The sequence below is a fragment of the Dermacentor andersoni genome, chromosome 2, assembly GCF_023375885.2.
Source record: "Dermacentor andersoni chromosome 2, qqDerAnde1_hic_scaffold, whole genome shotgun sequence".
NCBI classification, from domain to species: domain Eukaryota; kingdom Metazoa; phylum Arthropoda; class Arachnida; order Ixodida; family Ixodidae; genus Dermacentor; species Dermacentor andersoni.
Genome location: NC_092815.1, coordinates 147,716,854 through 147,788,942, shown reverse-complemented (window position 1 = coordinate 147,788,942; position 72,089 = coordinate 147,716,854). Strand labels below are relative to the sequence as shown.

General features: G+C 45.7%; 1 protein-coding gene across 1 annotated transcript; it reads left to right on the top strand.

The window, feature by feature from the left end:
• Positions 1-34,252: 34,252 nt before the first annotated feature.
• On the top strand, positions 34,253-53,246 carry LOC129387450 (uncharacterized). The gene is made up of 4 exons (XM_055076370.1): positions 34,253-34,309; positions 41,440-41,492; positions 46,557-46,643; positions 52,755-53,246. Exons 1-4 carry the CDS (start codon positions 34,270-34,272, stop codon positions 53,094-53,096), a joined length of 522 nt encoding a protein of 173 aa, XP_054932345.1. The 5' UTR covers positions 34,253-34,269; the 3' UTR covers positions 53,097-53,246.
• The last annotated feature ends 18,843 nt before the right edge of the window (positions 53,247-72,089 follow it).

Genomic DNA, 72,089 nt, shown 5'->3' with positions numbered 1-72,089 from the left:
TTTTCATTAGGTTCGAAGGTGGCAGGCACATTACAAAGGCCGGACGGCATCATGTTACACTCATATAGACCGTCTAGGGTTACAAACGTAGTTTGGGACTGTTAGTGTCGATCATAGGGACCTGCCAATACCTTGATCGAAGGTCGAAAGAAGAAAAGTACTCTGCTCCTTTCAAGCATTCGAGAGCGTCGTCGATTCTGGGCAGCGCATAAACGTCTTCTCGCGTGATCTTGTTAAGGCGCCTATTACCAATGCAAAATCCTGCGTTACCGTCGTTTTTCTTCACCAGCACAACTGGAGATTCCCAAGGGCTGTGTGAGGGCCGAATAACGTCACGATGAAGCATGTCGTTGACTTGCTCGCCAATGACACGGTGTTCAGGGCGAAAAATTCGGTATGGATGCGGACGCAGAGGGGCATGTGTGACGGTGTCGATGTGGTGAACGATGGCGGATGTGCGGCCCAACGAAGATTGCTTATGACCGAACGACATCCGAAAGCGATAGACGATACTGGGCAGGCGGGAGTTTGGGATCAATTCACGGAAGGAAGACCTCTAAGGAGCATGAATCGGCGGTGGTAACAGGAGTACGGCTCTTGACAAGAACACTTAACGTGTTGTCAGGAAGCTGCGTAGAGTAGACGGAATCAGTATCGTGAAGCCGACCTATACATTAACCACGAAATAAGGTGGCTGTGGAAGAAAATTGATTCGTGACACAAATGGCGCTGCAGGAGTTTTCGACTGCGAGAACTGCAAAAGGGAGGAGGAAGTTTTTGCGAGAGGTGAAGGCATGAGAGGGCGCGAACAGAGCTGTGGGAGAGGGAGCATAGCCGCGAGAACTGGCGCAAAAACAGAAGACAAAGGAGGAATGTGAGTGTACGCGACGACGACCGCTCGAGAAGAAGGTGGCTTGTCAAATGAGGTGTCACACATCGGCAAAAAATCAAGCTCGGCACGCGCACAGTTAACAATGGCATGGTTAGTAGCAAGAAGGTCCCAACCCAAAATAACATCGTACGAACTTGGTGAAAAAACGACAAATTGGACTACGTGCAAAATCTCTTGATAGACAAGGCAAGGGAGTGCATGTCACTGAAGGTTGAATGTGGTGTGCAGTTGCGGTGCGCAATGAGACGTCGGAAAGTGGAACAGTTATCGGTTTTAACTTGCTGCGCTCCACTAAAAATAGCCACAGTGGCTCCAGTATCGACGAGTGCTTGCACAGAAACATCTTCGATACTCACAGTGATTTCGTTCGCAGGTAAACATGGAAGCCTGGAAGTTGTCGACACGAGTGCAGTTCTTGCCTCCAGAACTGCGATGGCTAGTTTTCCGCTTGAACGGGTGGGGGGCAACGAAGCATAGAAGAAGTTGAACGGCGTCGTGGCGGAGATCGGGAGGAGATCGGGTGCGGTGGCTCAGGACGTAAGTAGCGTTGGTTTTCTGCGCCCACGCCAGTACGGAAGTAACGAAAACGACAGAAACGTGCGACATGGCCATCTGGACAACATAAGTAGCAGATAGGCCTCTTTTCCGGGGTGCGCCAAGGATTAGTGGACGGTGGTGTGGGACGGCGGAAAGGAGGCGGGTTCGGGCGGGCAGGCGCATGCGCTGCGCAGAAGGTATTTGCTGGTCGACCAGGATCCGTGCCGAGTGGCATTGGTGCTGACTGCATGCGTGCGACTTCAGCATAGGTCACAAGAGCGGAAACAGGCGCATACTGGTAGGAGGTTGGCATCGCCTCATAAATTTGCTCCTCTATGGCTTGGCGTAGCATCGGAGCAAGCGTTTGCGCGGAGTCCGGGAGGCAGGGAACAAGCGACAATTGTCAGGCCACTTTTTCTCGGACAAACTGCTGTATTTGCTGAATTAACGTTGTGGTGTCAGTAGAAATGGCGCTTATAGTTAATGCTCAGATGTTAGCCATATCGGAGCTCGGGAGGCGGGTAGAAATGCAGTGTTTCCGCGACTCGTCGTAGCTCTGGCAGTACTGAACGACGTCCGTGACAGTTTGGGGATTTTCGGCAATGAGCATTCGAAAGACGTCGTCCTCGATCCCCTGCGTGATGTGTCTCATTTTATCAGCTTCGGACATATCAGGGTTGATGCGACGGCAGAGGTCGACGATATCTTCAATGTAGTACGGGAAATTCTCGCCGGATCACTTGGCGCGACCGTGTGAGCACAGTTCTGCGTGGAGCTTGCGAACAGTGGGTCGCCCGAAGACTTCCGCGAAGCTTGTTTTAAAGAATAAGCAGTTGGCAACATCAGCTTCGTGGTTGTGGAATCACAGCTGAGCCACACCCTCCAGGTAAAAGTTGACTTTGCTGAGTTTGTCGCCGTGATCCCACTTATTGTGGGCGCTTACCCGCTCATACGATGTCAGCCAGTCCTAGAAGTCCTGCTCACTGGTGCCACTGAAAATGACAGGATCTCGCTGTCGCCGTACTCCGGAGCAGGCGACCACCGGTGGTGCGGTAGCACCTTGCTGTGGCACGTCGGTAGGCATTGCCGAGGCTTGGGGTAGAGTCCAGATACGGAGTTCCAGGGTGGAAAAAGCACGCTCCGTCAATTGATAGTACGCGTTTAGATGCGCTCGGTATTTTATATTAATGCATAGAGACAGGCAACGGCCGCGCGGAGCGAGCGCGAGCACGAACAAAAAAAAAAAAAAAACCGTCTTCTTCTTCGTCTATTTATATATATATATATATATATATATATATATATATATATATATATATATATATAGTCACGTTTTAGTGACAGTGAGGAACACAGTAGCGAAACTGAATATCGAAAGTACCTTTTATTTATACGGCACATGAGAAAACTTGATTGAACAGAAACAAGAGTATTTCACTACAAAATGCTCAGAACTTCCCAGCGGCCCTGCACAGGCGGAAACTTTAATTTGAGGCAATTTTTACATTTGTACACTCAAAATATTTGTCTAAATGCAAACACTACTTAAGGCGCATGCACAGGGTAAGACATCTAGGCAGGAATGCCACGAGGACAAAGGACATGTATGACACACATCAATAGAAGTGTGGTTGGGACAGATGTATACTAAGAACAGTACAACGCATATGTAACTGCATTTATGCATTCTGTTTATCTTCTACCACAATGCCACATTCTCATTCTAGTGGAAGAGAAAGAAGTATCCATGCTTGACCCCTACTACTAGAAACAGGGATTACCCCAACGCTACAGGGCTACACGTGCTACGAGAATCCGGAGGAAGGGAGAAGAACGGGAATCCTAGTCAACAAAACCCTCACCGCCATAAGCCATGACAGGATAGCCGACACAGACGTAGAGCACGTAATAGTCGAGATCATACCAAAAAAGAAAAGGAGGGGAGGAAGCATATTCATCGTAAATATATACAGCCGCCCGAGACAAAGCAGGGCGAAATTCGACGCGCTGTTCAAAGGAGCAGACAAGCTGGCTAAAGGAAATGCACTAGTCATACTGGGAGATTTCAACGCCAGAGAGGAGAGCTGGGGATACACGAGAACGGATCAAAAGGGAAGAGCGGTAACCGAGGCAGCTGACAATATCGAGTGTGAACTCATCACGGAAGCCGATACCCCTACGAGAATCGGGAACAGCGTGAACAAGGACACCTGCCCCGATCTGACGTTCGTCAAAAGAACAAGGCAAGCGGAGTGGGACAACCTAATGGAAAACCTAGGTAGCGACCACTATATCCTAAAGACGCAAATCACAATAGCAGACAAAATTAGACGACAGATAGGGAAAGCAAACATAACGGACTGGAAAGCGTTCAGAGAAGCATGTGGCGATACAATAAAAAGCATCGAATCTATAACAGACTGGGGGAACATGCTCAAAGAAACACAACGCAAATTCACCAAAGAAATTGAGCGTACGCCGCAGACGCCGGACGTGTACTCTAGACTTCTCACACTATGGGAAGCCAGAAGGGGGCTCACAAAAAGGTGGAAAAGACAGAAATACAACAGAAAGCTCAAGCTAAAGATCGCGGAAATCACAAAAAAGGCAGAAGAGTACGCGGCGCAGCTATCGAAGCAAAATTGGCAACAATTTAGTGACTCTCTAAACGGAACCTTGAGCACTGCAAAAACATGGCGCATACTCAAGGCACTCCTAGATCCGGCAAAATCAAAGACCGAAAACAACAAAGTCATATACCGACTGGTGCACCAGTACGAGGGAACAGACTCGGAACTATTGGACAAAGTACGCAAAAAGTGCTACGGCGACGGTGATCCAGCAGCCTACACAGAGCGCTACAAAGGAGAAGAAAATGGAAGGCTGGATAGACCCATCACCCGGGAAGAGGTGTACGCGGCGATAAGAAGCGCAACAAAGAACACAGCCGCAGGTGCGGACAAGATCAAAAACGCGCTCATCCGCAACCTCGGAGACGAGCTAGTCGCAAAGCTAACCGAATACCTCAATGGACACTGGCAAGCGGGAACAGTACCAGAAGAATGGAAACACGCGGAAGTCATCATGATCCCGAAACCAGGCAAGAAACTTGAAGTGGAAAACCTCAGACCAATCTCCCTTACATCATGCCTAGGCAAGATCTATGAGAGAGTGGTTATGAGGAGGCTACAAAATCATATGGAAGAAAACGAGCTGTACCCCCACAGCATGTTTGGTTTCAGAGCCAGGCTCTCGACCCAAGATGTACTCCTGCAAATCAGAGAAGATGTACTGAGCAATATCCCGCTCAACGGAGAGCACATCATCATGGCACTGGACGTCAAAGGCGCCTTTGACAACGTAAGCCACGAAGCCATCCTGACAGGACTAGACAACCTAAATTGCGGCATGAAAATACACAGCTACGTCAAGGCATTTTTGTCCAACAGAACAGCAACAATCGGCCTGGGCGAGCTGAGATCCGAAAAGTTCAACACCCCAAACAAAGGCACACCGCAGGGATCGGTCATCTCACCCATTCTGTTCAATGTTGCCATGATTGGACTGGCCCAACAGCTAGACCAAATCGACGGCGTACGCCACGCCATGTACGCCGACGATATCACTGTATGGGTCACCAAAGGCTCACTCAGGGAAAAGGAAGAAATATTATAAGAAGCTGCGACATGCGTAGAGGAATATGTCAAGGCAAGAGGTCTAGCCTGCTCAACGGAGAAGTCCTAGCTCCTAAGAGTATGGCGAGGCAAGAGGAATCGCACCGTCCCAGAGGAAGTAAACATGAGGTTGAACATCCACCTCGAAGGACAGCCAATCCCGGAGAAGACGCTCATCAGGATATTAGGAATGTGGATACAATCGAACCAACGATGTACCCACTCCCTAACACTACTTAAAACTGCAGCCAACCAAGTGGCCCGCATGATAACGCGAGTCTCGCGGAAAAGACACGGCATGAAGGAAGCAGACACACTCAAACTGGTCAGAAGCCTGGTGGTCAGTAGAGTGACGTACAGCCTCCCGTACTACCCACTGTACGAAGCACGAAATGCAACAAGCGGACGCAATCCTGAGGAAAGCCCTCAAGACGGCGCTCCACCTACCGCAGTCAACATCGACCGACAAACTCCTGGCCCTGGGGCTACACAACAGTCTCGAGGAGCTCCAAGAAGCGCAGATAATCGCGCAAATGCAAAGACTAAAGCTATCGGCAACGGGTAGAAGACTCCTGAGCAGATACGGTGGTGAAGCTACCATAAAGGAGACACAAAGCACGGAGATGATACCGGACGAATACAGAAATACCATAAAAGTAGCACCGATACCCAGCAATATGGACCCGAACCTACACATGGCACGAAGACAAGCAAGAGCAGAGTATGTACAAAGAACATTGGCAACTAGACACGACACAGTGTACGTAGACGCCGCTACCTACACTCAGGACAGAAACCACAAGAAAAGCAAAGTCGCAACGGTGATCAACTCGGACCTAAAAGAAATCACCAGCGCATCAATTCGGAACTGTACGGTAGTTGAGGCCGAAGAGGCAGCCGTGGCTCTAGCAGCAGCGGAGGGCTACCGATCCAACAGGTCCTTAACCATACTCACAGACTCCCAAGCAGCATGCCGCAACTACCTAAACGGCAGAATCAGCCAAAGCGCGCTCCGCATCCTCCGCTCAAGTGGCAACACCGTCAACAACCAGGCCAAACACACGATAGTTTGGGTGCCGGGACATACCGACATTACGGGAAATCAGGAGGCGGATAGGATAGCTCGAGGGCACGCAACAAACCGAGCATCCAACAATCCCGATCCCGCTGAGGAACCCGAGCCGGTAGCCCAAAGCTATTCAGAGATACTAAAGATACGTTTCATCTAAACTACTAAACTACTACAGAGGCATCAGACGAAAATACCTGCCCCCTCACAAACAACTAAATAGAGAAGACGCCGTAGCATGGCGGCAGCTACAAACGGGAACATTCCCGTGGCTAAACATGCTAAGCAAGATCTACCCCACGCAGTACGAGAGCAAGTGCCCATGGTGTGGAGACAAACCAACCCTATACCATACCACATGGGCTTGCCAGAAAATAGATGGGCTAGCCATAATAAAAAACTCGAGTGCGGAACAGTGGGAGAGGATGCTATCCAGCGACATCCTGAAAGTCCAACAAGGACTAGTAAGGCGTGCACGCAGGGCAGCTACCCTCAGCGGAGCCCTGGACTAGGGGAACCGACCCTGGAGAGAAGATGGAAGACTCCATCTGAAGCCGCAAAAATCACTGCAAAATAGAGCAAATAAACGTTTTTCATCATCATCATCTAGGTCGCTGGCTGTTATGCAGTCTTTTTACGTTTTTGCCATTTCCGGGAAAACTATTTATTCAAGGATGAACAAGGAGAACGATCTCACGGTCACCTGAACAAGGTTAGATGTCTACTTCGTCGCACCTTTCATGACGCCATGCCTTTGGAAGCTCGGTCCAGCTCGAATCTTGGAAAACCTCAGCACCGTTATTCATGAACTCTGGCAACGAGCGCAGGGGAAAGATACGTGGATTGTCGAGTTGGTCAACAGCATATAGTTATACTTAGCAGGATACCATTATTGCTTCTTACGCGCTGCTTTTGGCGACACACCAGGGTGTCTACCAAGTTGACATTTCCAAATTCCCTGAGTTTTCCAGGTTTTCCCTGAGTGCCTTTGCCCATTTCCCTGAGTGATGCAGAACTATGTTTTATGTCAAGACGGGCTGAAACCATATCGCCTGATGCTGTCACTCTCTATTAAGCACATGAAAAAAAAAAAAAAGCGACTTAATCCAATTTGAATACTAAGGAGTAGTGTTTATGTTATTCAAAAAGGGAATAGAAGGCAGGGGTTAGTAAAATGCACAGCAAATAAAGTGTCTTCGAAAAAAAATTGCAAATGAAGTCGGACATTCACAAATACGAATAAAAAGGAGATGCACATAAAAGCAAATATTCGAATATGAGATATTTCTATCAACTGATAGCAAGCTCAGTGGTATGAGGCCCGAACTCTGTAACCATTGAGATTCTCTCTCAACCGCTCGTAAGTCAACCTCAACTGTCCTGACATACTCTCAGCCCGCGCACGATGCCTGAGTGTTGTGTTTCACAGCTTTAAAGAGTTTATTCTGGTTTGGATGAGGGACACCTGCATCTCGGTATCAGCCAAAATTTTGTTTTTTGAGCTCAAGCTTCTTCAAAACGGCGGCAGAAAGCTTCATTTCCCGTTTATTCCTCAATGCGTACATCATTTCTGTTCTTGTCCTCCTTCTGCCACTCGTTCGCCCCAAGGACCATTTGAAGCATCTTGGTCAGTTGCAGAGACCACGACCGATGTTTAGAACTCCCTAGGGGTCGGGAAAACGTTCGAAAAATAGGCCAGTTGGAAAAAAAATAAATGCGTGTCATTTACTGCCCTTAGGGGCTCAAACAGCGACAGGCACGTTCGAAAACGCTGTGAAGGCCTGTCGGTACACATATTAGGCATATCGGCGCTCGTACTGTGACAGGAAATACCGGGTGCACGTGTGTATAATTAAGGAATGCATACTGTGTTCCGTGGCAATAGCCCCTTCGCACGCTTGTTATGCTTCACTGCAATACTTTTGCGCATGCTTCACCATGTAACATTGCTGTACAAAGGACAAGCTGACTTTCGGGAACTGGCATTATGCAACGCACCGTGTTTTCTAAGTTCCTAAGCCAATCGCGAGGGCCACAAATGCGGAGTCCGTGCCATTGCTGACAGCAGCTAATTCTTTCAATAAAAAACTCGGCACCCAACGGCAAGAAGCTTCATAGCGAACGTCGAAAGAGCTAGGCGTAGCGTTGCCGCAGTGGTGGCAACTGCTGCCAGCGGATCTGCGTGCGAGAGTGCCGGTTCGAGGTGGCGAAGTAATGAAAACGGCAGCGGTGGTGCCTTTGATTATCGCCGTTTCGGACCTGCGGTCACGGCAAAATGTCCGGAAAATCGGACGGCGAAGAGTTCTTGCATCCAAAATTTCACACGATATGATACGTTGACTCTATGGGTTACGTGGCGGTGGCGCGAAGCCGTCCAAATTATCGGGAATCCGGAAAGTCGGTCGTTGACTGCACACTGGCAACTCCTCCAGCCGACGACAGCGCGTCAAAGACGATTCAATACGACTCCTTTCTGTTGCTCGAGCCAGCATTACCGCGACTTTCGACCCTTTCAATATATTGCCGCTAATTTTCCCTGATAGAGGCCCAAATTCCCTGAGTTTTCCCTGACTTTTTCCAGGCTACTCAACATCCCTGAGAATTCCCGGTTTTCCCGGTTTTCCAGGTTGGTAGACACCCTGCACACAACGTGGACACCCTAAACCGGCAATTTCTGACAATATTTTCAAAGTGTGGCCGCTGAGCACATCAACACAATCAACATCAGCGCTCGAAAGAATATCGTGACGGTAGATAGAAAAACAATTAAGCAATACTGAATAAGTTAAAGACCATTTGGACTTCAGGCGTAATCCCCGTCCGTTTCTTTATTACTTACGGGCAAGAGTCAATGACTGGAGCCATTTCTGATGTAAATTTTGAATTGAAGTGTGCCGACCTCAAAAGCTTGTGGAGTTCATTGGTGCACTTTATTGAAATTCCCTACCTGGGGAACTCCCGGTGCATTAATTTAGTATTTGCTTCACCGAATTCACCAGTGTCTGTCAAAGTGGGGCACGTGATACACCGTGTCCTAGCATCCTTTCTCAGGCCTCCGCAGTGCCTAAGGTGACCAAAGACAGGCTGCGTAAACACTCTGCGTATAAATGAAGTGACCTCTTGGCATCGTGGCGGAGAACGTGACACCACTGACGATGATTAATTTTCTACCGTATGTCCCCACTTTCTTAGCTTTCACAAAGGGACGCCGAAGGCTTGCACGCAAATGTAGCAGAAAGGCTGCCGATGCTGCACAACCCGTTCGGCGTGGTAAACAATGCTTGCGAAACGAAGCGCCACCCAGCCGCGTTAAGGCTATACAGCGGGGCGAAGGCACTATGACTACCGCTTACTGCGTCGCACCGAGTAGAGTGTTCACACCTACTGCAAACTCAAAGTCGGTGAGAGCACAAGACGAATACACGCCGCCGGAAGCGCCTTTACCGCCCTTTATTCCCACGGACACAACACCTTGCCAGGATGGTTCTCTGCGTCATAAAGCGAATGGCAGGGAAAATAAAGCCGGCAACACTATGGGCAAGGAAGAATATAATAAAATAGATAAAAAACGCAGAGAACATTCTGAAGAGCGTGCTAGAATCAATTCTCGGGATTCTTTGGGGTCCCTCGACAACTTTGCTAAACGTGCCCTGCGGTTCCTTGGCGTAACGGAGTAGCTTATCGCAGCTCTTTACATACTGTAATGCCTTTCTGTGGCACTTGTGCTGCTCAAGCAGAAGGCCACACGCTAGCCTCCTCTTCGTGCCTTTTTGTGAAATTTAAATGCATTTAATGACCTCCGTCAGGAGGCTCTGGCCGGATCACATCTCCGAATGACATTTTCGGATTCTCTTAATAATCATCAGAATGCAGAATTAGCCTACATCGTTGGGCGTCTCTCTTCTATATCATTGAAGGAGATAACATTTAAAATGCGAAGCAATGCTCAATTTGGTTTTATCAGTAATTGCGCACAGAATGCAATTTCATGCTGTGACACGGGACCTACGTCTTTCGCCTCCACTGAGTATTTTTGACGCTGACGTTTTTCTTGGGACAATGCGAAATGTAGTGAACATGTTTCGCGACATTCACCATCGTCTGAACTGTCAAAACGAGCTGTAGTTGTACAAGTAAAATTTCCCTTCGAATAATATCTATATACACCAATAAAACGTACATCGGTCGCGTTACCCTTGAAATAATTTTTTATTCGTCATCGTTGCTTGATGAGCTCTAACAAGTGATTGTATTGAAACGCTTCTCTTTCAGAAAGCTTTGATTTTTCTCTTTTATTGCGATAACAACGATATGAACACTCTTGGCGCATTTCTGCCGTCGCTGTGCTGTTCCGTATAAAGGGCGATAACATATTCGCCGCGCACCGTATGCATTATGTGCAAGTAAAAGCGTGCGAGGGCTAGCCGCCGATGGTGACTCAATCTTTCTCGTGTAAGGTAGGAAAGCAAAGAGGAAGTGCACCGTCTTCTCTCGCGAGCAAGGCACCGGCGGGAGGGTCAGCGCTTGACTCCAGGGGCTCGTGCGTTCGGCTCGACCGCACGGGTCCTGTCTTGATAGCAATCTGCCATGGAGACGTAGTCTAGGTGCGCGAACTGCGGACAGCCAACGTTACTAGGTAGCGTTGTTTGCGCTGAGTTCTCGCCGCTTAGTTCGCCATGGAGCGAGACGCACGACGAAGTTCAATTCGCTCGCAGCTGCGGCTGCGCGTCCTCAATCTACTCTGTCTTCAGCGAGTGTGCGTGGTCATCGAGCGATGTATGTTCATGTTTCCTTGTGCGCACATGACACCATGCTTGTTGATTCAGTTAGTAAGCGAATCTTTACAAATTGATACTGCTGACAACACTACTAACCTTACTTCCTATAGCTGTCTACTGATTTTCCATCACCATCTTTGCTTCGCCTTTTGGACGAAACTGTGACTTTTTAAAGTTGATTGACTTACTAGCTTCTCAAGCGACATTAAAGAAACGTCAGGGTACATTTAGACCCTCAAATCGGTCAGCATGACATTCAATTTCGCTATCGACTTGAAGTTTACTTAAAGTTTACTTAAAGTTTACTTAAAGAGCCAGACTTCTTTCGTCAAAGATCACTGTTTAATGTCCTCGTCATGGTGATAGCTTCATCTAGCAAAGCTAACTTAAAAGATAAAGAAATGCAAATTCCTTCATTGAAGCGATGCACCCGGTTCCATGTAGTGGGATATTCAATCTAAAAAAGTAGCATGTAAATGCTGGCGTTTCGGTGCGCGAGCAGAGGTGCGTGATCGCTATTGGCGAAGCTGTTACGCTTCGACAGATTATAGCGCGCTATACGAAGCTGAAAAGCTCTTCAACCTCTCACTTTTTAATCATAACCGTTTCTTTTTATGGAAAGAGTACAGAACTTCTTCACTGAATTATGGTTTGTAGGTTCTTTACGCTTTGTTGCTTCTCCACTCTTATGTAAGTTAATCAAACGAGTTTCGCAGTTCTTAACTTTCGTAAGAAAATAAACAGCACACCAGTGCTTCTATTGATGATAAGCTCACAAATTTTGCTAAAATGACTTTCATGAAAGCAAATTGTAGTCTAAGCAAGGTGAAGTTAATCTGATAAAATCACTTTTACACTTCGAGGCACTGTTGTGTTCGCGCAGTCGGCACAGTCATAGCAAGGGGAGCCTGAGGTAAAAGCTTTACATTCAACGGAAAAGAATTGGTTGCCAGCTTGTGGCACTACCCATCGCCACCCCCGGCACAACAAAAGATGAGCTAATGGGATAGGGCGCTGTGAAAAGTCACCTTTCACGACAGTCATTTGGCGTCATAATGTTTTCTATCTAATGCATGTGAATGGAACCGTGGCTGCTTTTTAAGTGGCAGTGCTCCCGTATCTCAACGCTTGCCTTTCGTATTGTATTTGTGGCTCAAAGCTGCTGCACTTTATTTAGATATGTTTTATCATTTGGTTGGATTGGATGCAGCAGTGACAAATGTTGTCCTTATTGTCATACTTTTCCCTGTTGCATGAACCATCAAGTGCTCAACCCTATACTACATAAATGAAGCGTTATTTCTGTGTTGTTCAAGAAAGTTTACACTTTGCATGCCATATGCAGCTGCCCTGTAAATGCAGCTGCCCTTATTCAGCTCTCCTCTTAGTCCATATACAAAAAATAAAGACCGAAATTGTTCAATGCACGTTTGCCTGAAATTAAAAAGAATTCTGGGGTAGCTCGGCCTCTCAAATAAATATATTTCGCTCATTTACGTGAGAGGACCGCACTCTAAAATTAAATTATGACCTTTTACGTGACAGAAACACGATCTGCTTATGAGGGGCGCCGTAGTGAGGGACTCCGCAAATTTGGACCACCTGCGATTCATTAACGTGCACGTAAATCTAAGTACGCGGGTGTTTTCGCATTTCGCCCTCATCGAGATGCGGCCACCGTGGCCAGGATTCGACCTTGCGACCTCGTGCTTAGCAGTCTGACAAGGACCACAATCTGATTATTTGGCGCATTGTAGTGCGGGACACCAAATACTGACCACCTGGGCTTCTCACGAGGAGCTATATTTAAGTGCACGGGCGATTTTGCATTCCGATGGGCTTGAAGCGCAAGAAACGCTGGAATCCACCATCGTTAGGTACGTTAAATGCCCCATCGACATGCTGATGGGGCATTCTAAAACCATCGGAACGCCTTTGCTAGAACAGCAGCTTGGGCACCTTGGTTTTTCATTCCGGTAACACCACACCACAAGCGCTGACACCACAAGAGCTTCTGGTGTCGTCTTCTCGTCTCGTGTCCCTTCTGCGTTTTGAGCTGTTAACACCAGCATGGAGTGCCTTCGCCGTGGCCGTGACCGAACCGGCGAGCTTGTGCTTAGCAGCGTAACGCCAGACAATCCCGGCTACCGTCCCAGGTTTGCTGGTCATATCACTTCTGTGAAGTTGTCATTAGGGACAAGACACGCCGACGGACGTGGCCTGTCTGAGGAGATTGGACGCGTATCGCGAGTAGTGTTGTACATTGACGGATGTGCGCGAGCAAGCACCAGCAGTTGCAGTGGACTTCCTAAAAACGAAACTTGCTTAAACGGAAACGCCAGATAAACGTGAAGAGGGTACAACATTGGCTAGCCAACCACAGTAACAACGATAACAAAGCTCGTGTAAACGGGACGCTTCTTTCTGTGCGCTCTGGATAAGCGGAAGTGGAACTGAAAGGGCGCCTTCCTCATCAGCATCATACTTAACATAGAACAGGATTAGGTTGAAATAACTTCAGATGCTGATGCCAAATAGCCAGACAAATCCAATCTATCAGCCACTTGTGCTATCGTGGCTTTAGCAGCTGCTCTGCAGCGTTCAGGTAGCCTACTTTTCACGTTTTTCTTCTTTTTTCTGCGAATCCTTATGGCAACAGTCAAGCGCCAAGAGCCCATGAACAAATGGTGATTCTCTAAGGAGAATACAGTAAGGTCTTTTTTTTTCCTCACCGCAGTGAAACAAATCAATGGACGCTTTTGAAATTAAGCATTTTTTTTTCGTTACGTCTGTGTCCGTCTTAAAAAAGAAACGTATGCTAAACGGAATTTTTTTCCCGTCTATCTGAGTTCCATTTAAGCTTAGTCTACTGTACTCTAGAATGTACGTTCAGTTATGTGTAAATACAGGACGCACCTCACACGATTGACGGCTTTTTACCGGCTCCCGTGCTCACTGCCATGTTTATTTGTGGGTGCTTGGATTTTTTGAACGTGTTGATCATTCATTCCACGAGTCTAATAAACATGCACGATCTGGATCTTCTTTCCTTTGCTATTTCACGGAAAAAATCCCAAAGTGATCCCTCTTCGTCTAGTTCTGCCGGAGCACTTCGGACTCATCATCAGTTACGTCTTCAGTTCCACAAGGTGCCGTCCAATGCACCATTCCTAATATGCATAAATGATGTAACCAAGGTTGCAGCTTCATTTGTCCACATTTGCGTATTGCAGACGATTGCATTTTATTTAAGCAAATAACGTGACGTTAAGAGTTCGTTCGCATAAACGATAAACTTGCTGGAATTCACAAATGGCGTCTTTCGTTGTTCATGTCGTTGCACGGGAATATCAGTTTCCCTAGGTATCAACATTTAAAATAATTTCTATATTTTTACAGACTTCATGACGTGGTGGTAAAATAGTCATAAATATTTGTGCCAGCGACAAATAGGTTAATATTATTTAAACAAATGGATGACAAATGTTTATGTGTTTCCCGAAAGTTGGGTATCTTAAACATGAAATCAACAACCGTTCTATAGTGACTCAAAGCTCATTGAACATATTACTCTAGCTGAAACTCTAACTTTACACTATGCGTAGCGAACGCATTTGGTGGGAGGAATGATATACTGGAATTATGATTTCGGGCAGTAAATACAACTTAAAATAAACAAAGCCAATCAGTGTTGCTGTGGGAGGGGAGCAAGGGCACAAACCGGGGATCACAAAGCTTAGATACTTGTGCCACAGAGTAGAGAGAAATAATGAACCTGGCAGCTCGCTTCGGGGCCGGTTCAAAGCTATTAATCGAATTGAACCTGATGGTCGTCATGAACAGCACCGGCATATTCTAGTTTGGAACGGATTAAGGCTTTATATGCAAATCGTTTCACTAAGGGTGATTTTAATGACAAGTTACGGCGTAGATAACATAGTAAGCTATTCCTGGTACAGTTAACTGAATAATATTGTTACACACGAGGTGTTTAATGCAGAACCAGATGAATCTGGGTGACTGGCGCGGTTGTTGGAGAGCGGTCTCGCGGCCGCTTGGCTAACGTCGTTCTTCTCTTTCTGTGATCTGGTTGTCTGCGCGGCAGGCGTGGTTCATGACAGCTTGTGACATTTCCCCGCTGGCAGACGAAGCCCGCCGGGCGAGTCAGTCATCTCGTGGGTTGTAACGCCTCAGACGCGCGACGTGTGTCACTTCAGCCTTGGCGGAGCGTCGTCCACTGCTCGATAGACGCGCAATGCGGTAGTTTACTTCGCTGAGGCGCTCCAGAATAACGTAAGGGCCGACGTAGTGGGCAAGAAACTTGTGGCACAAGCCACGCTTCCGCAACGGCGTCCAGAGCCACACAAGGTCACCAGGATCGAAGTAAACGTGGCGTTGACGCCCGTCATAGCGTATCTTGGACCGGTCCTGCGATGCTAGGGTGCGTAGCCTAGCGAGGCGTCACGCTTCTTCTGCTCGACATAGAATCTCATCAATTGATTCGTTGTCATGAGCGAAGTAGGGAAATATGGTGTCGAGGGTGTAGCGCGGCGGACGAGCATACAGAAGGAAAAATGGTGAGTAACCAGTGGTCTCGTGTCCCGCGGTATTGAAGGCATAGGTAATGAAAGGCAAGATACTGTCCCAATTCTTGTGTGCTGAATCGACGTACACGGACAGCATGTTGGCAAGCGTTCTGTTTGTAACATTTGGTGGAGCTGTGCGGGGTAACTCTGACGACCTACAACGGAGCCACCAGCACATGAGCTACGCCGAAGCCGTCGCCTCTCCGGACTTTCGCCATCGCGCTCAATCATGGCCACAAAGCAAAATACCCTCACCAGCAGTGCCTCAGCGAGCCCAGTCCCTACCCAGCACCTCGACCAAATGTTACATACGAGGTGTTTAATGCAGAACCAGAGGAATCTGGTTGAGAGGCGCGGTTGTTGAAGAGCGGTCTCGCGGCCGCTTGGCTAACGTCGTTCTTCTCTTTCTTTGATCTGGTTGTCTGCGCGGCAGGCGTGGTTCATGACAGCTTGTGACAATATGACGGATCGGTGATAGATAGGAAGATATATGCATTCATATCTATTTAAATGTCTCATTGTGTTAAGATGTAGTTGTTAAAAAGTAAGAGGGCAACACATAGTTAGGAGGGCGCTTAAACGGCACGTGTTAGTACTTACTGATGTTGAGGGAAACGAACTATTCGCTGCACCTAGCCTGGATTTCGACGAGGTCATGCTGAACAGCGGAATATACTAACACATTCGCTGCTGGTCGGCATAAAACCCAATCATCCGCAAAAAGCCGTACGTTAGTTAAGCAGAACAGGGTGTGTGTTTAAAATATTATAGGCACCAAAATAATTTAGTAACGCTGCGAAAGCGTAATGCGGAAGCTGGGCGTTCGGTTCCAACTTCGGCCCAGTTGTCTCTTTAACCCGTTTCCTTATAATTTGTACCTTTCGATTCAACATGACCATTTTCTCGGTTTCGTTTCATTTGCTTAATTTTATTGTGGTGGTGTGGTTGTAACTAACAAAGCACTCGGATATTCTTGTTCGCCTAGCTTAATGCACAAAGAGGGCCTCGAAATTAGGTCATGTTGAGGCCAGAAGTAAGCATACCAGCGTTGATTGACCAGTTGCCTGCTTCTAAGCTGACGTACTACTTGACGCCTGCGGTTAAGGGGATGTTACGCACCCTCCCATATGTCCACGAGGCGCTGTCTAAAATTGCCAAGAAAATGTTGTATAGGTCACAAAGATACAGGAAACTAGCGGACAGCATAATGGCCGCCGTGGTTGTTCAAATGGTAGCGCACAGCGCGGGTGATGCGGAAGAAGTAAATAAGGCTCCCGAGTATGCGAAGCCATTTTCTTTCGCCTCCTTTCGTTTTCCTTTTTATTACTTCTACACTTCAATTAAAGGTGAAAACTCTCCTACGCTTTCTGTAGCTTGATTTCAATTTCCTCTTTCTGTTGTATTTAGAAAAATAGTAATAAACTGCTTAAAGCTTGACCCGAAGGGTGAAGCATTGACGGTCATAGAAATACACGTCGTTGCGCTTCGAGTCTTTCGTTTGGGGCCTCTACTTTGGGATTCACCCACCTTGATGCTTATTCCGCAGACCACGAATTTCTTATAGATTGAACCCGAATGCACAGTTAATTTTATATATTTTTCTTTTCATGTGTGGTTTTCAAGGAATGATTAGGGATTCTTCAGTTTATTATTGCTTTCTTTTTGAAATATATTTTTTCATTTCAAGAGAACTTATTCTATAGCAGTCCTGAACGTTCATTTGAGGTTACAATGCAGAATATTTCACCAATTTACTTTACCAATTGACCATATCAGCCACGAGTTGAACGCGCAACGAAAAAAAAAAAAAGCGAAATTCAGCAGAGAAACTTGAGACTGCTTACGTGCGGGAACACGAAAGCATTATACCGATTGCAGGCGTCGGAACTTTATCAACGCGCTCAACTTATGCACTCACGACGTGACGTTGACTGCGCCTTCACGTGCCCAATAAAAGACGCAATAATCCACACTAAGACAAGCGTCCGTAGCCTGTGCTAGAGGTCCTGTCATCGAATGTGGCCGTCAGACATCTTCATATATGTTTAATATTACACACAAACACACACACACATACACACATACATACACACATACATATATATATATATATATATATATATATATATATATATATATATATATATATATATATATATATATATATATATATATATATATGTATGTATATATATCTAGAACATAAAGGCGATGGCGAAAATTCGCCTGGGGTGTCCTTATAATTGGTATCGCAATAATATAAGAGTCCGACACGTAGTGGGAAGACGCAGTACGCGACGCAAATGCTGCTGCGCAATAAGAGCAGCGCCCTCGCAGATCCCAAACGGGTCTCAACACTGTTGGCGATAAGAAACGCCGGTAGCGGGGTTGTTGGCGCCGTATATCGATGGTGCACGAGGCGAGACCGATATAAGTCGGCGGCGGTTGTCTGCGCCCACGGAAAATATCAGATAGATTTGGCGTGACGTTTAGTGTCCGTTCCACGCAGAACAGTGTGTGCACCAGGGCGTGGTATGCGCAGACCTCCCAAACAGATGGGCTAATGTGTGTGCACACAATGACCAGGCCATCAGCGGAAGCCAGAATGCTGTGACGGCATCGGCACAGCAGATTTAGGAGAGCCTGACGGTCTTGTCTTCTTCATTTCACCGCGACAGCAACTAAGTAGCCGAAGTTAGATTTTACAATTGCCCGTCGGTCCGTCCATTCCATTACGCTAACGACTGTCGTCGTCATCGATCACACGTGCCGACGATTTTTCTTGTCGTCATACGGCCTAGTTCGCAGCTTTACGACGGCTGCAGGCCGGATAAAAATTATGTCATTGGAGAGCGCCTCCACTGGCCTTCGAACCGATGTAACTGCAGCAATGTAAACTTCAGCGGCGGGCATGCTACCCACAATCGCAGCGACAACGCTGGGAAAACCTGCAAGGCATCGCACCCGGGAAATTTCAGGCGTCTTTCCGAACTACAAAGAAGTAAAGCTGCAAATCTGGAAGGCACACAGACTCCAGTAACGGTGGCTTCTGTGCATCTATTTAGGAGGCCAGACTACGCAACACAGTAGCGGATGAGGACGACATGAAGTTTATTGTGCAAAAGTTACGCATTATAGGAGTGTGTTGGCGTGAAACTTGTTCCTGTCATGCTCGCGCAAACAGCGACAGTGGCACAAATGAGGCGCATGTGACAGTGCTGATGGTCTATCAGTCTCAAACATAGCACAGAAGCACAGGAGACGGTAGAACGAAAATTGGCCGCGCTGGTTGAGTTGAAAACAACACCGAAAGCATCGATGCTGGCCTGAAGTTCAACAACGGCGTCGCAACGATAGCGCTACGTGGTTCTTTTACATAGTAGGCAACATGAATGACCACGTCCGAGCGCCCGCCAGACTACTTGCAGTAGCAAGTTTTAACCTCAGTTTAGTGACCCCCCCCCCCCCCCCCCTTCCCGTGATATTTAAAACGTATTTTGAAACCTGCGTAGCACGAACCTTATAAAACGCCGCAGCTACTTCACGACCAACGCCTCAAGCTACGATTTGCGTCAAGTCTGACCTTCAAATATGGTGTCAGAGAACTTCATATTTAAAGGTAACTTCAAATGCTGCAGCAAGTTGGACAGTGACGTGCTTGCTCGTCCTACCGAACGACCGAAGTAAAAAAAAAATGTGTCTTCTTCAGCGCAAGTTATCAAAATATATGTCACTGACCAGAAGACATCCTAAGCATAATAATATAGAACAGAATCAAACGGGAGCATGGCGCACCAATATTATGTCAATATGACATACCCACACAATTAAATTCTCAACTTAGCCCACAACAAATTAGCATATGTTCTTGGCCGAACTGCTGCGAACATACAATTCCATAAAGTTATGCATTTGAATTATGTAAATATACCCTAATTAGATATTATCGGTTTGAGAAGACGACGACAGTTTGTCAATACAATACTTATTTCAAATTCCACGAAATGCTTTACTTACATAATAAACATTAAATGTACTACTTAATAATTAGGTAGGCAAAGCTTATGCTTCCTAATGTGCAAAAATGTCTTATTATTGTTAAAAGACTATAATAAAAGTGATCTCTTAAATTTTTATTTATTGCTTACATCGTGGTGGCATCAACCCCAAAGAAAACTCCAACCACTATTAGGTTTATTTACGTTTCGCGGTAGTGGGTGAGCGCAATTATTTCAGAAAGAAAAAAAAAAAAGCAACCAAGCGATAATTGATGGTGGTCTTCGCTGTAGTGGAATGCTGTTGTCACAGGAAATGAGTTAATAGCGAAATAAATTGCTGAAGTATGTTGAATTTTCGTGTGCGTATGTAAGCAAACACACTACGCGTGTCTGGAGCTGTCTTAACCCTACACACGTACGCCACGCGTACACCACCGACAGCAGGACAGAATTACGGGAGCGTGAACACGTGTTGCATTCCCTATAATTATTATTTGACTAAAGATAGGCCCCCCCGACCACATTATTGTATTCGATATTGGGAACATTGTGTTTCGACTTAGGAACACAGTGTTCGGATGTTACAAACTGTGCGGAACCTGTGTTGGTCGCTCAAAGCTTCAATGGCTAGCGCGTCTTAGTCTAAGTGAACATTGGCTCAGAAGGAGTTCAATTGTTAGTGGCGGTGTTGTTATCGATGCACTGTTTGTTTTTAGTTGACTCGAGCATCGAGTGGCACTCTTGTTTCTTGCGCGGAACTTCCGGTTCACCTCCTAAGACGATAGCGGGAGGAAATGAAAAATAAATCTGAAAAAGAAAAGAAAAAGGAATAGTACCGTACAAAATTCGTGGCTTTCATTATGGATATGATATCATAGCACAAGTTCAGTTACAATCTAAGTTCCTGAGGTGCCTGGAATAATTAGAATTAATTAGAAATTACTAATTACCGGGCACTAAATTCGTAATAAATCCCAAAAATAATACAGAGAAATAGTACTGTATAAAATTCATGGGTTTCATCATAGATACGTTCTGAGAGCATAAGCTTAGTTACTAGTTGAGTTGCTGAAGTGTATGGAATAATTAGAATTTATTAGAAATAACTACCTCAAGAGACGAACCGGGACGAATTTGAAAATAATTCAGGAAAAATTGAAAGAATTGTACAGCGCGAAATTCATGGTATTCACTATAGATAAGACATCAGAACATAAGTTAACTTGGAAGTTGAGTTACTGAAGTGCGTGGAATAATTGGAATTTATTAGGAATCACTGTCTAACGTGGACGAAGTTCATAGCAAATCAAGAAACATAAAAAAATCATACATTCGAAAATTCATGGGTTTCATTATAGATATTACACCAGAGCACAAGTTTCGTTACAAGATCACTTATTGAAGCGTCTGGAATAATTAGAATTAATTATAAATCAGTATTTCCTGTGTTGACCGGCGACTAAGCTGAATATTATTATAAAAAATAGTACAGTACAAAATTCTTGGGTTTCATTATAGATATTGTCACGATACAATGAAGATAGGGGACGAGGACACGCATAACAAAAATAGCTTGTTTTAGTAGTTTGTCTACATTTCTCTATCACCTGATTGATAGTGTGAATATGGTCTATTGTTGAGTAGCCTTTACGGAATCCTGCCTGGTCATTTGCTTCATAGAACTCTAAGGTGTTCCTGATTCTATTTGCGATTACGTTAGTAAATAGTTTGTAGGCGACGGACAGGAAGCTAATCGGTCTATAATTTTTCAAGTCTTTGGCGTCCCCTTTCTTATGGATTTTGATTATGTTAGCGTTTTTCCAAGATTCCGGTACGCTCGAGGTCATGAGGCATTGTGTATACAGGGTGGCCAGTTTTTTTAGAACAATCTGCCCGCCATCCTTCAACAAATCTGTTGTTATCCGTTACATGTTTGTACGAACAATCAAACCCGGTAGTACTTCCCTCTAGCGCCTTTTCCATCCTTGCCACATACACCATAAAAAGCAGCGGGGATAAAGAGCACCCGTGTCTTAGTCTCTTCGCGATATCAAGTTTCTCCTCGCTTCTCATTCCTTCACACTCAACGCAAACTGTGTTTTACAGGTAAATCTCCCTCAAGAGCTGTATACAGTCGCTTCCTAAGCCTTCCTCTTCCAGAATATCCCGCAAAATTTTGTAGTCTAATGTTGTCATACGCTCCAGTAATGTCTCAAAAAGCCGCATATATCGGCTTCCTTTGTTCCCTGGATATTTCAATGCACTGAGCAAGAACAAATTAGTTATCATTGTGAAACCGAGCAATTGAGAAACCGAGAAACCGAGCCACTGTGAAGTTCTCCAATATGGTATCATTCTCTGCCCACGCTCGCAGTTTTGATTTAATCACCTGCTTTGCCAACCTATATGTTACCGATGTAATGGTCAACGGTGCATATGAGGGAATTCTATTTTTTCCCCTTACCTTTATACAGCAAATTCGATCTACTTTTTCACTAATTGCCCGGTATTTGCCGATATTGAGGGCTTATTTATACTACTGTCAACAGAGTTTCGTTACATTATGGTCCTAGTTCATTAATAAGCCAAACGGTAACCTCGCCTGACTCTGTGGCTTTGCTCTTTGGAATTTTCTCTTCGGCATTTTTCCTGGTGAAACTTCCTAGTACCAGCTCTATTTCTACCTGGTTCTCGTTCACGCCCTTTTAGATATCAATAACCACCTCGTCATTGTCTTGGAATAATTCAGGCGCTATTTTTCAGATGTAGTTTATTGCCGTGTTCCCTTCCAGTTTGTTTCCATCTTCGTCTAGGATATGTTGTATGATTCAATACTTCTAACCGAATAAATTTATAAGATTCCAAAATATTCAAGGTGCGGCATTCCCTTCTCGTATTTGTGACAACCAACGTTCGCTTTCATCTTTTATCTTTGCTTGATTGCCTGTTAACTAATAACTTAAAATAGGCTATAGTGCGATCGACTGTCATCCCCGAAAAGGGGTACCACAAAAAACCTATTTGTCCTTGGATGGCCTCTGCTATTTTGGAACTCGTAAAAAGGAAAGACTATTGGCGTATAAAAATTCGGCAAAAGGAAGGCAAGCCTGATTAGGAAGAAAAGTTCCAGATTGTCCGAAATAAGATGACTCAAATCACGCCTCCTCGTAAAAAGGAATACTATCCTCAACTCATCCCTAAAATTCGAGATACTCTAAAATGACTTGGCAGATTGTAAACTTAATAATAACTAACTAACTCCTTACCAATACACTATGGCCTATGCCAAGGTGAGATGAATATCAACAGAGTTAGTAGTGGCATCTTTCAATAATTACTTTTGTGGCATCGGCAAGGAAATTACGAATACATGCCGTGACATTACGCTTGATAATCTTCCTGACAGGGTGATCACTTCCTTTGGTTACATCAAGGTCACAGCAGCTGAGATCGTCACAGTAGTCAACACAATGCCATGCAAACGCTGCACTCGATGTGATGAGGTATCTTGGTTTATATTAAAGCAAGGCATAGAGCTACTTTGCGTTCGATTAGAAGAAAATTTTTAATCATACATTTGGCACAGCTATGCACCCAGATCTATTAAAACTTGCTAAAGTAGTTGCAGTAGACAAAGATGGAGACCGAAACCTTCCTGAAGATGACCGCCTATATCTGTCCTGAGTGCATTAATGCAGCTTTTGAAAAACTCATCATGAAACGAGTTATGAATTTTGTTCAACGAGTATGGTTGCTAAAACCTAGCCAGTACGCTTTCAGGAGCAAGAGGTGAACCACCACCGCCATGTTAACTTTCTCTTATATTGTAAACACTTACTTAAACTATAATATGATCGTATTAGGTCTGTTCATTGATATTTAAAAAATATTTTGATACTGCACATTATGGCATATTACTCGAGAAACGAGAACGTTAAAGCTTCTGTGTTGTTCGTCTAGAATTTTTCAGCAGCTATCTCACCATAAGACAACAAAACGTACGATTTCGCGATATCGAATCAGATTTTTCTTAGGTCACAACGGGAGTCCCACAAAGGTCAGTGTTTTGACCCATTTTGTTTTCATTATACGTGAAGGATCTGCCGTTCATTTTGTGCAATTTGACTTCTGTCATGTACATGGATGACACTGCTTTCATTTGCGCACATTAGTCTATGACCGAAACTTTTTGTGTAGCTAATGAAGAAATGAAGCTTATGAATAATTGGTTTCACGCTAATAAACTGCTGCGGAAAGTAAAGAATACAAACATATGTGCATTCATTATTCACGCATTGTTACAGCCTTTGACTCATATGCACTTCAGGTAGAGGGATAGCCCTTTGAACGTGTGAATAGCATAACAGCATAACATATCTAAGTGTTCTAATAGACCATCACTTAAATTGGAAAACGCGATGTATATAGCTAAGCAGTGTTTCCTTAGTGATATCCACATGTCACCATTTTCCGGTGTTCCGACTTTGAGAACGATCTATTTTGCTCCTTATCATAGTCAGTTATATTGTATAGAATTGTGGGGCCATACTACAATTCTTATCTAAAGCTACTTATTGTGCTGCAGAAGCAATCAATTCATATTTTGCCGAGGTAAAATTATGCAGCCCTTACCAAGCCACTTTCTAATAAAATATCAAATCATGCCTTTTAAACTTCCAATAAACTATAAAACTGCAATCATGGTGAATAATTGTATAACTACCATAGTCCCCTTCACTGCTCACCATTCAGGTCTTCCCGGTTTCCAACAGGCGGTTACAAAGCAGAAAACTTCTCGCAGCCACTTGTAAAGAATGTGTATGGCAAAATGCAGCTACCTCGCGTTGGTTGTACTTTGTAGGACAGTCTCCCTGTCCAAGCAAAACAAAGTAAATACTTGTTTGTTAGGATGAAACAAGATTTAAAAGGCCTGTATTAAGGTTGAAATATAATTTCAATACAAGATGTCCGCTACTTGCATAAAAATTGCTATTGTGTAAATATATATCTGTTTATTTATGCATGGATCTAAACTAGCTTGGTGCTAAGGATCCAGATGCTTCTCGTGAATTGTCATCATTTTTTGTACCTTTTTGGCAAATAAATTTCTGTTCAATTCAACCAGTATGGGAACCATAGATTTCTTCTTCCGGTATATATGCCATGTTCTGTCTACTTCAAGCGCCGGCCACTGCACTTATTTAGCCTGCCTATGTTTTCGTGATGCTTTTTGTCGTTCATCAACCGCATCCGTGCTTCCCCTTTTCCACCATCTTTTTGTTCTATTCTTCCTTGCCCACTAGCATGTTGCTCTTTTTTCCTCATTTCCCTCGTAATTACACTTACAAGCTAACTATATTGACACTCTTTTCTTGGCCATTTGCCATGCTCTTTCTAGACCCTTCTAAATATGTTTGTTATTTGTTTAGCGTAAAAATTTGAACTGACCATTCTTCCGCTCCTTGCTCTCTTTCACAATCACATATCCCGTTTCCGAAATGATGCGTTTATGGTCCATCTCTATGCTGCTATACCCTTCCATGTCAATGAGCATAAGTTCCTTCTGTCGCAACAAAGTAATCAATCGTCACTTGCCCATCTCTGACTTCCCACGTGGTCTACCCGATACACCGAGGCTTCCTATTGAATATAACGAGGTTATGTGGCTCACAGAAATCAAGCATTAACTTCCCGTTGTCGTCAGTATATCTAGACCCTATATGCGGGCAATAATGCCACCTAAAAGGATAATTTCAGTATCCTAGGCCAAATCACTGATATTGGCACTTTGTGGTATAATGATTACTCCTGTTTATAACCTTTCCATCACAGTGTGCTACTCCATCTGTCGGCTCCATTCTTGAATTTGCATATCACCTCTTAGGCATTCCACTAGCTGTTGATTCTTTTCTTTGCAATTTTTCCCGTCCATAAATGCGTAACGCCTTGCCAAGTTTTCTTTCCACTCACTGTACCTGATAACGGGAGATGCTCTTGACATTTTGAATTTACTCTTTCCCATTTGGTGCCCTGATGTATGAGCATTGCGACTCCCTCTGCCTTTCTTTCCGATATAATCCTGTTCAACCCTTCCAAAATATAATTCTCAATCAATGGTGGATCTGCTGAGTCTCTAAGGTGCGTTTCTTTAGTTTCTTTGAGCGCATACGCATGTATATGTTCTCTACTTCACTGCTCCTGAATCTCTACTCATTTTTACCTTCTACTGCCGCCCTGCATGCTTAAGTAGCCTATTGCACGGCGAGCTCTCTTCTTTCTTCTTTTAATCCATTTTCTGTTATTGATGGTGATGCTAGCCTGACGTTCCCTTAGGGGACCTTATTCTTCATTACTCCCTACCTTGGCCTCATGAGCGCCGGTGGGCCCCCAAAAACCAAATACGCGACCAGCAAGTCCTCAGGCCAACTGTCATCCAAGCCTGTCATTGAGGTGGATGCTGTTTGTTGAAAACGGCCATACTTTCTCACTTCCCTGTTTACTTCCATAACCTCCAGACCTTTCTCTCGGCTCCCTCTCCATATAGCCTCATCAGCTGGCGACCGCTCTGTACGTAGCCTTACCCGCCCTGGTTGCTTAGTGGCTATGGTGTTTGGCTCCTAACCACGGGTGTCGCGGGTTCTAATCCCCCCCCCCCCCCCCCCCCCCCCGACGGGCGGCCGGATTTCCCGTGTACTTAGATTTAGCTGTACGGTGAAGAAGGCCAGGTGGTCCGAATTCCGGACTGCCTCACTACGGCATGCCTCATATTCAGATCGTGGTTTTGGCACGTAAAATACCATTATCGAATCCCACCTATGCCACCATACACACCACAATCTGCACCCAAGGGAAAATCTCGCGCAAGTCGTCTACCCCTTCGCCAAACGCTGGGCTGGTCATGCCGCTTTTCTGTTTAGCACGTTATTTAGCCCACTCCCTACTACTACAAGGTTGCGTCCGTGCATAATATCCGCCAGCTTTTCTCTAGCTCGCTCCACGACAGAGCCCAATGTCAGCCTTGGAGACTTCCCTCCCGCCGCTCTTTTGCCCTCTTTCACCTACTCCACAATCGCCCCTGAGCAACTAGTCAGATTTGAGTCACCGGCGATAATCTGCCTCACTCTGCCATCCTTTTCTGGTAGACTCGGATTTGATACGGTACACTAACCCCTTCGTTCCTCCTTTCGCTGTGTGGTCTCTTCGAGGTAGGTCAGCCTCTTTCCAGCTGCCCAAACCGCGCGTCTCAAGCCTGCCACGCATTCAACGCGCTGTGTTGACACTCTATGTCCGGTCACGCCGGGAGACGGCATGTCATCGTGACTACTATTTTCGTTTTTGATGCGGCGCAGTTCGGTTCTTTCTCGGCTGCTCGAAGTCATTTCTCAACAGCCTTCCGTGCATCACCCTCTCCATATTGAGCTCATCTTTTAGCTCTTCGGTCCGTTTGACAAGTTCACTCTGAACACCCTCCATTTTCTTTAGTCTAGCATCACCAGCACCGTGTCTGGCGATCGGCTCTGTATCCTCTGCATTCTCATCCTTCTCCTGGTCTACAATGAGGGACCTACATCATGCTACACGCTTTACCCTATTTCTTGCCGTATGTTGCACTTAGCTTTCTTTAATGGTAACGCCGAATCTTTCAAAGCACGTACCTGCAAGAAAAGGCCGACACGCATAGAACCTATATCCTTAAAGTGTAACAAATCATTTACCTGCAATGCTTTAAAATAATAAATGCCGAACATACTTAAAGTATGGCACGCGTTCGCCCGTGTTCAACCACGTGCCCGCGCTGTGCTACAAAAGCAATATTCGCGATACAAACGCAGGCACTAAAACCACTAAGTAATAGCCTGGCCATTGCCAACCTGTTATTTCAAGGCAAAAAAAATCACCTGCGATCAGGATACTGCTCCCTAATGCGAAATATGAACGCAGCTCTATACGTGCTTTCATTTTGCGATATATTTGCTGGCGTTGACAATCTCTGCCATGCAGCATGTTGAAAACCAAGCGCAGTGTGGCGAAACTGCCTCAATAATCGGGAGATGGCGAGGGGAGCGCATGCGTGACGTGTGAGAACGATTCACAGCAACCGCAGCAGACAGACCTCCGCTCATACAGTGTTTTGTTTCCATATATGGTATGTGTGGACGTGCTCGCCGCATGCGTCACTGGTGGCGCCATCGGTAAACAGACGACCCGAGCAAGCGCGCCGCCGTCTCGTAGCGATCGTCTCCGTAGAACATGCCTTGCGCGGCCATACCCTCCTCCTACCCTTCCCTTCCGGCGCTCTCTTCGGTATTGCAGTCTTTCATAAGCCACTGCGCTCCGCGTTCGCTCTTCATCCTGCAATGTGCTCGTTCGCTCGGTTACGCTAACCTAAAAACAGCAGCAAGCTCAAAGCATGCACAATAAAATACTTCTGTCTCCGTCTCCGCCACGCAGCCCTGACAAACACGTCCGTCCCTATTGGAAGCAAAATATTATAGGGTAACGGCAATGACTTGTAAGAATCATCACATATTCACGAGCAATCAATGAACGTGATCGCCTCGTTTGCCAGCATTGAATTATGTCAAATATTGTGTATAAAAGTTGTCGGTTGATATTTTTTCTGATGGCAAGAAACTTGGTTGTCATTGCGCTGTAATTGATAGGCGTGCAAGGATTGACGTAGGTGCTTGTCAGAATGCTTTCTCTGTTAGGCAAGTTAATAACTAGAATGATTGTTCCTTTGAAGTGGTGTGCATGATTCCTTGCACGTGTGGTTGCGCTGGCATCGCACAGACGGGCTGGATTGTAAATATCAGGCTACGTGAACATGGTGATTCCTTAAAGGCAGTGGTGGAGCATCCTGCAAGCCGTCGTCGTCATTCCTGCTGCGCGCCCTCTTTTCTGGATACATCAATCATCACAGAACACCAAGAGCAGCGCAGGCGCGAAATTTATGAGGCTTATAACATAGTGAAGAACAAGAACAAGTATAGGCAAGCCGTCAGTTTCCTTAGAAAACGTAGAGACCTCATTTATTGATATCTCGTGAATATGTGAGAATTTTTTACACGCCATCCACATGAATTTCATAATCACAGCCTATATAATATTTTTCTTCGAACAACACCTTTGAATTGTTAAACCAGTGCTTGTCCTCTATTCTTGCTCGTGTTTCGTTTTTATGAGGGCTGCCCAAGAATTAATAGGTTCCAACTCACCATCTTTTTAATTCCTTGGCACATACCGTGTGCATTTGTGGCGCAGCTTGCTGATGCGTGGGGTTGCGGTCCCTGAAGCTCCCTTGCGATACATGAGCTCGTTTCCGCTCCGCATCGGAGAAATTTAGGGGATATTTTTCTCGATTGTAGACCTGTACATCTACGATGGCACACACCTAGTTATCCAACTTGCTGTCAATAATGTTCATTGAAGAGCGGCACACATGTTTTGGGACATACCCAGTCACCCAACTTGGCATCAAAGAGGTTAAATGGAGGCCAGCACAAACCTACTGGCACACACCCAGTGCCCCAAGTCGACGTCAAAGAGTTCTTTGGAACGGCGGTACCTAGCCCCTCTCGAGTCTACTGTGACTCATGTTGGCTTGAAAGATGTTAATTGAAGAGCGGCACGTACGTACACATTTCCACATACTTAGTTATCTAAGTTGGTCCGATGGTTTGTTTGAACCCTGTTAGTTCAGCCCAGCAGTCCGTTGTTGTTGTTCACACGTCTTTATTCGCACTAATGTTTTTAAAAGGCTCCGGTGAATTAGTTTGGAATGTGGCGGGGCTGAAAAGGTAATGGAAACAGTGATAAGGCGGGCTTAATCATCTACATCAGGGTGTCTGATGCTTTCGCTGGTACGCTCAAGAAGAACCCTGGTCTCAGTGGCTGGAGCCCAGGATCATCCAGGGATTCCTACAGTGATCGCCAGAGCTCTACGGCAGTCGCAGCACTGTAAAGACAGCACTGTTGTGTCTCGGTAGCACGCTGGTTTGTAGGGAGGTCGGTCGCCATTCCGTTGGGAGCGAAGCAAGGGCGCTTTGCCTGGGGCCCGAGTACAGCGGGCAGTCCCAGATTAAGGGTTCGAGGTCTGGCCGGGTGTTGCGGGGGCTGCAGGTACCCGCACGCCAACGTTCAGGGCCACGAGCGTTCCAACTCTCCACGAGGGAGGGAGTAAGGAGGGTCAGAGTCTGTGCCTGCCCGTGCAGAACCTGCTGCCGACGAGTAGCAGCAGGCCTATGGGGTTGGATATACTGAGCTCTTCCACGCCATGAACCAGAATGTAAACTGGTTTGAGGTCAAAGTTCAACCTTCGATATCCCCCCATATATATATAACAGTTGCACTTCAAGAAACTTCGTGTGACCTCGAAGAATTGTTCACTGAATTGACGGCCTTATATGGGTATCTACAAAACCTCGTAGTTGGAGACTGCTCCATTTCACAGCCTGAGCCTTCTCCCACCATCAATAATCTGGCGTTTCTCAGTGATGTTATCTTCATTCCTGTATTTGTCGCATACTTCTTTGTCAGTAATACTGCTTCGCTTTCTGTAGAAACTGCAGACTCGCTCTCTCTCTCTCTGTTTTTTAAACTGTGAGTCCAAGTAGAAGCGCTGCTGCGCCCGACTGCTGTTGATTCTCAATTCAAGTAAATCGGCTTAACTTCATTTTGGTTATTGAGTTAATTATACAGGGAGTCCCAACTATCATGCGCTAAGTCTTTAAAAACAGCAATTACGTTACTCGGAGAAAACCTAGTGCATATTTTTTGCAGTACAATGGAGTAGCCGCCACTATTTTTTTTTGCCACTGAGATTTATTTATGTAGTTGTTATTAATTATCTAACTCGAGAAGTACTGTCCTCGTTATCGAATTGTCAATGAAGCCTTTGTAGGCCTGTGAAGGCCAATGAGGCCTTTGTTTCGGGGTGCTTTTGTAGGCACCTCGAAATGACATCTAACTGTGGTATATTCAGCGACGCACTAATTGCGTACTAATTTTTTTCGAGTGGTGAAGAAACCCCACGAAATATGAAAAATATCACGTGACTGCGCTCCCACCTGCATCATAATGCAGCTGCCTCGAGTAAACTGATTGAAAGCAAGGGATTTGCCTGTCGCAAAGCCGAAGAGATATCGCATCACCTTGATAACGGTATGGAAGGAGCACCAACAGCAGGCTTCGCAGCGATTCCTATCTCTCATTTCGACGTCATACCTATTATACGACATTGACAAAAGCCCCTTGACAACGAGGCCGAACCTCCGCTCTTACCAGGCACGAAACGCGGAAAGCAACGCAATAGGCATAGAATGTTTCAAGATCCCTGCTTTGCTCCCACTGCATCGACAGGGTGCGCGCGCAGCTATATTTCGTGCTAGAAACATGCTTCGGAGCAAAGCCAAATTGAAGTGATGGTTTTATTTTTCATGAAAGTGTCTACCTGCTGCAAAAACGAGCTCGTGGAAAAAAATAAAAGCGAATAAACAGACCGGGAAGCGACCCACATGTATACAAAACGCAGAACAATTCGTTCAAAAAAGTAAATGTACAAGTTTAAATGAGCTGAATTTGCAATCAGGAGGTCTGCAGAAAAAAAAACAGAAAAAGAAAGCCATCACATTTCAGTGTGCCTTTATTATCAGGGAATTAGTAAGCGCCGTTGATGCCTAGAGGACGTGTTCTAATAGGTGTCCTTCTGCAGCTAAGTAGTACTGAGTCAGCTTTATCACATCTTCACTGGTTTTCTTGACGACCAACGCCGGATTTCTATGGCAGACATCCGTTATCCTTGCATTGAGCTCACCTGACGTCGTCGTCTCGATCATGTAAACAAGATTTCATATAACCCAAAAAAACTAAATCGAGTGGAGAGAGGCCAGGGGACATAGCGGATCAATTCACAGGCACGTGCCGTCCAATCCATTGTGCATGACAAGTCGCATACAGCCAGTGTCGTGCTCGGCTGCTGCTGTGTGGTGGCGTCCCATCTTGCTGATGCCACTGAATCAGAGACGTGACAGCGGGACTTCGATACCAAACAGATTCACCACTCTCAAGCATTTCATCCACGTAAAGCTGTCCAATCAGTGCGCGACTGAAGAAGATGGGACCGATTATAGAAATGGCGTAATTTCTGCACCACACATTGAACGCCCACTGGCTCTGTGCCAAGTGCGTTTTACCCAGTATGGATTGGAGTCATTCCTGTGCTTTATTCAAATTCACCTGGCCGTTTGTGCAAAAATCGGCTTCATCTGTGCACGTGATGTTCCTAGAAAAGTCCGGCGACTCCTCGGTTTTTGTGAGGAACAAATTAAAAGAAATCTAGACGATTCTGCAGGTCCCTGTCGTCGGTCCCTGTCGTTGCTGGTTAAGGTGGTGCAAGTGAAAGGCCGAGTGATTTAGAATCCTCCAAACTGACGACTTGGAAATTGATACCTGGTCGGCCACGTCCCGCACAACAATGCCAGGGCTCGAGGCCATAAATGCTAGAATATCCGTACGTAGGCTAGAATTCAAAAGATGGAGTCCTCTGGCGCTGTTTCTGGAAGCTGCCTGTTTGTCTCAGGTTTTCATAATTTGTGATTATAGTTGATGCGCTTGGTCTACCGCCACACTTCCATGACTCATATATTTCCGGCATTCCTCTTGTTGTCATTTGTAGCTCAGAAGGCAAGGATCATGTTTTCCTTCTGCTCATTGGAGGAAGACATGGCGACTGGGACGACACAAAACGCACCTCTGAACCTTTGGACTGAGGTTTTCAATTCGCTTTTGTGGTTGTGGGTAATGTGGCAAAAAAAGGAAGAACCATCCGTGAACTTTATCTACGCTACGAAAACAGCTATCACAGCTTATTTCCAACTAACACCAAACGCGACGTGATAGTTTGGAGAGGGCGCGGCAGGTGAGGCTCAATCACGATGTGTTTCTTTTTTTTCCTTTATTTCTTTCTGACTAACTCAAAGGGAGCGTGTTCGAGGGCGCTGATGCGAGTGCGAGCGCAGTCACGCGGTATTTATTTGTATTTCGCGGAATGTATTTATCAGTGCGAAATAAAAAATAGTACGAAATTAGTACGTCGCTGAAAATACCGCATTTCGATGTCCCTTTGCTCTGCCCACAAATGCTTCATTGAGACCTTGTTAGAATAGTGTATCTCGAGTTGGATAATTATTTACAATTATACTTTAATAACTCTCTTTAATGAAAAAATTACCGGCGGCTACTCCACTGTACTGCAAACAATGTGCACTAGCTCTTTGTCGAATAATGCAATGGGTCTTTTTTAAATCTTAGTGCATCACAGTTGATTGGGACGCCCTGTATATATTTATGACCACTGCATGCAAGTGACGATGTTTCAATCCCTAATAAATGTTGTAACTTATTAAAAGAGTTTCTCTTTTTATTTCGTGAGTCGTTAACATTGCTTACTGGAAAGAGAAGCAATACTGAAACACATATCATTCATGGCCATTTCACACGCCATTGACAAAGGTCTCTTCTGAAGGGGTCACTAAAGTCTGCGGGGTTTTTTTTTTCAGTGTCAAAAAAGCATGTAAAGCAAGTTGAAGCGAGGTGAAGATACAACAACATATTCATTCTCTAGGCACAGGCTGTCCATACTATTAGAAGTAATTCTTAATTGGCTATCTCCTCCTCTTTCAAAAGTGTAATAAACTTTGTCCTGTGGACATATTTAAATATATTGTGCATGTGCAGGTTATTTACAGTAAAAATTTAAAAAGATGTTGAAGTGAAAAAATACGGATGAAACAGCCGCCACTAGTGCTTCTAATGCGCTTATCATCTTACTATGAGGATTTTAAGAAATAAAGCGAAATTATGAATTCAAAGCTGTGCACGTCCGCGCCAACAATAATGCAGTAAGCTATTATCCCAATAAGATTTTAGGTGAAAAGGTAGAGGCAAGTCAAAAGAAAGATCAAATGATGTAAGTGACAAAACTCTTGTAATGACAATTTAGGTGTGCGTGTGGGAGGGGGAGGGGTAGCCTTCGGAATCGTCGAGGGGCGGAAGAGCCCCCCTCCCCCCCGGAAAACTCAGGAGGGGGCTCGAGCCAAGGAGCCCCCCAACCCGTAGTCGGCGCCTATGGAATATATTATCGCCAATTGCGCACCCATCGTAGCAAAGATTGCTCATTTTATTTTTGTCGTCAGTCATCTCCAAATGACGGAGACGCCGCCAAATTTTTATCACATTGGCATTGCACTTCTATGCTGAGTGATCGTGAAGGCGGTGCGACGATGTGGGGCTCGCAAAACTGGACAGAAAATTAGCTTCAGAATTTCTTTGTGCGGCTGTAACGGGCGCGAAACAAGCGAGTTCGGTCACGAGAGCAATAAGAGCCCGAAGAAAACCAGCGCAGCGAGGTCAGTATGTCACATGCATATTAATAATCTTGAAGTTTAAACCAAAGCGACTATAAGTTCAATATTTACATGTTTTGCAAAAGCAGCCGCTAAAGTATTACACAGCGCGTCCAGCAGGCTGGATGTCCTTGAAAAGAAGAATATCATTCGGTATTCGAAAGGCACTTATTTGAATACAGCTCGATACGACAGCGTTGAACTTTTCTGATATCCATGTACCCACGCTTATTCATCGGTCACTATAAATGACGTCCATGCTTCGATGTACCTATATATATAACGCCTTCATACCGGGAAAATGGCAGTGGAACCGTACGGCATCAAACCATGCTTCTACTAGCGCTTCTTGCGATTTTGTTGCCTCAAGGTGAGTGTGTCGAGCAATATTTCTTCACTAATGTAATTTGGGCTGTTGTGAGACTGTTCACTTAAAGTAGCCGTCAAATGTAGGCATATTTAGTACATCATAAGCTAAACGCTAGGGCCTAAATTGCGCTGCTATACCTGCGGGAACGCCGAGATACATAATATATATTCACATTTCTCATATTCGATTGCTGAAGCGAATACTGCGGTAGAAGTTTTCTTATTGATGTGACAAATAACAGCGTACTTCACTAATCTTTTCCAGTATCCTTCTCCAATAATACTATGTTGGCTGGAAGAAAATTGTGAAGTCGTAATGGGGTGGGCATTCGTTCAGAGCGCATTTGAAGGCATGTATCTCCGAAAAATATCCTATGGAAGCCATCTCACGATGAATGTCGACTTTAGTGCGATTAGCAGTGAAAACGTGTAGCGATACACTGTGTGGCCACCGCTAATGTGCGTTATTTATGAGACATGTATGCAGCCGAGCACCTCTCGCGCATACGCCCTGACCCGCTTTGCCATGTAGACGCACCGCCATGAAGTCCCCATGAAACTCGTGCCTGAACATATATATATATATATATATATTAAAATACCATAGACGGGTACTGAGAGACGAGCCTCCACGAAAAAGACTAGACGCTTCGCTCCAACAAGTGTCTATCTTGCGGTCTGGCGGCAGTGTCAATGCAGTGCAATAGTCCCTTTTGTCGTTCTCCTCCAACAAGCAATATGTTGCCGGAGGTTTGCAATCCCTGTCCCCGCAATTGGGCTCAGCAGCGGTTGATACATCGAGCTTGTCACCATGCCTCCCGATGCACAACCGCATCAGCAACGACTGCGACTTGTGAAACAGTTCCAATCGTCACGGTTGCCCACCATCGCGACCCTGGTATGTTCTGTGGCCTGGAGGGACACGACGTTGATGATTGAGTCAGGAAATACGAACACGTCAGTGCTGATAACAGGTGGGACCCGATTATGCTCGTCAGTACATGTAATCTTTCATCTCAGCCGCACCCCACGCCTGCGGCTTCAATCGCACGGAGATAACCAGTCGGCACCTTTTCAAAGAAAAGCTACGCGAACTGTTTGGTGACCCTTTTCGGTACACGGTTGCCGCGAGAAAGGTTCTTGCGACTATTGTTCAGATAACATACAGAGCCGTACGCCGCATAGATTCAAGACGTTTTCGTTCTTTGCCCCAAAGCAGGCGACACTATGTCTGACAGAGAAATAAAAACGCGAATATAATAAACGGAATCGCGGACGACGCCTTCAACTTCCTTGTTTTCAGCAAAGTCTCGACATATCGCCGCCACCATAAAAGAATGCCGTCGCCTCGAACGAGCCAAAAGCCGCGATATCACACAGCACATCACGCAGCTACCCAATACTGCTGCTACGTCTACATGCGAGTGTCGGCGAAGTCAGCCCACTAACTATGAAAAGGTCACCCGCAATATTCCCCGAGAACTCGAGGCCGTCTATTCACGAGCCTTCTGGTCCACGCCTCCTGATCTGTCAGCAACCGCGATTGCGATGATTCAGGTCTTTGTGCGACAAGTACGTGTCTCGACTCCGTGTGCTCGTCGACACAATGCTGCGTTCCTCAGTTCTCCAGTGGCCTTCCTCGTCTCCAGTAGTCCTTTTCTACCACATATCGTCACCCATCCGAATGGCATAGCCGTGATGACAAGCCTATTTGCTTTCACTGCTGTCGCATATGCCACGTGGTTCATCACTGCCGTAACCAATGGCCACTTCCGCCTGCGACGCGAGCCGGCACTTATTCTCGCACGCTTGGACCTACAGCTGACTATACCACCCACTGTGAACGCACTGGCGCTGATGCTCCAACTCCAAACCTTCCCTACTGCCGGTCCCCTTCATCTCGACGTCATCAGTCTCGCTCGTACCAACCCTCCTCTTCGCCGCCTACCGCTGCTCGCGCCCAGCCTTAAAACTAGGCATTGCAGCTTCTGGAGGTGAACATGTGTTGTCGATCCTGCCCTCAAATCTTCTGCTCATGTTACCTACGAACCAAACCCTTCTTGATTTTGACGCCGTTTCTGTCACTGCACTGAGAGATGAAGGAGCCCATCTTTCTATTATGAGTGCGGCATGCTGGTGACGACTCGGAAAGCTCCTCACCCTAGCATCAACACGATTCGCCCGCGTTATGGATGGTGGTACTGCACCTACAGTCGACATGTGCACACGAAGTGTCAGCATCACCGGATACCACACTCCTGTCCTCTTCATCGTGATTGCTCATTTCCCCCAGGACCTAGTTCTCGGACTCAATTTTCTCATTCCTTATTCGGCTCTTATTAAGGCGAAAACCTGAGATGGCTCATGGGTCGCAAAATCTGTTGTCCGGCGTTATGACACCAAAATTCAAAGGGAGTCAAATGCTTGACCTTTGGTAAGAGTCCTATGGTGTTAATTAAGGCATACGCAATTAAGACACCTTTAAAAAGGATATCGTTCATTAGGTACTGCAACGCACGACCTCTGGTGGGAGTCGAACCCTCGACCTTTGGTCGAGGCAAGCCAAGGCGTATCCGCAGTGCTTGGGCCTGAGGGATTTCCAGCGTGTGCAGATATGATGAACCCATGTTAGCACGTGCGTGCTGTAACTCATGCAGCTCAAGAAAAACACTTTGTACGCTTGCAGCAGACGTCATTCAGAAGGGCCCCATCTTTCTCTCGACATAATACGAGGAACGTCTATGAAGCTTGTCAGTTCAGTCCGGAGCACAGTGATTTAGTTGACGGTGCGCAGAAGTGCTTTATTGTCTCGCGTAGAGTTGACGTAATGGCATCTTGAACTTTAATATTGGATTGGGATTCGATGGTTTGACAGGCAGTGTTCACACAATCTTCAAGCAATGCCTAATTGATGCAGCGCCCACTGTGCGGAGGTAGTAGACGTAACCATTTTAACGTATATATGTTGGCAGATGGTCACTTCCATAGGTGTTGAGATCAGTACACGATCGTATAGCAGACATCAAGCTCTTCTAAACAAAGGCAATGTCAAGACAAGTGCTGTCAAGAGCCTTTGGAAAATATGTTGGCGCGCCATCATTGATCATCATCAAGTTTTGAATAAGTACGATGTCAGCTTCTACCGCGGGTGCTCGTCGAATCAGGGCGCTTCATGGAATGGCGAGCATGAAAGTCGCATGTGGGGACCTCGGAAAGTTAGCAGCATGAACAGCAATTAAGAACAGTTGCTGCTAGATCTTGGAGGTATCAATCCGCCAATTAGTAAGAGTGTGCGCCGCTTATACTTTAGCGTTAAGCTAGCATAGACATTGGAAGCATGTGGCGCAACGTCTTTAGGAAGGTGCGTTAAGTACCGACGAACAAAAGTGAGCTCTTTGCTAAATTGTGTTTATTACTTGACCGCAGTGCTACATATCCAGTTGTGTGCAGTAAAGACGCCTTGTTTGCTTCACATCTTACACCCACGGGGAACCTGTACTTAAACACTGATTGCCCAAAGTCCGCGAGGCGGCTTCGTGGGCCTCTAGGATTCCGTTGCATCATTGCGATTCTTTGTATTTATTTGGTTTACAATAAATAGCGCAACATTTTCTTATTGAAGTGCCGCTATCAGCGGTTCCAAAGCGTCTAGAACAGTAGCCCGGTTATGGAACCCGGCGTCTTTAGCACCGCGGAGAAGTAAGCGCATCTTAGGTATTGTGTCTTTACGAATTCATCGCATATCTTTAATTTCTTGCGTATCATTCTTAACCACTTTTGTAGAGACATTACCCAACGCATTCATGCTTCACTCTTTGGATGGGAGCGACGGCCGCTCATTGTCAGAATCGGTTGGCGGTGGAGTAATTATATGCTGCGTCTTGGTTAAGCATACTGTTGCCGAAGAAGAAATATCGGGTTCACATCTTGAAGCAATTATATTGGGCAAAAACAAACTTGGCAAGCCAGGATTTCGGCCGATTGTCGATGCTCCATCGGGGACGCATACTGAGTAAACCCAAGGGCACGTAACCTGGGACACATTCCCAGTAGCCCTGCTTCCAATTATACTGAGACTGCGCTATGTCCGGTATCGGCCCAATATGCTAAAAACGCATACCCTTTAACGATAAGCGACGGTAACTCGCCATGAAAACGACTTTAGCCTTGATTTTGCCTTGAGTCGCTGTATATGACATTGTATGCCTATTTGTATAACATCCCCCTTCCCGATCATTTTCACTAGTTGTAGCACGCAAGCCGTGATTAGACGCGCCGTGCTTGCTTAGTGGCTATGGTGTTGGGCTGCTAAGCACGAGGTCGCGGGATCGAATCGCGGCCGCGGCGGCCGCATTTCGATGGTGCCGAAACGCGAAAACACCCGTTTACTTAGATTTAGGTGCACATTACAGATCCCTAGGTGGTCTAAATTTGCGGAGTCCCCCACTACAGCGTGCCTCATAATCAGAAAGTGGTTTTGGCACGTAAAACGCCATAATGTTGTTTTTTTCAAGCCGTCATTACCTGTGTAATTATATTGATGATCTGTAACTGATAGTGTACTGTGAAGATTGCCATTACTATGCTGCAAAACGTAACATTTTTACGTAACAAAACGTAACAAAAATCCGGCCGCGGCGTTGGCATTCGGTGTCGTTTCGGCAAAAAGTTGTTTGTCCAACCCATACCCAGGCTGTCCATGTGACGCAAGGAATTTACTGAACTAATTGAATTTTTCAAGCTAAAATACTTGCAAAAATCGTAAACTGCGACTTACACACAACCAACGGACATGATCGCTCTCACATTGTAATTTGACTATACGGGAAAACATAATTCTGTTACGTGAAAATTCAAACAAACCCCTTCACACACACACACCAGCCGTGGCGTCCGCCATTTGCGCGCGCCGGCCCGATGCGCGTCTTGGGGGTGACGGAGTGGCACGCCCGGTTCCTTTCCGCTCGCTACCGTCGCATCGCGGCCCATACAAGATGTCGCGCTTGTACCACAAAGTCCGTCTTCGTGCATAGCGTTCGCGGCGGACGTTTCCCGGCAAACATTACGGTTACATGCGCTCCAGTTGCTGGGAAGTGTGGGGAAGCTGTCAGGGATCTTTGAATGCTATCGCGTTCCACTCTTAAAGGCGAAGCTTAAGCGCCATTTAAATTTTTTTTTCCGTGCGGTGTGGTTTGGTGGCACTAAGTGATGCACATCCTTAGCTCGATCAGCAATCCATCCTGTAGTGTTAATCCGGCTTTAGTCACACAAAATCGTTGCCTTTGAGAACATGGCGAAGCGGACGTCGAAGCAGTGTGAGCGGTTGTGGAGAAGGGAGGAACTGTAGCAGATGAAGCGCCGGGTGATGCCCCTATGGCTGCGATTGCGCACGCGCAGCAACACTTCTCGAGGTGTCGGTGGTGTCGGTGGCACACCCCAGAGCGCTGCCACCGGCTCCCGTGTTCCCGCTATCAGTCGCCGCACCTGTACACTTGTGCTATATGCGTAAACGGGCATTTGATCGAATGCGTTCACCCATGATGAAACACGCCACCGAAATTCATAGAAAAGGTTTGGGTTCTAGTTCGGCTCGAGATTTGAAATACAAATGGTTTATGTTCGTTTGTGTAACCTAAAAATATCTACAGAAAAAAAACGTGAATTTGTTTTGTACTTTAACTCAAGGCTGATACTGATCTGCCCGAAGATAATAAAAACAGCTATAATTAGCTATAATTAGCTACAATTAGCTATAATGGAAAGGAAAGTTTCCTCGCTAGAGCAAACATTGAACGCATTTTAATTCCACCATTTTATTTACAGCTACTCCAGTTCCCATACCAACACGAGCAAAATTGAGCACCCCGCTATGAAGAACTTCTTGAATTAACGGAGTATGTGGGTTTCCCATCAGAAGATAGCTATTTGGCGGTGACCAATTTCAAACACATTTATTCAGCATATGCTTGACAACGGACGAGAAACGTTAAAAACCAGAGTAACGTTACTGCCACTTGTAAAATGACTTCAAGGTGTCTTGAATTAAGTAATGAGGTAGCATGGCTGAACCATAAGTGCAAGATACGAAAGAAAACAAGCTCCACTGCAGATGGCCAACCTGAATAGCAACAGTTTTTGTTTGATATTGAGTTCCAGAGTGAAAAAAAATACGGTAACGTTCCAGTTCAGTTACAGATTCCACTAAAACTACTTATTTTCTTTTCCTGGTTTTCAGTTCTGTTTTGGTTCGATACCCTGTCGCTCACAGACGGTACTGAAAAAGAGGTTAATTTTAGTTTTGTAAAAGACACATCACTAGTGTTTTCCTTGCGCTGCGCTCGTTACTGGGAGCATTGATTAGGAAACACATTTAGTTCGAATAACATAGATATAACATAGATTGCTCTAACCTTAAATAACAAAATCGCGCTCCTTGTCACCCTACATGCCCTCATAAGCTAGTCGCCCTTCAATGGAAACTCTCATTCGGCCTGCATATTATGTCATTCTGAATTTCTGAAGGCTTTTGCCACTTCTCCCTCACCTTATTAGGCTGTTTCTTTTCTCATGTATACGTATACCACTCCTTATGTATTACACCGAACGGGATCTTTATATACTTAAAGTGGTGGCTTTGTCTAGCTTAGTTTTACCGATTGTTAGAAAACAGTTGTTTTAGACACACACAAGTCAGGTCCTAAAATTTGTCTTCTCACACTGGGACATCATTTATTGATTCCTCAAATATTTGCATCATCTGATTGATCAATTCGAATTTCACGCAAAATGACCCTTCGACCTATGTCTATTATGTTCTCATATATCCAGAATAAGCTGCTTGCGGATCGTACACAAGGCTTGGGGAGGCGAATGATAATTATTCAATCAGGGATGAATGCACGGTTCTTAGGTGAAATTGAAATAACTATTCTGTCATTAGAGTTAAACTGAGCTGGGAAATGTGTAGTTCCTCGCTCGTTATTCTCGGAACACAGGCGCCTGCTTTGCCACTTCCTGCAAATTTTTTTTCTTTGAAGTTTGCCTAAAATAGCGTCGCAATGTATAACTTCCCAGCGCCCAATTATCAAGCCCACCCTGAATAACTGACAACTTCACTTTATCTTTTTCTAGCGCGCGGAGAATATTTACAGGAAGGAGATTGCCCTGGAAATAGCAAAATACCGGTAAGTAGAAATGTTTGTGAATGTTATGTAGATAGTATGCAAACAAAAGACGCTACAATTCGACATCCGTAGAGAACGTAAATTTGTTCTTCAATTTCGTGACTTCCCAATGAGACCATTTCTTGTTTACGTGCCTCATAGACGTACGACTTGAATGTGAAGGTGCATTTTACAGCATTACCATGTTAGTGAATTCTTTTGACCCCAACGCATGCGCACTCTCAGGTCCTCATGACATTTTAACCTAAAGACCTGCACTGAACTGCGAGAAAGCGGGGAAAAAATAGGGAAACCTTCCTACTATACAGAGGTCACACCTTACCTTGCGCGCGAAAATACGTGCGTCTAGTTGCCACACGGTTCCGTTTGAGCAAAGTGCCACCAGGTTCCGCTTATAAATACAATTCATGACAGTAAACTTCTCATGAGATATGAGACAAAATACAGATTTATATGTTTGTACGCGATGGAAATACTCGCTATTGTATACAATATATTTCAATGTATTCTTCCAAATCACATAATAACTATGACGAAGAAGCTGCTGGAAGCGAGCATTGTCATTCGCTTGTAAATTTATTTGATATTTACCTTCACATAGCATTGTTTTCAGTTTTACAATGAAAAGAAAATGTATTCTTGATGACCCAGGAAAATTGGTCTGATTTTCTTTCTATTAGGTATGCCACACCGAGTACTGTTCCTCATAAAAACAGACATGTGGGCAAGTTGGTCTGGACTAATCATTAGATGAGCACAGTGCGAAAGTGGAATACCGTTCTGTTGACAGGAATTTTCTGAGCGTTCTGTTTCGTCGCGATATTGAAATTTTAACTAAGGAAGTCAACAAAAGGAATTGTTAATACTATCGCCAGCCCTTTTAATTCGGAGTTCTCAACGTGCTACTGAACAACACCCTCGCGTGCTGCGTGGTTAAGGATCTCACAAATCAGCAAAATGTACGCAAGTAGACAGATCGCAGACCGAGATATTACAGCGATGCCTTCTGGTCAGTTCTGCGCCGCTATTACCAACCACCGGTCATGGTCAGTTGGTTGATCGAATATATAACGTGGGCGGTGCCTCACTCTGACCATTGACAAAGGGTAAAATCGAAGAGCACCGCAAAAGGCATCGCTACAAAACCGAAACCTAGAATGGCATATATAAGCAAATATATACGCCTTACATACGTAAATAAATGCGCAAACCATAAAATACAACAGTATATTAGACAGTTGTAATTTGTCCATAAGCGTCTTAATATGGATTACCGGATTGTTGGAGCCCTGGACGTCAGTAGAAAAGCTGCTATCGACATCTTGCGGCCTTTTGTCCAACTACGCTGTGTGATAAATTGTGGGAAAAACGCTTACAACGGCAGTGAAATAGAATATTTAGGTGGCCGCAGTATTAGGTTTGCGTACTCTCAGGTTAGACATTGAGTCACCAGATGTCACTAGCAGCATGGTGGCAGCAATTATCGGATGTTACCCAGCGTTCCAAAGTGTCGGAAACCCATCGTAATGCAGCTTTGACGATGGCGCAGATCCGCGCATCAGCATTGCCACGTGACCACCACACTAATTTTCTACATGTCTGGGGAAGCTCTTGCAGACAAGTATTACGCCAAGTCGCAGTGCACTTGCCTTGCGTTTTGAATTCCTCACAATAAATGACGGGTGCGTTTCCCGACAATATGCACGCTATACGAAGTGAAACCTCAAACCGTGCTTACGGAGCCGGTAGCTTTGTAAAAAAGCAAAAGAAGAAAAGCGGAGCAATTTTCTGTGAGTGTTACTTAAGAATCCAATGAATGAAAGAACCTAGGGAAAAAGTGCTGCTAGTGCATTGGAAAGCATCGCAGTGCCCCACGAAGAACGCAGACTATAGAAATTGTGACATGCCTGAATACAACAATGCATGCCGCCTCATTTGTGTGATATTTTTTTTTAATTTTGTGCTCCCTCGAAACGTCAAGTTTTGCCGGAGTGTTTGTGGAACCCAGCTCACGCGAATGTTTTTTTTTACCCATTTCAGCCTGAAGGAAGTGCTTCAGCAATATTGCAATTGGTTCCAATGGTGATAATTTTCACTTCGGAAGTCAACTTGAACCGAATCGAAAAGCGTGAAACCGAACTAACTCAAATAATATTCGGTTGGGCACAATTCCAAAACTGACAGTTAGAATGAATGAACCGGAGCCGCGAGGCAGCATTTGGTGGTTTGCGAAACAAGCGCTTTGTGCTATACCAGTTAAGATTATCAAACTTCGTTTGCTGCAGCCGTCCATGCTTTCCATTACACCGCCAAGGATGGCGGCCGTAGTCGTTATTTTTTAGTTGTTTTGGTTAACGTGTTGTCCTGAGGTGATCTGCTCATTTCAGCGAGGAGGATTCCGACGAGGCAACCTACCCTCCTTCTCCAAATGTTCCCTATATTTTCCTAGGCTAGCGGCGGCAAGAGGAACTCCTTCCTGCCCTACTAGGTTTCATCTCCCCTGTTTTAAAGCGAATGCCTCAGATCTCTCTCTCTTGAAGGTCGCGTTGTGAGGTGGAGAAAAACAGAGCGCGCATGGAAAGAGAAACAACTGCGCCGGAGGAGGGTTCTGAGAAACGGTGACGGAGCACAGTCGGAAAGTTGAGGGAAATGTCGGCGGCGGCACCGGCGGGCGTTGCGGAAAACGTTAACAGCGGCGCTGGAGAGGAGGAGGGAAATGTCAACGGAGGCGCCCGTAGAAAGTTCTGGTAACGGCGGCAGCACGATCGCAGCGGGCTCGCCCGCCTTGTAAACGTCGCCGCGTGGGCTCAGAGATTCATTCCACGTCGCTATAGGTGACGTGGAACGAAGACCGAGAAAGCATGCCACGGCGGAAGAGGCTAAAAGAGGTCGAAATAGCGCTCTCCGTAGCCGCCGTCGAAAGGAAGCGGCTGTGGATGAAGCTATGGCCGCGGCCCGACGCGAGAAGCATGCGGCCATAATGCCACAAAGGCGTACTGGGAATGCAGAAGTGGTGGAAAGAGAGGCCGCTGCCGCACACACAAGACGAGCCGTCTTGAGAGGTGAAGGTGCCAACGGGGATGAACAAGGCTTTCGCCTTCACACTCGTAAATAATTTCTCAGCATGCCCCGTGATTTATGAACAAGTCTCTGCCTCCACGACCAGAAATGAACAGTAACGAAGATACTTCCATATTGGATAGTATGAAACTTTTGTGGAAGATTTTATCGGTATTAAGGTTCAGTGATTATAAAAAGTTGCACTATCTGTAATTTCGACACAGCAATTTAAGCATGTTGTGTCTTAAAATACAAGAAACCTCAGGTACAAGCCTGAATAAACTGAACTGAAAATTATCGCAGGACGCACGAAGGCAGCCACAGTCATTGAAGGCTAGGAAATGACTGATGACTAGATTATTCTACGACATGTTAATTTTATGCTGACTCTTTCTAATAACCAAGAACGATTAAAATAATGTACAAATTTGCGCAAGCTAGAAACTGAAATTTCCAACTTTAACAACTGGCAAGCCTTAGCTCTCCTCAATGTCCTTCAGAGAATGCGGTAATGTGTATGTAAAATTTGAGAACCAGGGTGAACAAAACTAAAGCTGATCATGATTAGCTGTTATTGCCAGGGCCCAGGACGCGGCCCGTGCTCAAGGCATTCTGGAATGAGGACGCCTCTCCAAGGCTGCATTTACCTAATAAAAATGTTTATTCTCTCTCTCTCTCTCTAGCAAATGGTTGATAGGATTGCTAGAATTATTGCCCAACAATTAAACTTCAGGTTGTCATACGGGGGCATGTTGTAATTGCCGAGTCGAATTTAACCAGTATTGGAGCCAACCTTTTTTGCTAGTAACATTGTGCGCAGATCAAATTTTATTGTACGGCAACGAGGACGGAAATGACGGCGGACTAAGTATAACTAATTTACCTTATGGTGTTCGTGGTGTCTGCGTTTGTTGGCCCCTTATGGTATGATTCTTAAAAACATAAGAAGTTGGGCCCCTTCTCGTTCAGACACACACACACACACACACACACATATATATATATATATATGGACCACCGTCACTTGCACTTGTTAGCAAATTGTTAGAATTGTTAGTACCGAATATCGCGTAGTGAGAAGCAGACGCATATATGTGCCGTAGGAATATTAATTTCGGTATAGTTAGGCACCGCGCCTGGAATGACTAGTACGGTAAATGCACCTAACTATTACAAATGTAATATCAATTTTAAACAAAAGATGAATAATTGCAATCAAAGAACTGCAGCAGTAGCTTCTCACAGCATTAGCGCTTAGTTGAAAGCCTTCACTCAGAAAGAATTGCAGCTGCATGACAAGCTTCCCAAAAACTCTAAACAAATTGTTGCCATAAAACACGTATGAAATTGTGGAGAAGGAAAAAAAAGAGCTGCTTCAAGAGTTGCGTGCCGTAGACACACATAAAAGGCCCATTGCCATGCAAGCGTCTCAGGTTGTAGCGTAATGCATAACACTGCTTCATGGCTTGGCTGCCAAAAATATGAGATGGCATAGTACAAGCAAAAATAACAGTTAATTGTCACGAAACTGAGAGCAAAGCTTGCATTACTCATTTTGTTCCTGCATTACTTACAAAACATTTGTGGTTGTTTGACTTATGACAATATGCGCTACTTTGTTTAGAATACGGGAAACAGTAAATAGACTTCAGCAGTGGAAAGTGGTGAAATATTTGCTTCATTTAGGATATACGAAAAATAATGAATTACATAAATTCTTAAATTCGAAACATTGAATATTTGCCCGCGGCCACATTTTAGTAGTTCATATTAACAGTTCTTTGGTGACTTGATACATGGTTTCTTACCTCGCTGTACAAGAAATAAATTAAATTCATATGACTTTTTTTTGCTCTTCACTGTATTACACATCCTGCCTATGACCTAACACCGTGACTGGCAGTACTTCTGAAGTATATTAAATTAAAAATGTTTTTATTGGACGTATTTGTACACATCAGAATTAGGAAAACACTGCCAACTGATATTGTTTATTGTTTCCAGAATCAAACTGTCAAAAACTGCAACTACTACTGCCGCAATGGAAGCAATTGGGACAACACATACTTCGCGGCGGGAACAAAGTGCCATGTAAGAAACTATAAGAGATTAAAACCTGCTATAGGTACAGTATGGGTCATTTCGTAAGAACGGCTGCAGGTGGTATTCCTACAGGAGCAGATATGAAATTCTGTACCATTTCAAGAAACGATAAACAGCAAGTTTCTCCGGGTAATGATGCGTTCATTTAGGTCCCGGTGAATGAATTGCTGAAGTCATTCAGAGCCTCTTTCGAATATAAGTGAACACTTTCGAGTCACTGTACTTAATGCAATTGATGGATATGTGTGTATTGAATACTTTAGTAGCATACGAGGTGGAATTCTGCTAGTAACAGCGCAAAATGTAGACAAGGGACGAGACAAGAAGACACCACAAGCGCTGACTTTCAACAACGTTTATTCCGAAAGAAACACGGCTTCTTATAAACATTGCCCTCACGTGTCGCAGTCACGTGATCGCACATCATGTGAAACAAGCACTCGTGAGGGCAATGTTTATAAGAAGCCGTGTTTCTTTCTGAATAAACGTTGTTGAAAGTCAGCGCTTGTGGTGTCTTCTTGTCTCGTCCCTTGTCTACATTTTGCGCTGTTACTAGCAGGATGGAAAACCAACAAGCCCAAGCTGCTATTCTAGCGAGGTGGAATTGCTACGCAAAGGCGTATCGACGGCTAAAATAATTCGACAGAACCCATCTCACAATGAGTGTCGACGGTGATGCGTTTGCCATTGAATCAATATAGGGGCCAACCTTCTTGCTACCATTTCAACAAGTTATGTATAAGGCTTGTACTGCAGCGGGGCTCCTATTTCGCGATTTCACAGGAATACTCGGCGCCCTTTAACGCTGCCGCCACGAAGCCTGTCCTTAGCCTTCGAAATGCATGGCGCGCCGGTGCATGCTAAAGCTTCCTCTCTCGCACTTATTTCTGGAGACGCTGCGCCATCTAGTGGCGCTGCCGAAAATTCTGCGCGTGGCGTCCGAGACGAGAAGCGTGGCGCGCCGGTGCCGGCGAACGCTTAGAATTGTCTCGTTTACGGCACACCCAGTGGCACGCTATGAGTGAGCAGATGAGACGAGAGGTTCGTTGTAGAGCGCGACATACTCAGTGCATTCATGGCGCAGCTCGCTAACCCATTGGCGTGAGAGACAATTATTCCTATGCGGCACATACCCAGTGAATTTGTGCCACAGCCTGCTAAAGCATCGAGTGCCTGGACTTGAGGAACTCTTGTGACGAAGATTTGATTTCGCTCAGCATCGCAGAAATTTAAGCCATCTTTTTCCTGACTGTAGAGTAGCACATTTCCAGTTATCCAAGTCGGCGCCAAGGTCGCTCATTGAAGAGCGGCACACGCCTATTGCCACATAAACAGTGACCGATGTCGGCTTCATATACTTTCATTGAGCAGTGGTACCTACGCCGTCCCCTATCGACTGTGACCCATGTCGGCGTGAAGGAGGTTAAAACAGTGCCACATCTGTACACATTGCGACATACTCAGCCACCCTAGTAGTCAGACGGCTACTTTCGAACCCCGTTATCTCACCACATGTGCCCGACGTGCTACCGTTCGAGCATGGACTACCGAGTGACCGAGGTAAGCAGGAAAAGGTTAGATATAAGCATATATACATATAAGGATAGATAGCTCCCGTTAGTTCCGTGAGGTGCCCTAAGAATGCTATCGTATTAAAATAGGTAAGTGGTCATTGAGTTCCGTAATAGCCACGTGTGCCGATATTGGAGCCTGTAATATTGCAAAACTAAGATGGATCGATGAATAAGAGTCCTGACCAACACATCTGTCGGGTGACATGATGACAGATTCGAGTCTATATATCCATTGAAGGAATCAATGTAGCTTATGCATCAACTTTAACCAACATCACGCAGGCGATGATCATATATTCTGCAATTATCACATTCCTTTTTTCTGATAATTCGTTCGAAACGTTATCAACAGCACGGAGACATTAACAAACGATAGCGACAGTGATCAATAAACTAAACCGAGAACAATATTTATAGCCTCGGATGCTTGAAGGGGCTGAGCATTCTCCATTCATACCGCTTCACAACTAGCGACTTGAAGGTTTGAATACAGGCGTATATTCTGCAAGCGCCATTGATCAGTTAGAAAATGAAAATAGCAGCGCTACCATGTCAACTGCTTGACCAACGGCTATATGCAGGAATGTAAGAACTCAAGCCATACCTCTCACTTCGATCGGTAGAAAGCCACACTTCAAAGATAGACTTAATAGAGAGTCGTGATCGACCGAAAAAATAAAATGTTTTACCCCATCATGATTATTCGAGCAGTGCAGGTATTGCACTGTTTCGTGCAGGCGCAGGTGAAATGTAGCGTGACTGTACCAAAAGAAATCGGAGGATAAACTAATTCCTACGTACTTTTAGGCACTAGCGGAGGCGGTCAAAGTGCCAGAGAAAGCGTATTCCTAAGTAGTGAAGGACGCCTTGCTGTGAAAAGTAATGGAAGAGTATGGTTGTATTAAAAGGCATTAGCTATTTTTTATACCAAGCTTCAATGAGCCGGAAGGTAGATCGACAAACATGAGATCCTTATTGTTTTTAATGGAATAGCATAGCACATAGTCGTCTGCAACTAGCCGGATTGTCGAAGAAATGATAGTTTCTGAGTTAAGCATGTTAGATAATTGTGTGCAGCCTAATGGTGCGTGTGCTTTGCCTGGTCGTTTTTGCAGCCACATACAGGGCTCGTCCGTAAAGTAGTGAACGTCGGTCTGGTAAAAAAGGGATTATTGATCCAATCGGTATATATTAATAAAGTTCTTCAATATAGTCTTCTTGGGCGGCGATACACCGCGGCCAACGCGATTCCCACACTGCAAAGGCTCCCTGAAGATCGGCTGCAGTAAACTGCTTCAGAGACTGTCAGAGACCGTTGGATGGCGAGAACATCGCCAAAACGACGACCTTTCAGGCTACTCTTGAGCTTTGGGAACAAGAAAAACTGCCGCGCTTACATCGGGGGCTGTATGGTGGCTGCGGCAAGCTTGCAGTCCCAATCTGCCCCATGTAGGTGGTCCCGACGGAGGCGGTGTGGGCTTGAGCGTTCTAGTGGTGGAGCTTGCAGCGATCGGCAATTTCCGGTCGTTTCCGTTTAACGGCTTTGTGAAAGCGCTCAAGGACTTCTTTGTATAATACGGCCTTGCCGGTTCGTCCCATATGTACAAGTTCTTTGTGGACCACCCCGCGCTTGAAAAAAAAAAAAAGACAATTCACAATGCCATCCCCTTCGAATGCGGCATTCTCGCTTTCCTTGGGCGCGGGGAGTGCGCGGTGCGCCACTCCGAATTTTGGCGCTTGGTTTCGGGGTCGTAGTGGAACACCTGTGATTCGTCGCCTATTATTGCGCTCCTTCACTTTCTAACTGCATTAACATCTCACGGGAAACGTCAACTCGGGCTTGTTTTAGTTCATCAATTAACACTTTGGGCTCCAGTTTTTATGAAACCTTCCGTTTCTAGAAATTTTCTGAAATAATTCTTGGAACCGTTGTTTTACACATATTGAGGTGTTCGGCGATTGATCCGGTACCGAAAGGACAGTTGGCGTCAAGGAGATTTTTCATTTTAGCCACATTTTCGTCCAAACCACTCGCTGAAAGGCGTCCATATCGCTTCATGTCTTCAGCTGTCTCCCGTCCGTTATGGAACTCGCTGAATTACCGCTAAAACGTGGGCCCTTGACGAGGAGTCGTCTTTGTAAGCTCCTTTAACCAGGGCAAGCGTCCCAGAAGTGGTTTTGCCCAGGTGAAAGAAAAAGTTAGGCGCATACCGCTGCTACAGCGCACGCTCCATTTTTAAAGTTTTCTGCAGTGACAAAAACTACAAAACAGGTTTTGCGCCACTTAGATCCTCACTGCGCCGGAGCTCGGACTTACTTAGTGCATTACTTATAACTTAGAACCCCCTCCACAAACCCCGCCTATGGGGAGCACGCTACAGGCAACTACAACGCCGCGCAGCAGGCAGTCTCATTACGGACAAACCCTGTACACTGCGGGTTTCTGACGTTCTAGCCTTCTACGTGTGGGCTGCTGATGTCCCGTCGATACCAGAACAGCGCGAAGGCGGCATTGACGTGAACCCGGCCGGAGTGTCCGTGTCATTTCTCTTATTGCGCAAGTACGCCCTCTGCCATAATTTCATTGAGCATATGAAAGTAATTTTACTGAATAAATGTTGCCACGCCATAAAAAAAAATGGCTGTGGCTTAGCTAAGGTTAAGCCCAGGATGCGAAGCATACTAGCCTTTATTTTAGTTGTTGAACCACTGTTTAGCCTGGTGAACTGCTGTTGCTTGGCTATATTTGGTTCGGCTAGACGAAGAAACAACTCATGCGTTACTCTGCTTCGCCTTCAAGAGTGGAACGCGACAGCGTTCCCGTCGACCCGCCAAGGGGTGTAAGACAATGGGCTACGGCGCAGCGACTACGCGCCCCGAATTGGACGCGGTGAGCGTCGAGCAACGCAGCGTTCGGCGCGGCAACGAAATGTGCGCCTGAGCAAGCGACGCACGCCTGAGCCTTAGAAACAGCTCGCTTCTAAGGCAACACCGCATTCACTAGAGGCGCTTTTGTACCGCTTTGAAGCATCGTACTCGTGGCTCAGTGGTAGCGTCTCCGTCTCACACTGCGGAGACCCTGGTTCGATTCCCACCCAGCCCATCTTGCAAGAGTTGAGCCAAAGCCACCTGGAAAATCAGTCTCTGTAGCACGCCGCAACCTTCACTTCTCATTCCAACGAGCAGCTCTGTCTCCAGGAGGCATCTCACCTCGTGAGTGTCTAGCAGAGGCAAGCGCAGCTGCTTATATACCACCGCGACGCCGCGAGCGACGGCGCGAGTTGGAGCCCCGTTTCTCCTCTGTCGTGACGTCACGGTGTCACGTGGTATTGAAGGCGACACCGCCGCGCCTGAAGAGCTGGGTTGAGCTCTCGTAATATGCTTCGCATAAAAAAACGACACAGCACCGTTACGCTCAACCCGATCGGCTTGGCAGTGGAGCCAGAGCGGTCCTGTTCAGCCCAGTCCTGCTTGCTTTAGCATCGTGTGCTTGCACAACAGCGTTATTGCTGAGCAGGAGCGCTTCCACGCGGATATCAGTGGAACGGCCAGTAAAGCTACATCTAAATAATCCCTTCATTGGGCGCTGAAACACGCCAGCGGTTTTCTGTCGGTATCATCTTGTGCGCTTCGAGGGGCCGCACCTACACCTGCAGCGTCGCTGGCGGCGTTCTTCATCACGCCTCATCTCTCTTGAGGCTGTGAACGACTTTGAATGTACATGGCCTTGAGCTCAAAATACACACCACGAGGGAGAAGCCGCAGTTCAAAAATGTGCTATGTTTCTTAGCACCTGGTGCGCACTGAAATACCTGACACGAGTGTTCGGCAATGATATCTATGAAAGTTTATATGATGCGGTTTTAGTGTTGTCTGCTTCGTTGTCGTCATGTTTAATTGCAACAAATAATAACAAAAAGGAGACTTGATTTGTCTTCCTGAACGGTACGATCTTGCCCCTCAAGGGTTATGACGCATAGGGCGCACGATACAATGAGAGCGCCAAATTTGGCAGAACTGTTGAGATAAAGCAGTTGTCATGCATGCTGCGTCGACCTAGCATTACGTCCCCGCATATTCTTTGAACCAAGTTAGAACATAGTCAAAGGTGCTACATCGGCACGCTAAACATTGCTATCGATTTCAATAATTCGCCTCTCAAGGAGAAACTGCCAATTTTGTGTTGGTTGGTAAACAGCGTACATTTTTATAGCTACCGAAAATAACTTCTGTAGCGAGTGACTGTACTGAAGTTGCATATTTTCTGCGTGCGAATTTCTTAAATCACTTTTGTCATTCAGTGTCCTCATTTCACTGAGCACACTTTTTCTGCCTTTGTTACTCTCGAGCAGGTAGGTGTTGTACCGCCAGTAGCGTAAACCTGCCGGCGGCAATTGTTAACCACCCATTTCTTTTTCTGTCGTAGTTTTATGCTTGAAAAAAAAAGAACGTTTCTAAATGCTACAAATTAAGCGCACTCTGACATAAAAACTTGCGTTGTATAATTGTATGTTTTTTCTGACAGTACGGCTCTGGGATTGTCGGTGTCTGCGTTAATGTGGATGGTGAAGGGACAGGCTGCAGCATCAGTCAAGGTTCAGGTCATGAAACTGAAAACCCTGAACCACACATTACAACAATAAAGACAGAGGAGCCTTCCGATGTGACAACGAAGCGCGAAAGCCCAACATACGAAGCGGCAAGTGAAGCACCCGCATCGACAACCGAAAATTCGGATAGCTCAGATAAGAAGAAGAAGAAGGAGAAGAAGAAGAAGGAGAAGGAGGACAAGAAGAAGATGAGGAACAAGTGTAAAGCGACGCATAAAAACAAAAAGAGAACTACGCCACTTCCTGTAGAATGGTAGACAGAGTCACACACGAAATAAACCTTTCATAAGTTTTATGCCACAAGCAACAGGCATAAAACGTTGATTGCAGTGTGAAACCCACCTAAAATGTACTAATTTAGGAACACTCGATGACTTCAGTTTTATAAAATATAAAGTACCATAACCTTATTTGAGGTGTTTACAGCAATAAACAATTTTTTTTCTTACTTTTGGCCATGGGCCATTAGGAAATTTACGAACAAGTACTTTCCGAGAGTCTTGATTTTTCTAATAGAAGATTATCTACTATTGGCTCTGCAGTCACAAAATGTTTTTACGCTAGAATTGTTCATAAAAGCAAATTTCAGTCAATACTTTTGCTGGACATATAATTAGTGAAGGTGGTCGACCAACGGTAAAGATCACTTACATAGGAAACGCCGCCTAAATTGGGCCGGAGCACTACTGACGACCAGTGTAGCAAGACACCATTACTTAGGAATACATAAGCAACTCTGTTCCGGTGACATAACGAGGGCTCGTATTCACAAATAGTTGTTACGCTACAATTGTTCGCAAGAGCAAATGTCAACCAGTATTGGTTGACATTTGACAGCGAAGATGGGCGACCAAAGGGAGATATCACTTACGAACGAAAGGCTTCGTAAATTCAACCAGGGCACTACGGACGAACAGTGTGGCAGGGTAAAAATAAATGACAGCACATAGGGAACGTTCTTCAGCCATAACAAAAACACGTTTACGCGCATCCAGCAGTGCCTCACATAGGAAAACAGTGTGTAATGTGCCAGGCTTTGTGCTGCGCTCCGTCGTAGGTTAGGTGAATCACCTAAAATTTTTCGCATCGTGCGAATTCATTTTGCAATGCTACCGTCTTCAGCTTGCAACATGCCACTCGCATGTGCTAATTAGGTCGCATCACTCTACACAGTGAGTGCTTGTGTATGAAATCATATCGCAAATAGTTGAGCGAACGTGTCTTTCGCTGTTTAAAAAACCTGGATAGGGGACAGCAGATTTCACTTACATGAACTTTCGTGCTCGCTATTTCAGATAGTCCCCACGTTATCATGAAACCCATACAAAAATACGTAAATGCCAATTCGTGAACACCAAGTCAGTGTTTTAAAATGCCTTAAAATTTTTTAACCTGTTTAGATGGCGAAAATTGTTCGTATACACATGCCACTGACCAGCGTATATGCCCATCGCACATAGGCGGAGAGTTCTCATTTTTCCGGGGGGGGGGGGGGGGGGAGGGTGCTGGGGCCCCACCAGCTCTCGGATTCCCATATCTATATACATTGCACTTGAAGAAACTTCGTGTGACCTCAAAGAATTGAGCGCTGGAGTGACGGCGTTATATAAGTATATACAAGGCCTTATAGTAGGCGACAGCTCAATTTCACAGCCTGAGTCCTCTCGGTGGTGTAATCTTTTTTCGTGTAATTGTCGCATACTTGGCAATCACTAATACTGCTTCGCCTTTCCGGCGAAACTGCAGCCTCTCTCTCTCTTTTTGTGAGTCGGAGTATAAGCGCTGCTGCGAGTGACTGCCGTTGATTCTGATTTCGAGTGAATCCGGCCTGGCCTCATTTCGGTTACTGAGCAAATTATACAGTGTTCCCCAATTATAATGCACCAAAGCTTTAAAAGAAGAGCAGTTGCGTCACTCGAAGAGACCCTAGTGCAAATTGTTTCCAGTGCAGTGGAGTAGCCGCCAGTTATACTCTCATTATTGAGATTTAATTAAATAATTGCAATTATGCATGTACCGCCGTAAGTACTGTCCTAATTTTCAAAGTGTCAACGAGGCATTTGTAGGCTCCCCGAAATGGCATCTAAATTCGGTGCTTTGAGCGACGTACTTATTGCGTACAATTTTTTCCGACTGAAAAAGAAACCTGACAGAGTATGAAAAAAATATTACTTGAGTGCGCTTCCACCCGCATCCTAAAACAGCGCCCTCAAATAAGCTGAATGAAATCAACTGCATCGATTGTCACTAACCCGAAAAGAGAGCGAATAACATTGATAATGGTACGGAAGGAGCACGAATAGTAGGTTTTGCAGCTATTTAAACATTAGGGCGTTTTACGTGCCAAAAGCACGATCTGATTATGCGGCACGCCGTAGTATAGGACTACGAAGATTGGACCACCTGGGTTTCTTTAACATGCACCTAAATCTAAGTAGACGGGTGTTTTCGCATTTCGCCTTTATCGAAATGCGGCCGCCGTGCCCGAGATTCGATCCCGTGACCTCGTGCTTTGCAGTCCGACACCGTAGCCACTAAGCAACGCCCTGCGGGTATTCTCAGTTACTCCTTCTCGTTTCTACGTCACCCATATTATCCGTCCCTCAAAGCCGACCGATCACATTGATAACAAAAGCCCCTTGATAACGCGGCCGAAGCGCCGCTCTGACCACGCCCGGAATACGAAAACCAATAGAATAGGCATAGAATATTTCAAAATCCTAGCATTGCTCGCACTGCATCGAAAGAGTACGCGCTAAGCAAGATTTCGCGCCATTCGGACCAAAGCCAAAATAAAGTGACCATTTTATTTTGCATTAAAGTGTTGCCACGCTGCAAAAACGGGTTGCTGTCAAAAATAAAAGCGAATGGAACAGACGGGAAGCGACCAACCTATAGAGAAAAGAAAGAATCGATACGTTCAAGAAAGTGAATATACCACTTCTAAATGAGGCTAATTGTTAATCAGGATGTCTGCACAAAAAAAAGAATGGCAGAAAAAGAAATACATTAGATCTCATTGTGCGCCTATTTTCCGTGAAATCGTAAACTCCGTTGAACACCAGCCTAGACGACATGTTCGCATGTCTCTCCTTTTGCAGCTACGCAGTGCAGTGCCCATTTTATGACTTCTTAGTGGCTTTCTTGATGATCGACGCGGAATTCTACGGCGGACATCCGTTATCCTTGCCTTGAACTATTCTGACGTCCGGCTCGATAATGTAAGCACAATCGTTCCGATAGCCTCAAAGAAAGAAATCGAGCAGAGAGAGGTCAACTGACCTAGCCGGCCAATATAGAGGCCCATGCCTTCCACTCTATTGAACATGAAATGTTACATCCAGCCAGTTTCGTGTTCAGCAGCTGCTGTATCTTGCTGATACAACAGAAGTGGAAGACGTGACAGCGGTACTTCGCTGAGAAACTCATCCACCAGTTCTTCATGGATTTCATTCACGTAATGCTGTCGAGTCAGTGCGTGATCGAAGGAGATGGGAGCGATTGTAGCACCGGCGTAAATTCCGAACCGCACATTGACCGACCACTGGTACTGGGGCCGATTGCGCTTTACCCACTGTAGATTAGAGCCCCTCCAATAGTTTGCATTGTGCAAATATACGTAGGCGTTTCTGCGGAAATTGTCTTCATCTGTGCACAGGTCGCTATGTTCTAATCATTGGTGCTGGTTAAGGTAGTATGCGTGAAAAGCCGTCATTTAGAATCCCGCAAACGTTTGGGATATATGCGGTGCCGACATATAGATTTAAACGCATTTCAAGTGTTCACTTGCGCACATCTTATGCAAAGCTTATTTTTACGATTCATTCATACTGCAGACTAAACAGCTACTTCGTTGCAGCCAATCTTCAAGTGGAAAAATATTGAAGATGGACGAACGTCGAGATCAAATTTATTTCGTACAAGGAAGAGTGGGCAGGGACAGAGCTCTCCTGCACAGCCACGGAGACCAAACAGGGACACGGTTCGTTGACGCCGCGAAACACGCAGAATGCTCGCGATTCGCGGTTGCGGTCGTCGATTCGAGTGGGAAAACGCGCTTAACGGCAGGTGTAGCGTGCGAGCGCGCAGAAGAAGCGGAGGAAGCGGTGGTGGCACTCGCCCTCACGGATCCGACGCGCACCGCGGTTCTCTGCGACTCGCGACAAGTAGTCAAAAACTTCGCCAAAGGATGGATCTCACGGAGAGCCGCCCGAGTTCTGAGCAATCGTGAAGTCCAGCGGGAGGTAGATTTTCAAACTAGAATCCAGTGGTTCCCGGCGCACATGGGAGAAGTATCGGACACACATCGCAACCGATACGAGACGGCACACGCCAAGGCGCACGAGCTCGCGAACCGCGCCGGCGACCGTCGTACATGGGACAGCATCAAAAAGTGCTTGATGAGCTACAACAACATTACCAAGGCCCTCTGCCCGGCCCTCCGAAGCTTCCCTCTGCCCAGCGACAAGCTGGACAGGGCGCAGGCGGTGGCCCTCAGACAACTGCAGACGCTCACGTACCCTAACCCGGCACAATACCACAGGCTCTACACATACCCGACAAATATATGCAAGGTCTGCCACACTGATATAGCCACTTTACCTCCCATGTTCTAGGACTATAACAAAATCCCCCACGGTGCTAACTCCGGAACCCTTCCGCCGCGGTGGACCGTTTCCTTGCGCATCCCCAGCCTCGGTGACCAACACTGGGCCGTCCAGCAGGCCTGCGAGGCGGCGGCGAGGCAACACCTCGACGTCCCCACGTAGGAGACCTAAGACCCCATCGGAGAAAGCTCTGGGGGGGTATAAATAAATTTGTTACCAACTAAAGGGAATCAATGGATGACCAATGGCTTCTGGCAGAAGGGCAAGTGCTGGTTCTTGGAGCATTGGGGGGAAGAATTCAAGGTAACTCGAAAGGCAACAAGCTATAAGAGTAGTAAAAGGTTACTTTTATTGTACTAATGACGTCAAGATGACAAACTTGCAAAGTAATTAGTCACACACTGCAGACGATAGTATGACAACATATGTTTCTTGATCTTTTCATATAAATGGGGTAATTTACTATAACACAGCGCTTATTAAACATACACGCATAATTTTACATTGCTCACGTTGACTAAGGCCGATCGAACAAGCAAGATATTGCGGGTGGTAAATGCTAAAGCTATCACAGCTGTCTGATAAGCGCGAGCATGCGAGGTTTTCCCTTACTGTAAAAGAAATGGAGAATAGCACATTAATCAACGTTACACGAAAATTAAAGCGCAAACAATAAATAAATAATAGAGGAGAGAAAGACCAGAGTGCAAGAGCCAAATTGTATCTGCTAGTGTTTACTCTGTTTTGAAAACACCCTTCTAGACGGGGAATATCCTTGTCATAGTCAGAACAATCGTACAAGCAACACAGCGAATCGGGCTAGATGGCAAATTAATATTCCTGGCTTATATGTGCAGCGCGATACAGGCGTGTCGTTTAATCTTTGTTCCGAGTCTGTGTCGCGCTGATCATATACAGCAAAAATCGCACAACTAAACATTTCATTTCACTGGTTAACAGGAGTGTTACTCGGTATAACTGTTGCCTTAGTCGAAACAAGGCAAGCTCACCTCTATAAACAAGGCGAACGCATCTCCGATATACTGGTCCCTTTCGGAACCAACCGGTCTCGGTGGATACGTAGTAGCCGCAAAGTAAACTGGTAGCGAAGCTTCCATAGAAGCCCACATGTAAAGAAAATGGTGGCTCGTTGTGACCGTCGCCATCTACGTATCGTGGGACAACTAACAGAAAGCAAAAAATAAAAAAGTGACGTCACAACCCGAAATGACAGTGACGTCTCTATTTCATGCTGCTTGGCGCGAGTGTTTGAATTTCTTTAGCGTCCGGCATTTCGACCCCTACGCTAAAGTTGCTTTTTTTGAGGCTGAGGAGAGCTTGCGACTCACCTCAGCGGGAACGTCAGCATGTCCGTTAAATATATTAGTGGCGTGTGTCTTAATGTGAACATAATTATTCTGTTACTGGCGGCAATTGCTACAGTAGCTTCCTTAGGAAATGAGCGAATAGGACAAATGACACTGCCACAGAGGTTTCAAAGCAACTTCACTTTTATGCGTTTAGAATAATGCAATTGACCAAACAAAACATGTTTCAACGCATGAAAAGTACTATGGCCAGGTGACAGTCGTAATGTATAGCAACATACGCGGATCCTTTTCACAGAATCATTTGTAATTCCTTGCGACACAGTTAGCAGACAAGACAACATTGCCCCACATTACTATTTAGGAAACATTCGGCTTACTGATTGTGCTGCCCGTCTGACACTCAGAGCCTGTGTTACGGAGACTAAACGAACATAGCGCGACGCTCCTTCGTTGAGCGTTTCGCATTTATCGTCACGACGACACAAGCGCTTGGGATACTGCAGCATGAACTTCCACGATAAAAAAAGCCAGCACTCATACGTTTTGCCAATGAATACCGTGTGCTAGGTCGCGCAATATCGGAAATGGAGCGCGCGCCACACTTTGAACAAACACGTAAGGAAAAAAAAAAAAAAAAACTTGGATGAAGCCACCGCGTTCAAGTGTGCAACGCCATTCTGCACGACATAGTAGCTGGTTTGCACAGCCTTGCCAAGTCTTGCGACATATTCGCTGGTTGACAGGGGTCAGCAAGAACGAACTAATAAGTTCAGAAAAGAAAAAAAATAAACATTTGTCGTTTTAGCACAGCAAAAACTCTTGAAACAGAATATTTACTTGTACGATAGCATTCTGATTAAAAATTTTCGAACGTTTCTTTTTTTCATAGGTTTTCTAGTTTTAGTGTTTGTCCCCCCCTCACAAAGTCACCCTTCAATCGTGCACCACTAACTGATATCTTTGGCGATGGGTTTTGGCTCGCTTTTCGTTCAAAGCTTCGCGACATATTTAGATGGACCTTTGTAGCCATACTATTCGCCGGCACACGTCTGTCCGCCCGTGCGGCACGAGGTAGAAAGCTTTGCCACCTCCCGTGTGGTTTGTGCAGTTTGGTGCGCTGCACCCCGTCAGTCTGGATTACTAGTGTCAATATGTGTTTCGTATCACTCTGCCAAGGTCCTTGACTTAATGACAGTTTTAAAATAGCATTTGTCGCCTTATGTATATTAAACGTAAGCACCTATGCGGGACGTTACGGTGCGCGTCCTTTCAAGTATTTTAGTTTAACGCACGGAAACGCAAACGTAAAGAAGACGCTATAAAACAGGGCGCCATTTGGTGCCTCGCCCCAAACGTATCCAAGCCAAGACGATATATTAGCAACCATCCTGCTGTTGCTACGTGGACGCGTCTCCCTACGGGTGCCAAAATCGCTGAACGATATCGGAAAATGGACGCGCTATGCGCTCATAACTAACCTTTCAAGTGAGTTTCTAAAAAGCGAAAGCTCATTACTATAGTTATTGGGGACCAATGCGAGCGTGAGCGTAGCCATCACGAGAGTTCGCGCTGAAGTGGGAGCCATAGGTGCCGCAATGTTCGATAACGCTATTTCTTAGCGTCCGTAGGCATTACGAAAGTTAAACTTGCAAAATAACGTACGTCATCATAGCGCACGTATCCACAGAAACCCAATGACGGTCAGGGCATGCGCATATAGGACGACGCTATTTGTTTACGTACTTAATGCGTTTACATTTAGTTGCAAACGCTATTCTAAAACTTTCACGTAACACTTCTGTCGAAACCGCAAGATGGGGAGAAGTAATTAAGGGAAAATGAGACATCCACAATATCGTAGCAATTGCTGCACAGGAAACCCATACAGGTTCCTCGAAAGAAAAGCCTCGCTTGAACGACAAATAATTTTTTTGTGGTGGTGGTCCCGGGTTCGTGTCCCGGGCCAGCACGAATTTTCTTCAGCTGCAAGGCTTTTCTTTCGAAGAATCTGTATGGGTTTCATTTGTAGCAAATGCTACGATTGGGTAGATGTCTCATTTTTCCCTAATTAATCTAAAACTTTCTACTATCATCGAATGCCGTACCTAAAGCCCGGAGCCAATGTATTATAACGAACGCTCGACGGTTCGCTGATTGCAATGTCGATGACACTGACGGAAACGACGAGTTGGCATCACGCCCGAAAATTGTCTTTAAAGTAGCGTAGTTGAACATTTAACATCATTTTGCACCACGCGATAGCTCTCAGCGAATAGCGCTGCGAGCGGCGCCACAAAAGTTATACGCAAGTCTGTTCCCTGCGGGAGCATATACAACAACACTGATGGTCCGCAGAGCGTTGCGCCAGCTGGTGACCTGTAGGCCACTTCCCGCAAATATAGCAACGACATATACAGAAACAAGAAGTCCCTTAATGCAGAAGGTCAATATTATCAGTATGTTTCGGCATGCGTAAAAAGGGCCTACTTGTTGCATAACACTGACCGAAGAGAACGCTTTAGAAAATGATGTTAATATACGAAGAACAGACTGCGTGGTTTCCCAGCCGGAAGCCGTACTGAACTGTGCGATTCCGCAAACAGAGCCATAACAGTATGATGAATGCCATATTTACCGAGGCTCATCTTGCGCGTCAAAGGGTACATGCGCAGGCAAGCACACCTCACTATGTGACGTGGGCGGTGACCGCGCCTGCGCTTTCACGCAAGCAGCGCCGTTATTTTGTCACGCCCGTTCCTGTCAACATGACGTGCTGGAGACCTATCAATTATGGGTTATTAAAACGTTCCATAATTTTATCTGACATGAGTTCTTCGCTTGAGAAGCACATGCATGAAAAAAAAAACATTGGCAGACGGTTTAGCTCTGTCTAAGCACGAGCTGTTGTGCGTAAGCACTGTTACCTCTAGTTTTGCATAGTCAGTCTTTTGCTTATCACGGTTTTGCATGGTTTGCTTGGTTGACCGCCGAGTCCTCATAACTTGATAGTTAGCGTCTACGCTGCATTGTCGCTATTCCGGAGTTTCGTTAGCCCGCGCGTTTCTCGTGGCCTCGACATCAGCGTCCAGACAGTGTTCCCTCTGTACAGGAGCTTCACCTGCACGTACCCATTTTTCTTTTTTTTAGCATGTCTGCTTCCAATATTTTTCGTTTAGGTACAATGTTAGGACAAGTCGACGCACGCTTACGCTGTCGTCTAAGCCATATTTGTGCGTTCCCTCGAGCACGGCACTTCGCGATGACCAACCCAGATGGACCTGCCACCGCATCTATGACCCATCTCCGAAGAACTGCTTCACGGCTCGCTTTGACGCGCTGCTTAACTACGCATACGTATTAATCAGCGCAAGAACAACGGAAGACGCAGAGGTAGGAGGACACAGAACGAGCGCTATTTAACAACTGAAATTTATCGAATCAGATGCTTGAAAGATGAAAAAAAAAACACGCGAGAATCCAACTGCCTGCGTTCGTAAAGAAATTTAAGTCACGTGGAAATACTTATTGAGCGAGTGGGTTTCATAATCTAGCAGCCTTTCTACATGGAAGGCTTCAGTAAGTTCATGAGCCCTTGTGTCTTTGTGCTCGATGAGGATGTCAGTTTTCCCGAAGAAAGATTTCCACGTGACGTTGTTGTTGTTGTTTACACGTCTTTATTCACATTTTTGCCCTTAAAGGGCTGCGGTGAATTGGTTTGGGGAGTGGCGGGAGTGAGGAGGTAAGGGAAATAATTGGAGACTTAACTATCTACATCATGGGGTCTGATGCTTTCACTGGTACGCTCGAGATGAAGAAGCCTGGTCCCAGTGGCATAGAATTCCTGCGTGACTTAGAATTCCTGCGCAAGCGTTTCGTGAGCTGCGTTTCGTTCAAACAATTTGTTCAAGCGTTTCGTTCAAACAATTTGAATTATCGTACAGCGCTCGCCCTGTGTCCTTCTACCTCCCCGCCTTCTGCTGTTTTCGCACTGAATAGTGAATATGCATCCGTTCGAACTCGCCCATCTTACTACCTTATTGCTAAACTATCTGTGAGATGAGAAGAACCTCACGCGGAGCTTTCCCCCACCCGCCGCAATAGGCTCCTTCAGAAAAGAGCCTATTGAACGAAGCTCTTCTTCAAGGAGCCTCCTCGAAGCCCTTCGGTTCAGGAATAGCAGGGTGAAAATATATGTCTGCAATAGATGATAGTTTGAGGCGATTGGAGGTGTTGTGGCAGAAACGTAGGGAGACAACAAACAACGTACGCGTACAAAAACAAAGTTCGCAGAAGTGATTCAGAAAATTCGATGCTCGAAATTCACCCCATCTCCAAGGGGATGCTAATAGCATACCTCCATCCATCGATCCGCAACTGTGGTCGTGCGCGGCTTCCTATTGGCTGTAGATGCGTGGCGCACGTGTTCTGATTGGCTGTGCCGTGCGACGCGTGAGCACGTTATTGCCTGCAGATGGTTACTTTCCTTCAATGCGTGACGTAACTAATTCTTGCCCCCTCTCCACCGCGATGCGCTCCTGTTGACTATTTGTGGTGGCGCAATGCACGGACAGACACGCAACGGTTTTCGGCAAGCCTTAGCGCTAGCGCACTAAAATAAAGAGTGGCGGAGGGGGCTGCATGTGTTATAGCTCACTTGCGACAGCTGCTGAGGCTACGCAGAGAGCTGCACTGCTCACAAATTTTCATGCTTGCCTGTTGATTAAGGGTCAGCTAGCACAAAATAGGCATATCGGTCGCATTCAGTGGCATCAAATCAAATAAACCCGCCGTGGTTGCTCAGTGGCTATGGTGTTGGGCTGCTGAGCACGAGGTCGCGGGATTGAATCCCGGCCACGGCGGCCGCATTTCGATGGGGGCGAAATGCGAAAACACCCGTGTGCTTAGATTTAGGTGCACGTTAAAGAACCCCAGGTGGTCGAAATTTCCGGAGTCCTCCACTACGGCGTGCCTCATAATCAGAAAGTGGTTTTGGCACGTAAAACCCTGTAATTTAAAACAATCAAATAAAATCAAAATTTTATTTTATTTCTCAACAAAGAGAGAAAGGGGGTGGCTGGAAAAAGCTGCATTACGGCAGCTTGACTAAGCCCGGCCCCCTATTGCACAATTCGACAGTGTTCAGCAGTTATATAGGTATATAACATAAGTCTAGGCACAGTACTGGCATTGCGATGAAAAAAAGAAATGATAACATGGACGTACAGGCAGTAAATTGCTTTTCCCCCTTATTTGTGCATTAGAAAAAATGAAGAAAAGAGAGGTACATACAAAATTATTTCAGAAAATAAGCTGTGACAATGCTGCTAAAAAGAAAATCAAAAGAAAATTGAATCTATCAGACGCATCAACTGTATATACCGTATACACTCGTGTAAGGGCCGCACTTCCTTTCCATGATTTTGATGGGTGCGGCCCTGCCACGGAAGTGTGAAATATTTGTTCAATTTTCAATCTACGTATGGAAAAACATATTTAATCGTGCCATATATACCTAACAATGGGATATCTGCCGTCTAGATGCGGACATCCTTGCTAAATGTCTTCATCGGTATCACTGCTCGGGCTCGGCTCGTCGCCGCTGATCGAGTCATCCGCACGTTCATGTACCCAATCGTCCTCAGTGCCGTCCATGGCAGTGGAAAACCCGGTGAACTTAAAACTCTTTACAATAATGTCCCTGGACACCGCACGCCACGCTTTTAAAATGTAAGAGCAGGCCAGCTGAAGGGACGCCCTCCTTAGTCGTCCGGTCGGCGTTTTCTCGTGGTGGCCCGCTGCCATCCATTCAGAGTACTGGCGTCTCAATTCTGACTTAAACGGCCTATTAACAGACAGATCCAGTGGTTGCAGCATGCTTGTTAAACCGCCGGGGATGACCACGACATGACGCTGCCGTTTGCTGGATAGATTTTATTTTATTTTTTTCCAAATTTGCCAAGTTGAGGGGAGCGGCCGTTACACGAGCGCGGCCCTTAGTCGAGTGCATATGATACATAGACGACATACGAATATGTGCATACATGCATACATTCCCGTTTTATCGGGCCTTACATTGTTCGGGAACAGACTTGGCCAGTTAACTATCGTGTCACTCCAGTTCCACCTTTGGACGCCGCTGCCGTGCCACAGAGATTGTGCATGCTTCGCGTTTAAAGCCTTTCATACGGCGTTTGCCGCCATACCCAGCGGCCAGGTTGGCTGCTTCCACGCGCGCGGGAAATGGTGCGAGCATTATATTACTCCTTCATCTTCTTCACCTGCATATATTCACCCTCATGGCCAGCGTCATCGTCTTCAGCGCGCTACCTGCAAAATAAACCACCGAGGTTTAACAGCTGTCTCGCAATACATACACTAATACTAATGCATACAAATACCAATATACGTACGAATATGTATACAATAATCAAATACAAGTACAGGAATCACGCAGTGGGATTTTGCGAAATGAAATAAGTGAAAACAGAACGAGGAGACATATATAGTATCCGTGTTTTATCCACTTGTAGTTAGGGTGTTTAGTAGATCAGCAATGCGGTAGGATAAAGATTGCTGTCCACAATAAGCACGACAAAAAGCTTCTTAACCAAATGTCGGCATGTCTCGTGTTATAGGAAATTTCGCGACGATTCAGGTTAAACAAATTTACATAATCGACATTTCCCCTTCTCAACGTTGTTCTGTATATGCATGCTAGACGACATGAATAAACGAATTCAACCAGCATTACTTTGTATTCGTAAAACGTTTAGACGTGTGTTCTTTGGAGGAAAGATTAGCTACACCACGAATTGCTCGTTTTCGACATAACTTTAGTTTAGCGATGTTTTGTTTTGATGTTGTTGCCCAGAGTAGGTGACAATAATTTAGTGTAGAAAGAAAAAGTGAGTAATGTACTGTTCGTTTCACAGTGGTAGACAAGACATGTCGGTGTCTATGTAACAGTCCCGTTATTCTGTTTAGCTTTTGGCAAAGAGATTCCGCATGTTTGTTCCATAGCAGATTTTCTGAAAATATTACTGCTAGTGTTTTAACGGCGTTTAAAATTTTAATTTCTTCACCTCTTAAACGCAACCTGTATTCAAGATTTAGGGCCTTTTTGCTTTGGGCGAAACATGATCGCTAGCGTTCTTTTTTTAGCACTAATTCGTAAATAGTTTCTATCATACCAGTTTGCGATATCCTGGAGCACAATGCCTGCATAACTGATGAGAGTGTCCGGATTTGTGCCCCTGAAAAAAATGGTGGTATAGCATCTGCATAGCCTATCCATTTGATATTTTCAGCGGTCGAAAAAAGATCATTCATGTGAACAATGAAAAGAAGTGCTCCGAGAATGCTCCCTTGTGGCACACCATGTGGTATAGCTTTTATTTTTGAGTTTGAATGATTATGGCAAACGTACTGAGACCGATGTTGCAGATACAAAAACAAAAACTCGTTTGCGTGACCACGTACTCCGTGTTGTTCAAGAGTAGCTAACAGTGTAATATGATGAACAGTATCGAATGTTTTCGTGAAATCTAAATATATACCTAAGACCAGTTCTTTTGCATCAAAAGCCCTAGCTATAAATTCTTTTTGTGTTAGTAAAGCCAATTCTGTTGATTTGCCTTTGAGAAAACCATACTGTGATGTCGAGACGAGAGAGTGTTTGACTAAGAAACCATACAATTGCTTGTGTAGAATTATTTCTAAGCCCTTCGAAAAGGCAGGTAAAATGGAAATCGGCCTAAAATTATTTGGAACGTTTTTATTTCCACCCTTGTGGATTGCTACCGGACTCTGTAAAGTCGGGTTAAAATTAGTCGAAAGCAAGAAGGATGTAATCCGTTTGAAGACGCAGTCTATAAGACAAATAACTTCAATATCTCCACCTTTCAGATGCCTTATAGAAAAGCCATTTTATTGCAATAGCAATTATTTGGACATTCCAGGCGCATTTCCGTCGCCGTGAGGTTCCTTATAAAATTCAAGGGCGATAAAATCGTCGCCGTGTGCCGTATGCTATATGTGCGAGTAAAGCGTGCGAGTGTGAGCCGGCAATCGCGGCGCGGTCTCGCGCACGCAAGACACTAAAGCGGGGAGGAAGCGCGCCTTCTTTTGTCGCGCTTAAGGCTCTGAGAGAGGGTGCAGAGGGGGCCACGTTCTACTCCGGGTGACCCGGTTGTGACTTTACATTTGCTAGGCAGCACAGCGGGGCGTGGCACGGTTCGTCAAAGTAGATGCCATGATTGCCGCCGCTTTGAAAAAGTTAGGGATAATGTAAGTGCACCGTGGTCTTGTAATCTTAAAATTTCTAAAGCAAAAAAAAAAACTTTGTTTGATACGCATTGCCGAAGGTAACTGCTGGTGGGAAGATTCGACAGTTACGCCACCGCAAAAATTCCTCGCTTGACCAGCTCCTAGGTGCCTAAGGACAGCATCGTTTCGGGACTTTTGAGAAGGCACGATGGTGGCGTCAAGTGATGCCATGGTGTTTTGAATCTCTGCCCAACGCCGAGCGCGCGTACTTCCGCCTTCGACGTCTGTCAAGTAAAGGTGCATGTGCGATGTGATGACTCTGCCGAAAAGGCCGGCACGGTGACGTTGCTACTGGTTCACAAACTGCGTAGACGCCACTCTAGGCCACTTGGATATTTCGATCGTCACACCACCTAATTCTTGAAAAATACGAGTGTCACACCACCAGCGTTCACCGAGACCAAAGCCGCCATGCCGCACATCTACTACTGCACTGCTTTTTGCGGCCGCTGATACAACTGCTGAGACATCGCACAACGAGCGTTTACCAACCAGTGGTCGGCGTAGGCCAGAAATCCTTTCGCCACGGCATCGCTTGGTGCCTCCATCACGCCTTCTCAAAAAACGAGTCTTTCTCTAGGCACTTGGGGCGCAGCCGTCGCAGCGTCTCCACGATTTCGTTGACAACAAATGTTAATATCAGCAATATGCGTCACGCACAGTATCGTTTTGATTTATGAAATCGTGTTTAACATTATATACATCCGAGTACACTTACCTTTTTGGAGACATTTTCAAATCAGCGGCAGTCATAGGACCTGCTATGACGAGCAGTGCTACGCCCCGATGTACCACCTAGTAATTGAAACTCGTGGCCCGGGCGGCCGCCCCCCCCCCCCCCTCCTGCCAATCCTTTGTATCTTGAAAGCCATCTGCGACGGGGAGAGAGTCCACCACGCTGTGTTTTCGCGGCTTTGTTCGCGCTTATGCGAGACGCAGCACAAAGGTAAATTTTATCGCTGCTGCCACCGCGCTTCCTCACTTCAGCATTTGGACAGCGAGCTTCCGTGGTCATCGAGTGAGATGTATTCATGTTTGCTTATGCGCGGGTCACACCATGCTTGTTAATTTAGCAAATTGGCCTACGTTTACAAGTTTAGACGGTCGGTAAAACTACTATTGTTACATCGTATAGCTGTCCACTAATTTGCTATCACAATCTATAGTTAACCTCTTGGGTGAAACTGCGACATTTTAAAGCGAAGCTTTCTTTGCCTCTTCCTTCGACTTTCCCACTGCTGCTGCTACTAAGGGCTGCTGTGGCGGCTTCTGTTGCGCACACCGCATAGGGGCATGGTTCAGAGCGTCTATATAGGTCACAAGCGCGAGTAAGAGAGCAAAGGCGACGGAAGAAACTCGTTTCCACGTTTGTATGTGCAAAACATCCTCTGGAGCTCCCTGGCCGACACCACTTATGCCGCTTGACAGCTGTACTTAGCCGAGACTCCCCTCAGAAGCATTGCAGAAACTGCAGCAATTCACTTTCTACTAACGCGCGAGGCCAGAGGGAACGCAGATAGAACTGTAGAGAGGAGAAGAGGAGAAGAAGGAGAGGGAGGAGAAGAGGCAGTTCTCATATAAGAGGGGGCGGGTGGCGAGGAGATGTGAGAAGGCAAGGAAACCCCAATACTATACGAGAGCGGTTGCGGGCAAACAGGATAAGCTAAACTTCAAGGTACGATACAGTACGTTGCTGCTATTTCTGAAAAATAAACGCTATGCACATAATGTCAAGCAGGTAACTTATGCAGGGTACGCAGAAGCAGAGCCGCATTAATTAAAGCGCACGGCAGGGTCCACGAGACACTTCTAAAGCGTTCTACCGCAAAAGTAACACTTCTGTACCCGCCGCGTCAGCTTTGCTGCTATGGCGTTGTTTGAGGTTGCGGATTTGATCCCGACTGCGGCTGCCGCATTTCGACGGGGGCGAAATGGAAAACGCAGTGCACTTAGATTTTCGGACAAGTTAAATTACATGACGGTGCCAAAATTAGGCAGGAGTACCGCCACTACGGCGTGCCCCATAATCCAAGTGGGGTTTTGGCAAGTACCGCGCCATAATCTAATTCAAGTTTAATACTTCTGCCACAATGCGATGTGCCATGTGAGGAAATGGCAACGCTCAACCCTCTCAGAGGTTATAAAATGTGGTCCACAACAACACCTCAAGCAAACACCACTCCCTCTGTGTTCTGTATACTACGCAGACAAACAGCAGTGGTGCACGCAAAGTAGCGTTTAACACCAACTCGCCACTCTCGTATTAAAATAAACGTTGAAGAAATTAAGGTTTTGCCATCACCATCACCGCTAATTATCGTCAACCAAAGCATCCAGCACGGAAACCTTCGCCTACGTCGATTCTCACTGTGCGTGGGATCTGTATAATTTTTTACAGAACGAGCAATTCAGGTCACCATGAAACGTGACATGATAATTCTGCCTGACGCCAGAAGGGGGAGGGGAACTGAAAGAATGGGGGAGTGTGTAGTGGCGGGAGAAAAAGCAGGCGTGCTTTGAGCGGTTTTGTTTCCCTCCATCACTCTAACCAAGCGAGTCCCGCCACAGGAACGTCTCGTCATGGCGGCCTCAGTGGAGTGCATTCGTCTAGCGCTTTGTATCTGGCGAACGATGGGGACTTCATAGCATCGTGCGAGGACTTCAGAGGGCACCATACAACCAAATGTTCACGAGAGAAACCTTTGGCGCTCCTGGAATTTCCGAGAGATTGGAACACCTCTGAAACATTCAAGAGCTTCCGAGAGACAGTAGAACAGCAAGTTCGAGTGCGAGAAAATTAGTTTGTCCTCATAGCCTTGAAACAGAAACTTTCTTGTGAAAACAAGAATAGTATTTCTTTCCCAATTCGTGAATATGTTCATCATAAATATCGCAATATCCACCATCCGACCCGACAATTGCGCAGTAGCTAAACATGGTGGTAGAACACCTGCGACAGATCAGAGGTTTGTCTGAGCCCGGAAAGGCCCAGATAACAAAATTATCCCAGTTGACAAAATTTCTCCCGTCACTCAACAGAGTCAGCCCAGGTTAAAATCATTTTTGTATGGGTACAGATCCGAGAAACGGTAGCAAATCGCAAGTGTAGCATGTGGAATTGAAGATGCCTTTTTTGCAATAATTCTTGTGCCCCACAGCGCCTAAATTGTGCTCTAGAGCTGTCACAGGCGTGGCGAGCCTCCGTAGCATGTCTCTCGCCGCTCGATGAGTCGAGCCATGCTGCAGCCGCTTGCTACTCTCCCCGCCTTTTCTTAAGAGGGAATGGGGACACCAAGAGCTGGCTCACGGATGCATGACGCATGCGTGCAGGACTGCGTGTTTCCACGTGCGGTTCCTGTGTGGTGGCTGGCTGCCCAGATACCCATGGCATGTGAGTAAAACCTGTCATGTTGTTCGCGTGTTTGAGCTGTCTTTGGTTCACGCTGCAGACTGCAGAAAAGAGCACACACAACTGAGAGATCGTCGTTATCTACAAGAATTCTAACTGACCGGCCATGAAGCCAGCTTTATTGTAAAACTAGGTAGGTGAAATTGATTTACTGCATCTGCGCGTGCGGATTTGTTTTGTGTATCCACTATTTTGGATGCAGCGTGTTTGCTACAGTTTATACTTCGGTGGATTCGCCATGCTCAAAGGTGAATAAAACGTGTAAGAACCTTTAAAAGAAGGAGGAATAAGAGCTACTGCACTGAGAAGGCTTTCGTAGGCGGCAGCCCCTTTTCTGGTAACCATAGAAAGCTTTCACATTGAACATGTTTTGTAGTGGCATCTAATAAACAACAAGATCAAACGAGCAGAAGGGGAAACTTAGGAATCCAATTTTTGTTAACCTCAACCATACGACACCGGCAGGTTATCAAGCTGAGGAAAGAATTGGCGAAGGTTCTTGTAGTTTTATTCGAAACATAGAAATGATGTGCTAAAGGAAAATGGAAGTGGAGCCAAATAAGCACCGCAGTTTCGCCCGAAAGATTAAACATCGATTGTGATAGGAATTTAGTGGACAGCTGTGCTAGGTAAGGAGAGTTGTGTCACCGGCCGTATAAACACCTAAACATTTAATTATATATTTATTTATTTATTTATTTATTTATTTATTTATTTATTTATTTATTTATTTATTTATTTATTTCCACAAGCAAGGAAGTACATCGCTGGGGCGAAAAAACAAGGGGGAAGAAGCTGTAGAGAAAACACCTTGACTGGCCCCAGGTTCCGGGGGCCAGTCATTGGCATATAAACTGAATTAACAAGCGGGGTGTCACCCACGCGCAAGCAAACATGAGCGCATCTATCTCGATGATCGCGGAAACTCGCTTCCGAAACGCTGGAGTGCGAAAGCGCGGCCGCAGCAGCAGCGAACGGCGCGCTGCCTCCCGGCTTTCCTCTTTTGCGTGCGCGAGATTGAGCCGCGATCGCCGGCTCACCCTCTAACGCTTTCTTTCGCGCATACCTCATACCAACGACATAAATGCGCCTTGAGCGTCTATATAATTGCTCGCAATAAAGACAACTTGCCGCCGGTTGGAGATGAAACCACAAGCTTCGCATTACGCGTGCATTGCACGGTCATTTGAGCTAGGGCGGCGACTTTTCCTACACCCACGTTCTGGTTTTTATGTATGTGTGCACCTGCTATGCTGGGCTGTGTTACGCTGCGCCCTTCGTGGCCATGGCGGTGAATGTGGAACATCGTTTCGATCGATAATAGTTCCAAAACTACCTTGCATGCGTGCACATATCTAGGCGTGAAAATTGATATCATCGCCTTCAGCCTATTTTAGGTTCACTGAATGACGAAGGCCTCTCCCTGCGACCTCCAATTACCCCTGTCCTGCGCCAACCGATTCCAACTAGGGCCTGAGAATTTCTTAATTTCATCACCGCACCTATACAGGTGGATGACGCAACTCCAGACGGATCTCGAGGCAGTAACACGAACTATCACCACCGACCTGGAAACTG

Excerpts from the sequence above, each read along its gene's own strand:
- LOC129387450 (XM_055076370.1), top strand. The coding sequence starts at position 34,270 with ATGCTTCTACTAGCGCTTCTTGCGATTTTGTTGCCTCAAG. Across the intron at positions 34,310-41,439 it reads TGCGATTTTGTTGCCTCAAG|CGCGCGGAGAATATTTACAG; the intron begins GTGAGTGTGTCG and ends ATCTTTTTCTAG. Across the intron at positions 41,493-46,556 it reads CTGGAAATAGCAAAATACCG|AATCAAACTGTCAAAAACTG; the intron begins GTAAGTAGAAAT and ends TATTGTTTCCAG.